Here is a 72089-nt window from a genome sequence, read left to right on the forward strand (position 1 = left end):
GTTTTACAGGGGTGCTGGTAGGTGTTTTGGGCATTTGTAGAACACTTATCCAGTTGCAAGTTCTCGTAAACGAGAATTGAATTGTTAAGACATAAAAACTCCTTGAGAAAACTACTTCATAAAGTGCATAGGAAAACGGGTGCCTTCTAAACCTGGCATTACTTCGGCAATATTATGTATGTAGTAAATCAGGAGCTGCTTTATTTTAGAGCATGCATAAAGTGAGTGGTATCACTCTACAGGAGCAGCTTGTGACTGGTGCTCAGCTATTGAGTGCAGCAGTTAGTGTAACTTAGTGCCACTCCAGGAGCCTTAAAGCTGCTCCAGGATCTCTGCATTTTAACCCCCCCCCCCATTTGTCTTACCAAATGATGTTTGACATTTTAATTGGTTATTCCTTAGTTAAGTGAAGAAGACAGCAGATTAAGCTGCATTTCAAAAAGCTGTTATTATCCTCGATGTAAAACCATTTCAGAACATTGTCATATTGAGAAGTAGGGTATTGCCCTATTTTAAAAAAATAGAGGGAGATTTCCATCTTGAAAGGAACGGTGGCTAGTGAAAGACCCCAATCTTAGCATGTGAAATTTTCACCTTCTTACAGTCAGTCAGAAATCAGTGCTGTGGGGTTAAGGTTTCACTCCAGGTGTCTAAGCCATCATAAATTATCTTGAAAAGTGCTGAACAGCAGTGGAGTGGTGTTTACGGTTATGGTTAGCTGTGACTGGAGAAGAACCTTGGAGGGTCTCAAAAAACTGGTGTGACATGGCAGCAGAATTAAAGGAAAGAAAGGGTCTTTTATTTTGAGTTCCATCCTCTCCTTTGTGACTAATTTCATTCCTCCATGTCTCATCCTCTTAGGGCTTCCAGTCATGTCTTTTAGCTCCCATCTCAAGAGCTAGCCTTGGTGGTTTGGGGCAGATCTCCAGAGAGTGGTTTAGCACTGTCTCAAGGTGTAGCTGGTCCCTTGTTAGCATTTTCATAGGAGGGTGAGCAGCTCCCTCCTAAAAAACACAGAAAGTAGGCAGGGGAGAGAATTCCTGGTCCATCTCATGAGTGGGCTTGGTTTAGCCTGGTGGGTATGCACATTCATGCTCAGAGGCATGTCTGAGTCCTCCCCCTTACTGCATGGATTGAAAACAGCTGTTTGTGCCTTTCAGCTTTGGCAGTCCTTTTTTATCCGTTTGTTTTCAAGTCTGCCTTTCCATGGAGAGCAACAAAAAAAGATGAGATTCTTCTAAAAATGAAATCTAAAATATTTGTGGATTTTTTTTTTGTTTCTTCCAAACAGACAATTGTTTTTGCAAGGTCTAAGAGCTGGATCTCTCTGCCCACTTTACTAGGGATGTAAAATGAGTTTTCATAACCCCACTGCTCTTCTGCTATCCCCTTTTGCTAGCATGTGTGTAATTTATGCTGAAGGATAGATCTGGTCACCTATTGCATCTACATGCTAGTCAGTGAAGATATCTCAAGAAAGAGTTTGATAACATGTGCCAAAGGATCCAGTAGAGGCAGTGTGCTTTACAGAAGGCAACTACCAAACCAATTTGAACATTCATTTAAATATTCAAATTTCAAAAAAATGTGTATTGAAGTAACATTAGACACACATTTGCCAGTATTTAGTCATTACTTCTATAGTATTTCTCCTACATTTTTGTTTAGCAGAGATTAATTATTCTCACAGGAACTGACATAAAATCAGCCAGTAGACCTAGAAGGACTAGACAAAACATTTATCTGTATTTCGTGCTGTCAGATACTTAAGTACTGTATTGCAGTGTTCCAGTTGAGAAGATGGACAGCTGTATTTTATGAATTATTACTACTTGCAAAATGCTGTTGTACAGAGCAGTGAGTTGCATTTCAGTCTCTTGCTTGGGCAATTGCTTTGCTCTCTGTGATACATGTGATGAAATACCTAGCGTTTTGCCTCTGCAATCTGTATCACTGAGTAGCTATCCTGGGATGCTGTAAATGTGAACTGAATGAAAGATAAATCACCAGATCCATCTCATCTATGTCTTTTTTAGTTGTTTGAAAACAGTGTTGTAAGTGCATGCAAATCAAGGGCCTGATTATTTTTCTAATGTATCCTGAAGACTCTCAGTAGAGTCATGGTATCCTTGGACCCAATACAAGTGTAGACATAGGCAATATTTCAGTGGTTTCATGAGATGAAGGGGAAAAAAACCTCTTTCTTTTTTGGAAATGGCATTTGTGTCTAGATGAATGGATGCTCCAGAATGAGCAACGGAAGCAGCACAAACCCAGGCTCTGATATAAGGGAACGCTGAGGAAAACCCCAGTTTGCTGTTTCAGTGCCATAAGGGGGGGTAGCTGACATATGTACAAGTACAGTGTTAGCCTCTTTGCTGATGCATTGTTCAAAAATTAAAAGAAAAACTTGAAACGGCTTTCACTATGCCTTCAGGGTTGGTTTTTTTTTGGTCAGGCCTGTCTTTCTTTATTATCTGCCAGAATGGAAAGATAAGATGAATATCTTCTGAGAAATCAGTGAAGTGAGTAGGAGGTTATGAACATTATATTGCTTACCTGGCATTTTAGCATTTTAATTGGTGTCTGTAAATACCATCAAAATGGTTCTTAGGGTAAGTACACTGGAAATCTGTCTGAAAATTCTGATGCTGGATCCTCGGTCTAATTGAAATATGAACACAACCATCTGAATTTATGAAAGCAGAAATAGGTCCAAAAGCTTTCAGCTTAGAGAAGAATTTTAGACGTCTACCCAAACATATTTGGGTACCTGAATTTGAAGACTAGATATTTCTCTGTTAGTTACTTATCAATAATTCCTTTTAAAAACTGCTAAAAGGTGATCAGTTGCAACAAAATATATATAGTACTTTGATAGAATCATAGAATAGTTCTGGTTGGAAGGGACCTTCGAAGATATCTAGTCTAACCCTCCTGACATGGACAGGGACATCTTTCAATAAATCAGGTTGCCTAAGATGCCCTGCCCATGCCAAAACATTGGACTAGATGGTCTTTAAAGATGATCTTCATATTGTTAATTTTTGTTTTCATATTGTTTATTTTAGGTAGAACAACTTGGGTTTGTTTTAAAGTATGTCTGGTGGGTGACTTCAGACTACATTCTTCTTTGGTCATTATTATATTTAAATTGCTGTTGAAACTCACTTGTTTTTCAGTTTTTGATCTTCTTCCATATTCCAACAAGGGAGTGGTATTGAACTTCTTGCAACAAGCACTTGGTGATCCTATGCTGAATGAAGTGTACTTGCTCTTGACATTTAAACTGCAGCCGAAGAGCACAGCCACCATATTTGGCCTGTATTCATCAGCTGACAGCAGCAAGTACTTTGAATTTACGGTAATGGGACGGATGAATAAAGGTGAGTTGCTGGGAGTATGTAGAGGAAAACCATTGGATCCATAGTTATTCATGTGTCACAGATGAATGTTGAAAACTGTGTGATTAACCTTTGTGCTTGAGTCATACCTGTTGCATGCTGTCACTACCTAGACCCCACCCTCACAAGGGGAAAGAGACGGTCTATCATCTCTCTCTCGCCTTCTCTCCTTCTCTGTGGATGCTGCTTACTCCTGGCCAGGGGAAGCTGACCTTACCATCAGCTGGTATGTTCACTCTGCCAGGGGCTTGCTCTGAGCAGTGTTGAGAAAGGAGGAAAAAAAAAGGAGTATGGAGAAAGGAGTAAATTTGGTTTTCTTTTTGTTTTTCTTTTTTCCTCTTTTTCTTTTTCCCCTAGGGACAATCACTGGTTCTTATTACTCAGGAATGTGAGGGACACACGCACATGCTGCCTCATGCATATGAAAGACAGGTTCTTGTTCTGCTGACCTTGAAGTTTAGATGTGACTATGCAAGACAAACATTCCTAGCACTTACAGGATCTTTTGGGTGAATTAAAGTGTCTGTTCTCTGTTTATTGGAATCAGTTAATCAGGATTCAGAGTAGGAACTTCAGCAGACTTACAAATGGAGAGCTTTCATAGACTAGATCTAGGATATATTGCAATTTTAAGGTTCAGTGAAAAATTGTCAAACAATGTAGATTATTTTTGCTCCACTGACTGCACCACTACTATGATAATTTGCTGCTGCAGATGTTATATTGGACTCAGCTGTCCAATTACATTGAGAAACTCTACTGAGATACATAGGAAGTATACACAGAAAAATTGTTCTATGTGCTGAAGAAAAGCACACCTTTTGCTTGGGAAGTTTAGGGGAATGAGTTCATTTCACCAGGTCTGCCAAAATCCTTCTGAGGTCAGGGAATAAGAACTTGTGTGCTATGTGTGTGTGGGTAAGACATGGTCACACAGCCTTATCAGTAACTGTTATACAATTCCTAACACCAGTTTACCTAATTGCCAAATAAATGATAGATCAAGCATACTCCCTCACACACACAAGTATGTGTGTAAATGTTATACATATATATAGGAATGCATATGTATACACAAAAACCAGTCTATATACATATAATTTTGAACCTACTGAACTCTTCTCTTGATTTTTCAAGCATACCTGTATGCGTGATGATGGTTACGGATACACTTTAACTACAGACTTAGGCTTTCTGGTGGAAGGTTATGTGGCTTCTTCTGGGTTTCTGCTCAGTATGTTAGTGTTGTATTTGAGAAGTGTCTGTGACAGGACAGTGGCATATAAATAGGCAGCTTGAAGAAATGTGTCCTGTCAGCGACCAGTGTTGAGTAGATTGGGACATCTGTAACCTACCTGTTGTAAAGGACTGATCAAACAGAGGGAAGCTTTTCGCTGCAAGGCTGTTTCACGAAGGTGTCTCTGCCTCTTTATTTAGTGCAGCTTGTTTAAGGCATAGGGCAGTGTGTGAGTAAGTAGGCAGTGTTTTCATATGTGATTTCTCTAGAAGTGTTGAGTGTCCTGTATGGCTACTTCATACCGTAAGTTAGACTTACAGGAGATCATCACATGAGCTGAAAGTATGGAGGGGGGGCTGTTTGTGATCTGCTCAAGACTGGAGATCATTGCCTAAGTGGTGAGCCAATGTTGGCATCTTAGCAAAATGCAGGGTCTAAATGTCTACAGTTTTGGAAGGTGCATAGTGCTTCATCAGCATGGTATTTCTGCTTACACACCTAAACTTGATCTAAGTAGCCCAAAAGTAGTCTTTAGTTGTCCTTTAAATGCCACATTTGAGAGTGTTCTGGTTTTGTTGTGGTATACTTGGTAGTAAAATGTTCATAACGCCTAAATATTTTTAAAGCACAGACCTGAATTACTGTGCAACTGGTCAGTTTATTTCGGTTAGACCAGTGTACTTTTGAGCCAAATAACATCTGTGGGTTTCTTGTCCTTTTTGAACAATTCCTTTATGAAATAAATCGCAGTAAATGCATGAAAGTGGTGTAAAAACTCTATGAAGCGGTTCCTATTTACTGCAGGATTAGTAGTTCATTGAAAATCATTTCTTAAACAGTACAGGTGAGGCAGTTACTCTCATGACTGACTGTGTAGAATATCCTGGCAGCAAACATGTAATGCAGGGGCTTGAATGAGTTAAATCTTATGGAGGCGGAGGCTATGGTCCAGCAAAATCTCCCTTCAAAAGCCTACTCTAGTTTACCAGATGGATATTTGACTTTGGCTGAGGAAGGAGTACTTGATCCTCCTTCCAAGCCAGACTGCTCCTTGTCCTGAAATTATTCTGGCAGGATCCATTCTGGGCCCTGCCACCATCTCATTTTTCTTTCCATAGCTCACCGCTGTGTTTGGTCACTCTGAATGCAGGGCCCAAACCTTACTTTCATATGACCAGGTGTGCATAATATTCACATAAGTAAAATGCCTGCAATGTACTCTGTCTTGCCAGATCTTTGAGTTTAACAAGAAATGCTACCTTTTAGCCAGTTACTGATGACCTCATGCACCTGTGCGGAAATCTCAGCTCTGGCAGTGTTCTCACATAGACAGCAGTGAAAACATTCCTGATATTGATCACAGCTGCTGAGACTTTAGTGCTAGTGTAGACTTTAAAGATGGAGACATACCCTGCCCTGTTCCCTGCTGGTATAAATCTGCATTCTTTTAGTCATTAGACTGAGTGATTAGAAGAATAGTTGGGAAGACATACTCAGCAACTGAGAAGGTCACCAAAAGACAGAGGCATCAGAGAGGATACATTAGTAGTGAAGTAGGAAGATAATTTGTTAAATGAATAGAAATGGGATGAGTTCAGTGATTAGCTCTGAAGCTAATAAGAGTTTTTCTGTCTACTATATCCAGAATTATTAGTTGACCTCATGCTAAGGTGTTTCTTGAAGGTCAGAGTATTTGTGAGCTCTCACTTGATGCAATAGTAGCATCTCTCTGTGAACTTCAAACAGATGTTCACAAGAGCCAGCACTTAACTGTTTAGGTGCCCCGTGTCTGTGCACCTTGGCTTCTCCATGCACATAACTTATCATGAGAAGATAAGGAACATGCAGGCTGGTGATCAGTGGGATCTTTGAAACAAAGTCTGTCTGATATTTTTGAGTAGTTATAGGCTGTCGGGATGCATTCAGATCATTGCTTCTGCAGATACGCATCCAGAGAGCCAGAGAGAGATTTTGTAGAGAGAACTAGCTAGCTGGTTTAAGAGATTTAGCTTGCAGATCCTAGTTTACCAATCCAATTTCCTTAGGAAAGAGACTTTTTTCTTTTTTTTTTTTTCAATATTGCACAGTGTATAAGAGGTTTTGTTCTGATGTTTTATTTTTTCGTGGTGTATTTTACTTCATAAAATGAGAATTTTTTGTGTGAATTATCAAGTAGGTCATTCACTCATGCCTTAAAAAGAGAGGGCTTAGTCATCTTTAAGGGTGGAGTATGTCTTTTCTGCATTATATTTTGATTTTGCTTACTATTTGTTACAGAGAAATGATTGGAATCATGCTTTCTTTGGTTTCTTTAATGATGCATTTGGATACACTGTCAGATGGCTTCACTGAATGCAATATGCATCACTGAAACTGTTTGTTTTTTTTTTTTTCTAGTGTACATTTTCACTACAGAGTATTTCTAGGTCTATCAGATATGTACTTGCCAGAGTACTGACTGCAGGCTGTCTGCTACACCTCTTATATTTGTCACTTGTATTTTAGCATGTTATGCCCTGTAAGGTGATCTTAACTGGTTAAGCCAGTTAGAGAGGCCTAGACAAAACAGTGGAAAACACTGTGCAGACAGCAATGATTTCCAAATGGGGAGTCGCACGAGTCCTGGTAATGCTGTTCTGAGAGTCAATGTCTTACTTATTATTAGCATTTCTATCTGCATATGAGATGCATTTACAAAAACTGACATGTGGAAAAATACCAGTGCTATTACAGGTTTCTACAGGATCTTCCTTGATCAGCCATGGGATATCTGCTAGCCTCTGATAGTCCTTCTGTATATTTTGTACTAGTGGTGCTGCGCTATCTGAAGAGCGATGGGAGGTTGAATTCGGTGGTCTTTAGCAACGTCCAGCTGGCTGATGGGAAACCCCATGCGGTCATCTTATGGCTGAGTGGCCTGCAGCAAGGTTCAAGCACAATAGAGCTGTATCTGGACTGCCTGCAAGTAGGTGCCATTCAGGACCTGCCAAAAGCATTTTCAGCACTGTCTCAGAGGTCGGCACCAGTAGAATTGCGCACTTTCCAGGAGAAGCCACAGGTGAGCAGGAAAACTGGGAACAGGCTGAGCATTTAGAGGGATCACCAGAGATCCCCTGGATCACTGAATCCAGACCTCAGTTCTCACAGCAGCCAAGCTCTGTACGGTGATGTGAAATAAATGTAAATGTATGTTTCCTATGGAACAGGTGAAATCTTATCTTTAGTGAACCCAGTAATAGTTACGCAATTTTTAGCTTATTAAAAAAAAACGCTGCCTCACTTCAGTTTAGGTGTTTCTTGGGCACTGGACTTTTTGCAAAGACTTAGCTGTTACGGTAAGGACAGCTCTTCATCAGCTTCTTACAGCTGCTCAGTATGAGCAACCCTTGGCTGTGTGTGTGGTTGTCCTCTTCATGATAAGCCACATGGACTAAAAAGATGAAAGAAGGGGGAGACGCACGTGGTGCAAGAGGCCAACCCCACGTGTTTGACTGCAGTAGCTTTTCTTCCTCTTGTCTGCCAGCCAGTGGTTGGCATAGCTTCCTGTCATCTCAGTATCAGCAGTCTGAGATACACAGTATCTTCCACAAGCATTTTCCATGATCATTAATCCAAAATATGCGTTAGAAGATGCAAAGAAATTCTGCCCCCAAGGTTGCCCTCTTGCTTTATTTCTTTACAGGCTTGAAAATGAGCCAGTTTATATGGAGAGACAGTAAGGTACCCATATTCCTGATGTGAATATAAACATCTTTGAGAGGTAGAGGGGAAGAAAGATTGCTTTGGATTCAGTTCAACAACAAAAAAAATTCTCATATGCCACAAATATAAAAATATGTGAACTTCCTGGTATGTGAGATTATATGAATTAGAATAGTAAAAAAAGTTCAAAATAAAACCACAGCTATGTGAAAATCTTCAAGGCAAAGATTAGGGGATTTTATTACAGTTCGGACGGTGATGGGTGGTCCTGAAGGGAATGGTGTAGGAACACTGCATGCTTGGGAAATGCACAACCACTCTAAGAAATTAATTTACTTTGTCTGATATTTGACATTTTTTCCATTGTTGTACCAGAATTGTAAGCTCTGTTTTTCTCGTGTGTCCAGGATATGCTAGATGAGCTGAAGCTCGTAACTGGAGGAACACTTGCGCAAGTGGGGAACCTGCAGGATTGTTTTCTTCAGCAAATTGAACCTGTTTCTCAGTACACTGGTAAGGCCTGCAACCAGGAGTTAAAATTGTTTCTTCAGATTCCAGTGTGACGAAGCTAATGTGATGAATATTAAAAATCTGGAGAAGTACTGTAGACAAGTTATAACAATTGTTTAACTGAATTACAGCCATGATAATTTCCTCCAGATGTTTTAGAAATAGTTCAGATTGGAGAAAAGAGTCACTGCTGCTGGTGATAAAGGAATAAGTTTTTCTAGTGAAAGAAACGTCTGTAATGATTAAAACAGGCTTTTTAGTCTAATTTTGGAGACAAACTTGTGTGATCATGATCTCTTTGTGTGAACTTAATATTTTAAGTATTCAAATTGGAGACAGGAAGTAGTCCTAAATGTGGTACACTGCTAGAGGCTTTGTGAAAATAGGCAGATGGATAGAGTAGCAAGACTCAACAGTGTACTGATCCACATGGCTAGTATTCATCTTTTGTTGATCACTGGAGTGTGCCAGAGAGGGAAGGAACAAGGCGTGAGGAAGGACACAGGAGACTGCAGAGAGTGTTGGTGCTATGGCCACAGAGCCTGTGGGTCTGTGTGACAAAAGCTATTGCAAGGCAGCCACTAGTCTGGCTGCAGGTTAGCTGAGGCTTTTGTCACTTGCTGGACTGGAAATCTGCTCCAAAAGCGATTCCTTTTCTGCTTTGCTGAGCATTGCAGAGACTGAGCTGCAAACAGGGAGGACAGGAAGGAGCTGAGGCTGCTGGGTTTCCTTGCAGGTCCCCAGGAGCTGGGTGAAATGCCCTGTGATGGGCAAGGGTGCTCTCTAACCTCTTGACACAGCAAACCTGGGCTAGACTGCCCCATCTGTACCCCTTCCAATCCATTCCCATCTGTACCCCTGTCAATCTGCCTTTCTGGTCTGGGTGTGAGGGAGAAGAGTGAGTTTGTACTGTTCATGTAATATGTTAATACATGACAACCATGGGGAAAAACAGTGGGTTCAAGGTTTGAAATAAGATCCATGAGAAGTTCTCTCACACCTTTTCCTGTCCTCCTGCTGAACCCAACCCTGTAACATTGCTACTTTTGATGAGAATAGAGATAAGATACTCAAATTTTATGTGAGAGCATCCTGGGTACATTACACGAATATAGGCATCAGTGGTGTGCAGTGATAACAGAATCTGGTTTGCCTTTCAGTTACACATATCTTCAGTTGCACGTGCTTCTGTTTTCTTCCTCATTAACATACATACACCTAGACAAAAAATACAGTTTTATCATCAAAGGTCTTTCTTTTTCCCTAAATCAATAGGCAGTCACACATAGAAGCCAAGGGCAATTCTCTGTATTCTCTTGAAAACTCACAGCTCAGAGAGGAAGGTTTCCAGATTGCAGACTTGGAGCTTTCTCATTTGTAACTTTTTGTTCATTAATCAATAATACAAATGGTAGTAATACAGAGAGATATTGTCTCTTCCTGGCTGCCTCTGCCTGACTGTCTCAAATTTAGTTACTTGTAACCTTCAAGTGAAATTGTTTCATTATTATTATTAATATGATACTAACTCCCATGAGCATATTCAAAGTCTACATAGTCAAATTCACCAAAGGGAAAGGTGCAGATGTTCCAACAGCAATATTAACTTGCACTTTGTATATGCTTCATGATGCTGTTTTACAGGAGCAGTATATCAGATAACCACAATTTTGCCTTCAGCCAGAAAAATCTGGAATGCAAATGCTTACCAGTATGTGAGACCTATATATTTTGGAAAAGCATGTGTTTTTATATTAATTGGAAAAGCCTTGAGAGGGCTTTGGACATGTACAGTTGTACATGGCTTTGACTGTGTGCCTGCTCACTGCTGTGGCAGCAGCATTCCATCCACGTTCAGTCTGTGAGGCTGAGACACCTAAGCAAGGTAGATGAGGATATGATGATCAGACAGAGGTTGAACATGTGTATATGGATCTTCCTGTGTTGGTAGGAATATACAGTGCAAGATGCACTGGGTTTGGTAGATGAGATTAGTAAATTGCATGTAATCATCATCACAAAATCATTGAGGTCAAAAGGGATCTTTAGAGGTCACCTAGTTCATGCAGAGTACCTGAACCTGACAGTGAAAAAAAACTAGCTATGTTGCACCAGACCAAAGGTTCTTTTAACTTAGCTACTGTTAGAGACAGTATGCCAATGTAGACCCAAGGGCAAGAGTATAAGAAAGTAGAGTTACATTGTGGCCTTCCCTGAATGCTTTCCTGTTCTCCAGCAGCTCATGGTGTACAGAGCTCTTGACTCAGAGGTGGAGTCTTAATGTTTTATGCTCAGTATGTGTTTCCTTCCATGAGTCCATCCAGTTGGTTTTGAATGCATGATCAAGAATGTCTCCTGGCAGATTCATCACATGCCTGAGGAGGTATCTCCTGTTTACTTTGAACGTGCCTCTTCATAATTCCGTATGCAACTTGTATATGTAGCTGCTTTGGTGGAGAATTATAGGCTGACAGGAAACTGTTCTCTTGTCAGCCATAATCCATACTTTAAGCATGGCTGGATATCTGGCCAAGTAACCACAACCTCTTTGAATGATACTTTAGGACTGATTGCTGGATGGGGACAAGTGGAATGCTTGAGGCAGTATTGCTCCCAAGAGAGCTGGAAGAAGTATCTATGAGGCATTCCGTGGTGGCCTGCAATTACACAAGCTACACAAATGTTTGTGCATTTGCTCTGCCTAAGCCAATTAGCTGTGCAATGGAGTAGGTCACCTGCTCAAAATGCTGTACTGTAATGTTCCCTGTACTGGAACATGTTGCCCAGAGAAACTGTGAATGCTGCATTGCTGAAAGTGTTCAAAGTCATGTTGGACAGGTCTTTGAGCAACCTGATCTAGTAAAACATGTCTCTGCCACGGCAAGGAGATTGGACTAGATGATCTTTAAAAGTCTCTTCCAACACAAACCATGCTATGATTCTATACTGCAAGGTCCTGAGGAGAGAAAGAATAGCTCCCTGACATGACCTCAGGCTAACAGAGAATAAGGATGACAAGGGACTTCAGTTCCCTGTTGGACAGTAGTTCTTCAGATCTCTTTTTTACTTTAATTATTGCTGTGAAAGCCATTCTGTTACTCAGATTGTTACTAGAATATACTGGAATATATAGCTAGGGACTACCTGAACTGGGGAGTTGTCTCAGTAGGTGAGGTATGGATGAAAGAGACTCCATGGTAGGACCAGATAAGTGTATAGCTTCAGGCTGTACCTTTTGCTTACCCTGCTCACTCCTAGAAAAACCCACCACACAATATACTGTGGACCAACAGCTCCCTGGAGGACCCCTCTGAGTTCTCAACACTGATCACTGGTCATTCTGCCGCAGTATATATAATGGCAGTATAACCTGTGTAGTCCACCGTGAAGTTTTAACAGTCTGCAAAACTTAACTATACAGAATAGATCTGGTTTTGATTTAGATGCTACTCAACAAACAGCATCTGAAATCTTGAGAATTTTCTGCAGATCTCTATCAGTAATGCCTAAACCATTCTTTGTTTTAAAAAAACAAGCAAAACAAGAACAGACCCCAGCATCTGTCCTGACAGCCTGCATGCCAAGTTCCACTATGGGATTTTGAAATACCCATGGTATTAGTCCTCCTGACTTCCTCCCAAATAAAATGAAGACAAGGTTGGGACTATAACAGAGGTGGGTTCTGGACAGGTCGTTCCCAAGTCTTTAAACCTATTCAGTGTTCTGGTGAGAAAATCTCAAATGAAGAAAACAAACTCAGTGAGGAGTTAGACAGTTCTCACTAGAATGTTTGGAAACAGTTAGACATGCTTTGAAGTACAAAACAATGAGGTAAGCATTAAGAAAAGCATTTTTCATATAAGCTTTTAATACTCACAAAAGTAACACATGAATAAACCTCCCTGAAGCTATTGGGCATAATATCAAAATATTGTGCCTGCTTAGAAAGTAAAAGAGCATATAGTTGTGAAATTTGTTTTGACATACTCTCTAAGTAGAGAAGTAAACAAATAGCTGCTTGAGAGAGCTACAAACTCAGAAGGGAGCTACAAACAGAAACTACTACAAGCTACTGTGCTAAACATGCTTTCTGCTTCTCTGTCACTGGGTCAAATCTAATGTTTCATTTAACAGTTAGGAGTGTCATGTGAAGATCTTGGGTTGATTCTGGTCCTTCTCTACAGCTCATAACAGATAAAACTTTCGGTCTTGTCTCAAGAGGTCTTTAATTTGTTACTTGGTATTGAGAACTGGCTTTGGTGTGAGTTTGTAGCATGTTGAGTAGATGTTTAATGAGTCCATACAAAGTCTGCACCCCCCAAAAACAAACATAGCCATGAAACTTGTGCGCAGTGAGATAAAATACCTTTTGGAAGAAAAGCCAAGTGTCTGTTACAGGTATTAAAACCACTATTTTCATCAGAGCAATTAGTCTTGATACATTGTTGGAGCTGCACAGTGAGCTTCCACAAAAAGCAGGGTAATGTCACTTTAAAAAGTATGTAGGAATCAGCTGTGGTGACATGGAATACACTTATGGAATGTGACTTCCCATTGCATACAGAGATACTTCATGCCCTTGCCTTGCCCTCTTGTCCTAAATGGGTTTTCACAAAAATCTAGTCTTGAAATCCCAAGGTTTCATTTATTGTTGCTGGTCTCAGGTCTGGGGGGAAACAGTAACACTGGTGGTATTAGTTGCCCGTGTTGTTAGGTCTTGCTACAGAACCTTGACACTGAAATAATGATAGAGAAATCACAGACTGCTTTTCTTTCTGTGGAGAGGTTTGTACTTTTGCCTATTTCTGTGGCATACAGTGGAGTTCAGTCCAGAAAAGCCTTGTTCATGCAAATCACTCTGCAAAAATTGGAGCTGGATACTGTGTTTGTTCTAAGGGTTCCTACAGTGCTTAAGTAACGGTTATGTCTACCCTACTTGGCTCTTCATGGTGTTTCCATCCTGTATCTCAGAAATTATCATGGGAGCATGAAGGGGAGTTTTGTGCATTTTGCACTCTTACTCACTGCTTGTTTCCCTGCAGGTGATTTTAATAGACAGCTGATGGGTCAGATGATGCAGATGAACCAAATACTGGGAGATGTGAAAGACCTGCTCAGACAACAGGTACTGTAATAAGGCTTCAGTGTGAAATATCCTAAACTTATTGCTTTTGATAGAGACAGGGCAGAATTCATGTAAGCAATCAACTCCTGAGTAGACTTCATTGTCTCAGAGGGACAACACAGTGGAGTAGAAATGACCACATTGGTCCTGGTACCCTGTGTTTGCTGTGAAGGATCAGTGAATGTGGGAGTGCAGGGGACTTGTTTGTTTAGATCCAGAAAATCTGGCATCTTTAATTGGAGAGAACTAGAGTAGCCATTATAGCCCACCGTTAGGTAGAGGTGGGTCTGTTAGAGAACTGAAATTGCACTTGCAGGTAGGTGTCAGAACTGGAATTGCTGGTGATGCATGCCTCTAGTTAAGCATGTCATTCTTGAAGATCCTGTTGATGAAGGCTGAACTAAAGTACACTTATTATCACTCTCCTTAATTTTACAGAGTATAAAGAACATCTCATTTAAAGATAGAGTACCTGTGTTGCATGGTTTGAGTGGCATCTTGGGGAAAAAGTTAATGGTTCTTCTGGCAGCCAGGTGCAAACTGGAGCTGCCTGTATACGAATAATGTTTATTTTCTATATTCTCAAGGTCAAAGAAACAACTTTTCTGAGAAATACCATAGCTGAGTGCCAAGCATGTGGTAAGTATTCCTGTTATTCCCTGTAAAAGGCAAGCAGATGAGATATACAGTTGTTTTAAAACTAGTATTAACTGCATCAGCTTTAGGTGGTTTCTAGGAAGTACTGTTTTAAAAACAGTATTTCCAAAGTTCTACATGTATTGGACACAAATTTAGAATAGATTTTCTTTAGAAAAAAAGCTTTGAGTTTCCATAGACCAGACAATACCTATTTGGGGATAAAACCCCATTAAATCAAGCAGTACCACTCACCCTGTACAGTCTGTTCTCACTGTGCCACAAAGCTGTGCTGTGTATCCAGGGGAGGGAGACATTACCCGCCAGATATCTCATGAACAGTCTTAGTAGAAGGACAAAGGAGAAATCATGTTCTGCTCTGGCTGATACTGTCAGTCTGAGGAAGATCCTATGCAGTCCACCTGATCTGATTCTGAGTAGGCAGTCTCTGATTAACAGCAGTAAGACCCAAAAGGTGGTCTAATCTTTTTGCTAAATGGGAGAAATAAATGCTTTCCCAAATTCTACTGCATGGCCATCCTAACACAGCTGACAGTGAGGACACACATGCAGTCAGTATAAAAACCAAAATATTTCCTTGATGGGTGAGGCAAAAGGCCTTAAACTCATCAGGCCTTTTAGCTGATTTCTTTTCCCAGTCTGTCAGCCACCTCAGAACTCAAGTTAAGCTCCAGCCAGGTTAACCTTTATGTGTAATTGTCAAAGAAAGTATTTAAATCCCACATGCATCACTACTAAGATTCAGCACTTGCCACAGTCTCAGAAAACCTTGCTTTTCCCCAGGGATGGTCTCTGTCTACCTTAAGCCAGTGTACTTGCATGTCCTGTTTGTTCATAGGCTGCCAACTGCTGTGTCTTTACTCCTCTTACATGTAGGCTGTCAGATAATGCTGCTGTGAAACCATGGCACTGTTTTCAACCATGAAGTGGTAGTGTTGCTGTTTTAGCCAGAGAAATGCCTTGTACCATCACACTTGAGTCCCTTGGGCCATCTTAGGTCACTAGCTTTTACACTGTCCTCTCCTGGCCAGCAGCAGATCTGTACTGGGTCTAACCTAGCAGGAGGGCTCTCATGTGTAGCCAGAAGCAGCACATGGACCTAACAAAATAGCCATAATTTCCCCTGTCTGGGGCACCACAAGCTGCTGGATCATTCCCAGCACGAAATCTCTTCAGCCACAGCACAGCTGGTACCAGTGCAGTGGAGAAACACTGCTGTGCAGATCTTGGGGATCTCTTCAGAGCACTTGCCAGATGAAAGCTATGATGGATGTTTCTTTCAATTGCTGAAACTGTTGTTCTTTCTGCATTAAAGGTTTGGGAACTGTGAATTTTCCAACTCAGCTTCCTAGGCGCAGTAAACCCAAATGCGAAGTTAATTCCTGCTTCAGGGGAGTCAGGTGTATGGAGACAGCAGAGGGATTTCAGTGTGGCCCCTGCCCTGAAGGGCTCACAGGAAATGGAGTTACCTGCTCAGATATTGATGAGGTAAAATAGTGACTTTCACTGAATTTTAAAAAAAAGGCAAAAAAAGGCACTAAAAAGCAACTGTTTCATACATATCAGTGGGTTGCTGATGCTTGCTGTCTTCAGCATTTGCTGATAGCTTGCACAGTGAATGTTATTTCATTCTGATTTGATTTTGACCTCCCTATTTTGCTGTTGCTGCAACTTTATGATTATATGTATGAAAACTTGAAATATGCTGGTGAGTTGAGAAGTCACTTAAAGGAGCTTAATGTTTTGGAAAAAAACCAACACTAAAACAGCCAAACTAAGGTTTTCACATAGTGTTTCTATTCCACAAGAAGATACAGTAACTTCAGTAACAAGGTTGCAGAAGCACTTCTTGTCAGTATCGGTTTTGTTTCTTTAAATTGTAGTGCTCCTGAACCAGCCTTGGAGACCAAAGTCTTCTCTTCAACCCAAACTGGAGCCATGTTTTCAGCCTTACCTTAGAAGTTTATGAAAGAAAATAAACATTTATTGTTCCTTTTGCTTTTTCATGGTTGCATTGAAAACTGATAATGTTGACTTAAATCTATTTTTTATCTTGTGTTATATGTTAGAAATTCAGAGCTTGCTTGTATTGAGGACTGAGTTAATAAATTTACAATATTTTAAATGTTTAAATAAAACCTGTGCTAACTGGAATGTGACCCTTACTCAGAACATAAACAACAAAACCACTTACAGCTTCACTACATTTTTTCTGTGTTACTCCAGTGATTTTTGTGGGGAAGCACCTGGGTGTAGTAGACCAGGATGATTAGGTCATTAACTGTGCCTGTAGAAAACACAGTGCTACCAATGTACCTGCCTAATTTTGTAAAACATCTCCTTCCTAGCCAACAGGAGATGTGCTTTTACTACTTTTCTGGTTTACTCCCTCCTGTAGGCCATCAGCAGAGAGAGATGGCCTTACATTTGTGAAAAACACTGGGGAGAGAATGTGGGTTGAGTGTGACAGTTTCCTGATGTATGAGTTGTAACTGATGTCTTTTGTTTTGCCTCACATGGCATGGGCTGTGTCTGCTCCAACAGAAGGTGTAGTAAGTGGAGGTGAAGTTCTGAAATGTGAATGCAAGAGGTGGAGTTGAGACTGCTGTGGTGTGAGTTTCATGCCACAGACAACTGTGGTGAGAGACTTAAAGGCAGCCTAGGTGGAGCCTACCAGTACAGATGGGTTCCACCCCCTGAGCTCCACCTAGATTGAGGCAGAGCTTGGCAATAATCTCCTCCCTGCCATTTTCACGGTTGGAGCAACTCTACTCATGACAGAAGTGGTTGGAAAAAAAATGAGGCTGATCTGTAATGACCTGATGTTAGCATGGTTTTCTGTGAGCAGTCAGGCTCTGCCACTGGAGACTGATGCACCTTCATGTAACTGCTACTATTCCACCATGGCAGACCTGATCTCACATTAGAAACAGCAAGGAAGTTTTGCCAAAGCAGGGTCATGGAGATACAGTCTTGCTTGTATGAGGTCTTTACATGGACACTGCTACTAAAATGCTACCTAGTCTGGTGCATTTTTTTCCCACCAGTAAATATGTCCTTTAACAGTTGGATTTTCACTTATGGTTGCACAGGAGGAACGTCCTGCTCTTGGCAAGGATAGAGCAAATTTTTTCATCTTAGTAGCTAGAATGGTGCTGCATTTTTGATTCTCTGTAGGATTTTGTGTGAGAAGAATGTTGATAATGCACTGATGGTTTTAGCCGTTGCTAAAAAATCAAGGACTTTTCAACTTCCCATGTGTTGCTAGTGTGCAGGTACACAGGAAGGTGGGAGGAAGCAGAGCCAGAGCAACAGACCTAAATTGGCCAGTGAAATATTCCATATCATATAACGTCATGCTCAGTAGATAGATAAGGGTTGATTGGGAAGCTGTCTTGCTTCCAGGATTGCAGTTTTGAGATTCTCACTTCTCTGGGATCACTAGCCGGGAACAAGCTGGGCAGGTAGGTCAGCGGGTGGTGAGCAACCACATTGTGCATTACTCATTTTTTATTACCACTATTTTAATTTTACTTTATTTCATATTTACTTTATTAAATTGTTTTTATCTCAACCTACAAGTCTCCTTACCTTTACCCTTCCATTTTGCTTCCCCATGCCCTGTGGTGTGGGAGGGTGAGTGAGCGGCTGTGTTGGTGTTTGGCTACTGTCTGGGTTTAAACCATGACAAGAAGAAAAAGATAGTAAGTAGCAATAGCTTTTCATTGTCTAATAAGAGAGGATGTGTCATATTTGTTTTCCTGAGTTAGCTGAGACTAAGAAGGAAAGTTGTGGGTTTGTTTGGGTTTTTTTAAAGCCCTTTAAGAATCTCTCCTAGGAGAGCACCTTTCTACTGTACAAATTCTGATAAAGACAGATCTAGAAGCTTTCTCACTAAGAGCTGCCATCATATTTTCTGAAGCTGTTAGCATCTCTGTAATACGCTCCCTTATTCATTACCAGTTTTAAGGCTACTTTCATCAGCAGATGCCCCGTGTCTTGGGAGTTGCAGCTCTGCTCTGTGTATGATGTCATTTGAGTGCCCTCTGCTGCCTACAATAAAAAATTCACAACAAGTAAGAGGCACAAAATGCCTGTACTAGGTTTTATATTTTCCTTATGCTAGTTGACCTACTTTTAACAAATCTTTCCATCAAACATCCTTTAATATTAAACAAGCTTTTTCTTGCTCCCTTGTGTGTCTGTTTGGTTACAAGTTGTATGTTTGCTGTAGGTGGGTATCTTCTGGCTCATTCTCCCTCCACCTTGGATGTTTTTCTGTTGGTGATGGAGGAGAAAAAAAAAAGACATATTTTAAAAACTCTTTTATGTTTCTTTCTCATGTTTCTTATTTATTGTTGTATTTGAGCCATGTGTGGCATGACGGAATGTTGATGTTTTCAGTACTCTTACAAATATTATCTAGCGGCTACTGTTGATGTTGGAGACGCAGCAATGCAGGATGTGGTTCACAAACTGGCACCCACAAGGCTGGTGAAATGGGCCACAGATGTTCTATAAAACCACATGAGGCAGTGAAGCGAATGGTACCTTCAGGCCAAGGGTGATAGTCTGGGCTTGTGGTATTGTGGGAGATGTGCCAAGTGTTGTCTGTGGGCCTCTGGTCTAGAAATGTATGGGTGCTACTTTCACATCCCTGCTCATCTGGCTCATTTTTGGGTTACTTCTGGCTATGGGATATAAAGGAGGGGAAATGCTGCTGCCACTTCTGTGCGTACAAAACACAACTGTAGGGCCCTTTGGTGGGTTGGGTGGCTTTCCTGATATTGTGATCTGGACCCTTTCAGGGGGCTCTCAGCCTCTGAGGGAGCTGAACCTGCCCAGCAAAAGGAAGGATTTGGGGCTCAGAGCTTAGGGCGTCAACCACAGACTGTATTAGAAAATGGCAAATTTTACTTAAATTACAGAGATAACTGAACATCTGCTGGAGTCAGAAATACCTGCAGAGACTGTTTACTCTAAGACAGCTCTGAACAGAAGACATACAGACATTGCATGTAGCATTACCTTTGACTGAGAGGTCTGTGCACATAGTCGAGAGTCTGGATGTTACTGAAGCAGGAACAAGTGCTTGGTTCGTTTTTTTCTTTGCAGTGTCGTTACAACCCTTGCTTTCCTGGAGTGCGATGTGTGAACACTGCTCCAGGTTTCCGATGTGAGACTTGTCCCCCAGGATATACAGGACAAACTGTGCAGGGGATAGGACTCAGCTATGCTAAGAGCAATAAGCAGGTGAGTAGCAGCATCCCTGCAGGAACAGCCATTGCAAGGTGCTGGTTTATATCAATGTATCTGCATCACATTTTTATTTATACTTAAGTTATTCCATAATTGCCTTGTGCAGTTAGGCAGAGCTCGGAGCGTCTCAGTTAGAAAATCTGAGTTGTGTTTGCTTAGCTTTAATGGGAGTACTAACAGGCTAATACTAAGGATGGGTACGGAGACAAGAAAATGTTATCTTCATAGTTTACTATGATAAATTCTAAAGGTGGCTCTTTTGTTTTCTGTAAACTGCCTTTGAACTAGGAAGAATGTGATAAAAAAGGCCTATTTTACTGTCATTTTTTGCATGTTCTGGTAGTGCCTTATAAGGGGAACATAGTTCTTGTCTGAACTTGTGGGCAAACCAGAAGCCCATCCCATGGTTGACATTTTCTGTATCGCAGTGTATCTTCAGGGTTTAAATAAGTCTGGAGATCCATTGGAATGTTAACCTATGGGTATGTCTGTGTTATTCTGAGAGCAGGTTCAGGAGGGGCTATGACTCTTTTCTAGACTTAAACTTTAGTTGCTTTTCTTCAGACTTGGATCTCAAATTGACATTGTTTTTATTACATGTTGATTTGTTTTATTGCTAGGTTTGCTTAGATATTGATGAATGTCAAAATGGTGGACTTGGACTCTGTGTTCCAAATTCCCATTGCATAAACACTTTGGTAAGCACCTTTTAGTTTTTGTGGCTTTAAAAAATTGTTTTGAAATTCCATGAGGCTAGGACTGGATTTATGGCTCTGACTGAAGGACTGAGTGATACAATTAGTGTGTTGACTTCATCTAAACCAGAGAATCCTTTCCTCTTTTCCTGACAAACATCAAAAAGAGCAATACTTGATTGACATTAATATGTCCATCTGAGCTGTATCCTTATCACTTTCTCTGAAGAACAGCAGGAACCCTTCTTTCCACATCTAGCTTTAGCAGCCAGATAGCATTGAGGCTACCGGTAGTGTTTGAAGTGGTGTGCTTTCCTTCTGAATAATCTTGTTTTTCTTTTTTTTTTTTTTTTTTTTTTTAATATCTAGAACATTTCTGTCATATGTTATATTTTATTGCATGACTAAACATGATTAGTCCTCTTCAGCAGCCCTTCAGGCCCTGTTTGCAGAGGGCAATAAGTGACCTGGCATCTGCCAAAACAGAACAGGAATCGTTTTTAACTCCTGTCTCCCTTTAGAGACAGTTTGGTGTTGAAGTGCTGCCTTAAAGACTATTTTAATGCATACCAGGGCTTGGTACAGCACAGAATATACTGAGCAAACTCAGCACACTCCAGAAGATACTACTCTGGTGTCCATTAGGACAAAGTGCTTGATCCAGTATGTTCTGTATAGGTCATACCATTTGCGTGGCCCAGTGATTATTTTACTCTTCAGTCATCCATGTATCATCATCTTCAGCCTGAAAGTATGCAGAAAACACAGAGTTACAATTTGGAACGAAGCTAGGGACAGAGGACAAGAATAATGTCCAGCTGGGTATTAAATATATCTCTATCATGATAGACTGGGACAATCTAGATTATTTTCAATTAACTTTTATGTCAGGTTACAAATCTACAAGTATGTGAGATGGAGACAAAAGCCACATTAGATGCCTAAAAAAGACCCCTTCTTATCAGGATTTATCTGTTTATATCTGATCTATTGATTGTACCAGCAAACACTGAGATTCCTTGGCTTAGTTCCTATGGGTTTCTTTACCTAAGAGAGTGGCACAAATATAAAATATATATGTATGCGTCTAGGTAAACCACTGCAGAAAGTTACATGATGTTCTTATTGCAGTGTAAATGAGGATGACTGCGTTTTCAATTCCTGAATTATTTTCTGAAGAGCAAGATTTAGCTGAAATTAGCTTAAAAACATTTCATTTTTTAAAAGATGAGGCAAAGACACGATGAACTTTCTTGCCTCTCTTTGATTAAAAGTTGTGCCTAGTTGAGTTTAGATAAACTGATGGGTCTGCTTTACACTGAAATAACATCCAATCTGATTAAACAGGTGCTGCTTAGAATTTTACACATAGTTTTGGTCACCTGGAAGCAGCTCGGGGTGATGCTGGCAGGTACAAGACATCAAGAAGGTTTTGCTGCTACATGACTTTTCTCTGGCTTAACAAAAGACTCGTCTAAACAAGCAAGAGTTGAGCATCTTTTCTAGCATGCCCTGTGGGAGCCAAATACAAATTTCAATTAGAAAATGAAGTTTGTTCACAGTGCAAGAGGTCTCAATGGTTAAAAAAACTACACTTGCAAAGTATTGTCAGTGTGACCTGAATCTCACTCACATGCTTGCTTTAAAAGAAAAAGAAGTGCTGTTAAAAGGCTGGCTAGTAACTTTTTTTTCTTACAGGGGTCTTACCACTGTGGCCGATGCAAATCAGGATATACAGGAGACCAAGCCAGGGGATGCCAGGCTGAGAAGACCTGCAGAAATCGAGCCCTCAATCCATGTAGTGTCCATGCCCGTTGTATTGAGGAGAGGAGAGGAGAGGTGACATGTATTGTGAGTTCATAAATTCATGTTTGTACAATGAAACATAGCCTTTTTTAGACTGGAACTGAGAAGGTCTTTGTGGTCATTTTATACAGTTGGGTGTTTTAAGCAGATTGTAGCACACTGGCCTAAACCAGCTACAAAAATACGTGGGCTGAATTTATCTTGCAGTTGTTTTCTTGCAACATGTCTATAAGGCACCCATACTCATGTACTATATTTACTGTGTCTGTGTAGTTAGATCTTTTGGGAATAGCTTTTACAGACTTTCTATAGTCTCCTCAAAGGACTTGTCAAGTGTACTCTACAGAAGACACCACAAGGACAAATTCCTCTCCTGGTGCTCAGCTGCGTAGCTGTGAGTAGGAATCCTCTGCATAACCAATGTGCCTGTATTTGCCTGCTGATAGAGATGGTGTTTTTCCAAGTGAGTTCACAGAGTCTAGGCACAGGTAGGCTGTACTGTGCTTTCCAGTCATAGGAGCAGAGGAGCACCAGGTGGCATATGAACTTTATTGTAAGACTCTAACTGAAGTATATTACTTAGCTTTTCCAGCTTGCAAGGGGAAGCAAGAGACTAATCCTGTGTCCTAAATTTGGATACAGTGTGTGCTTTTACTGGCATTGCTTTGCTCTCATTTTTAAGTACATCTATTTCAGAGTAGAAGAATCTAGGATATTTTAAGTCCATGCTGTAATGGGAAGATGCCTAGATACTTGTGTTAGGCGAGTCCTCGTTTTAAGTGGAGGCCAGAGTTTGACATGCAGTTCTATGAAGGTATCTTCAATTACAACACAAATTAGGCATTGCTTTGAAAGAGTACCAGTTTAGTTGTCTAGTAGAAACTTGTGTGCAGATGCACTTGCTTTGCTGATGCAAACTTAGTAACTGTCAGCCCAGTTTTCTCTTAAAACTTTCCTAGTTGAGATACTCTTGAGATACTGAACAAAACAGTCATCCCATCTAACCATGGGCCCCTTGTTGCTGTGCTAGGTGTATATTCTGCCTAGGTTCCCTCTTTTCTTGTTATCTACCTGTAGGTGAGGAACCATAATTGACTCCTGACCAGTGTATAAAAGAAATCTATAGCTCCCACTGAAATCAGTAGGTGTTACAGGTGCACTTACCACTTAACATCAAGTCTTAGCTTTTTCTAGCTGTGTCTAGATGTAGAGACCTTGAAACAGATTTTCTTTCCACACTGAGAGATGCTGAAGTGTACCTCATTGTACTTCAGTGTCTGTCCATGCCTTCTGTATGTTAGCATTTTAAAGATTAATGTGGGGTTTCCTGCTTGAATATTGCTACAGTGACTCATTAACCTTTTGGTAGTACTACCATGGTGTTTTATTAATAGTGTGGCATTGGCTGGGCTGGTGATGGGTATATTTGCGGAAAAGATGTTGATATTGATGGCTACCCTAATGAAGAACTCTCATGCACTGCTGAAAACTGCAGAAAGGTAAGAAATTCTTAGTCCTATAATAATTCAGAGCATGAAGAGGTGAAGAGAAAGAGTGGAAGGAACAGACTAAATGTATTCATCTTTTTTCAAGTTACTGAATTCCTCTGGATAAATTGTACTTAATTTGATTAATTGATTAATTAAAACAGTAAAAATAATTCAAATTATTAAGGAATCCAATTTACCCATAGAACACCAGGCATATCTTAATTTTTGTCTAGGACAATTGCAGATTTGTCCCAAACTCTGGACAAGAAGATGCTGATGGTGATGGGATTGGAGATGCCTGCGATGATGATGCAGATGGAGATGGCATTCCCAATGAGCAGGTGCTGTGGATAGATCAGTTGCAGGCAACTATGCAAATGAAAGGATTTCACGTTACTTCAGTAGGCAGTGATTTTGAAATCTTGTCTCACTGCTGTCCCATACCCATGACTGTTAGCAGGTCTCTAAATCCTGTCATTTTCTTTTATATAATGCTCACTATTATAAGACCTGAAAAACCAGACTGACTCACACAGCCTTAAATACCACCAGTGTATGCTCCATTATTATATTGTAGCATTGAATTCTAGAGATTTTGTATACAGAACTTGTGTCCTTCTGTCATGATGTCCCATAGCATGGCTTTCAGGAACATTACTTACCTTAATGTCTTTCTTTTTAAAGAGCAGGTTGACCTGACATTACATTCCATGAGGGATCCAAAGTCCAAATTAATTAATGGATGTCTTTCTAATAACTTGAAAAAGCTTTGATATATCAGAGAATAAATTCAGACTGTAAAAGCTCTTTTGTGTACACCCTGTATCCTCACATACCCACTGTTAATCTACATTAAGATCCTTCTGTGATATTGCTTAATGCACTTTCAAGGAAGACAACAAGAGCTCTCTATCCGGAGTACAAATGTCCATGTAGAGATAGGGCAGAGTCGCAATCACAGGAGATCTATCTCAGGCTGTTTTGCCACAGAGGTCAACTCTAAATTCTGAGCTTGAAGCAACTGGTTTTATTAATATTCTATAAGGAAAGATGTTAAATCCTCCTTCAACTGTAAATCTATATGAAAGTTCAGCAGTTTCACAGTCAAGTAACTTGCTGCTAAGCTGTTCTGCCTCTGAGTGTGCAGGAGGACAAGGTCATGGCTGTGCTAGATGGGAGGGCAACATTTATACCGCTTTGGAATAAAATTTTCCCCATATGACTCCTGATGGTCTTAGAGAGTCAATAGCAGCTTGGTTGACCCAAAAAAAAAAAAAAAAAGACCAAGCCAAAAACCAAGTGTTTCAGCTTTGGTTTGAGTCTCTGCAACAGCCGTTCGCTGAGAACATCTACAAACCCTCTCAGGATCTCTGAACTGCAGCTTTCGAGAAGGACCATGTAAGGAAGCCAGGGCACCAAAACAGGTTACTGACCATGGCTGCATCCAAAATGAGAATCAGAAGTAAAAATTATAAATAAAGCCTTATGATACTGGGTGTTTATGTTTAGGGTTCCCATGGTGTGGTTCAAAGAAGAGTTTTAAGGGAGCCAGTGAAATCTGATCCAGAGCTAATATTCATGTAAAATGTTGAACTATTCACAGTAATGTTTTTTTTGTGAGTTATATAAATCCACTGAAGTAGAAATTAAAGATTCTGGGCTCGGTTCATGTCTGATCTAAATCTGTGCCTCTTGCAGGATAACTGTGTCTTGGCTCCCAATGTTAACCAGAGAAATGGTGACCAAGATATCTTTGGAGATGCTTGTGACAACTGCCGCAATGTCCTGAATAATGATCAGAGGGACACAGATGGTGATGGGAAAGGAGACGCTTGTGATGATGACATGGATGGAGATGGTTGGTAATTCTTCACTTCCAGCTTCTCTGATGTTCTTGAAATTTGCCCAGAACATGTTGTGTGTTAGATTTTCTGTCACCAGCTGCTAAGTGTCATGTAACACATCATTGTCTTTCTTTGTGAAGCGTGTGTTTGGAATCCTTTTCATTTAGATTAATATATATCTTTTAGCCTCCACTGGAAGCACTGAACACTGTAACAGATAAACCAAGCCATGTTTCATGTATAAGTTAACATTATTAGTCACTGAGTAATTCCTTAAAGGTGCAAACATGTCCCAGAGTACCCAGCTGTTGCCTGTCCCAGGTGCCCAAGAGCTACATAATGTATTATTTTCAATACTGTAGGAGGCTTAAAAGAAGTGAAATAATCACAACCCTTTAAATGTAATAACAAAGATGAAACATCCCATCCTGTAAGATGGGATACAGGAAAAGGATAGAATGAATTGTGTAATTAATGAAGTGTGTGTGATTGGGTTGAAAGCTGTTCTTTAGCAAGCTGTTTCTAACTTCTATTAAGTGAAATGATGCACACATAAGAAAGACTTGCTGTGCAGGCTTATAATATTGCAAGATTAAGTAGTTACTAAAAACGAATAGTGTATTTACTGTACTTCATGTTTATGTTGTCCAATAACAAACACAGGAATTGTTTTTAAGTAAGATCCAATCCACTTTTCTGTAGGTATTAAGAATCTTTTGGATAATTGTCAGAGGATCCCCAACCAAGACCAGGAGGACAAGGATAATGATGGTGTTGGTGATGCCTGTGACAGCTGTCCAACAATCAGCAACCCAAACCAGGTTAGCAGGCAGAAGTAAAAAATATCGGTCATTTAGGGAGAGGGACTGCTGAGGTCCAAAAAGATGCAAGAGAATGAGGCAGTCCATGCAGCCACAGTGTTTTATCTTTTAACAGTCGGTATTCAGAAAAGTTTAATGGAGCTTCAGACTCCCCTGACATAGGACAGGGAAGCCACAAAGTGTATCCTCATAGCTTGAGACGTTGTTAGCACCTCTGCTCTGCCAGTATATTCTACTGTCATGTTCTGAAATGTGGACATGCTGAAGTCCCAGAGAGTCCAACGCCAGACTCCACACAGTGGTGTGATTTAGTTACTCTTGGTATTTCTTTAATTAAGATAAAATCCTGGTCTTACTTAGCAAAATTTTCACTGCTCCTAGGTGAGAAGTCAGTGAGACTTCCTATGTTTTGAACAGAAAATGCTGAAAACTTTAGAGAAACATGGTAGATTTTTGAAGTTGCTTAAGAAGTCAGCCTTGGTTAGAAATGAGGGATACTTATTTCCAGTAATAGAGGAATCTTGCTTGAACTACTCATCTTGTTTGAATTGCTCCAATCATGTTTAACCCTGTTTATACACTGTTTGTTTTTTTTCCCTTGAATAAAACTGGCTTTCTTGTTAGATGGATGATGCAAACAAGTAAGTATGTTTTGTAAAACAAATGTTTTTCCATGCTTTTGTTTCAATTGTATTTGATTTGGTTGTGTTTTGGTTTAATACTGCTATTTTAATAGATGCTCTCAGCAGCTGATACTGGAACTTTCTCTATTTCCTTTTGCAGTCAGATGTCGACAATGACCTGGTTGGAGATTCCTGTGATACCAATCAGGACAGGTATGCTGTGTTGTGGCTTGTAACAGCAGCAGGGAAGTGGAAGAGGCTGGTTTTGAACTGAAGCATGTTACTGATGCCCAGAGAGCTGTAATCCCTCAGATTAGTTTGGATTTAATTCCAGTAATTCCTTAAAGAGATGTTATTTCAAAAACAATGTTACAATTTATCAGCCTGGTTGGTTCACTTCCCTGTAGCTGTACAGTTATGGAGCCCTTCACCTTTAGCCCTGTGTTCACACAGGCTTCCTCTGAGATCCTGTGGAAGTGAGATTCAGAGTGGTTCTCGGGCTGTAAAACCTAGAGCACTGCTCAGAACTTCTTAGTGAGCTGACATCTTTTTTTCTTTCATTTTTCATTCCTCTTTTCTTTTTTTTTTCTTTAGCAGAAATTTCACAGTTAAGGGCTGTATGTTTTTCTGTAAGAACCCAGTGTTTCAGAAACACTTGCAGATCTTTGCTTTAGCACAGCAAGGGTGGCAAGGCTTCTCTATGGCTTTTATGTGCCCTCAGTATTCAAGGGAACATGTCCCATGACAAACTGCTAAGGCCTGGCTGGAAGCAGCTTTTGCATAACCAACCTTGGAGGTAGCAAGTTCTTCCCTGTGCTCCTCACTTAAAGCAAGAGGAAAGGGAAGTGATAAATCCTGTGCTGGCATAGCATTCTACCAGCTGAAGACAGCTGCAAGGTCTCACCTCAGGGTTGTCAGTGAGTCCTGCTGTCTGGGATAATAAACATGGGGACCCCACTTTTCTGCCTGATCGTTACCAGTCTTAGGCCAGTAGCTGTCAAGGCACTCAGCTGAGAGCCATTTTACTGTTAAGTAGGTACGGCCTTGTTTTTTTCCTATTTTAAAAAAGGACATTTTCTTCCTGGTAGAAATGCTGTAGCTCTGCCTGAGGTTAATGCTGCAGTAGAGATATGTGTGTGGTCCTTATTGCATTTTATCTCAAGAATGTGCAAAAAATTAAAGCACCTTTCTTAAGCAGGGAGAGATAGGTGGGAATATGCATAGCTATAAACTGCAGCACTGTCTTAGTTTGGCTGCATGCCACTTCTGCTCTGCCTGTGCTAGCCAAAAAGCTACTGAGGGGAAACATGTCTGCTTGTTGCTAGAAACCAGTTTGTTTATGTTCTGTGTACAGAAGACACCTGACTTCAGGCCGCTTCTTTGTACAGATGCACTGTTGCCATTGAGAAACAATGCAGCCACTTCATAATCTCCCAAACCCTTTTCTATAGTCTGTGTCCCTTGATCATGGTGACTCTTCACTATAACCAGCTGATGCAGCCATGGGCTGGAGAGATGCTTTGAAACTACAGACTTCTTCCTCTATTTCATATTACATGGCTCCCCTCTGGGCCCCTAATGTAAGAAAATCTGCTATGCAGGAGAGTGAAAGTGTGGCTTGTTTTTAAACAAGCCTGATTTCAGGTGTGCATGCAGAGTCTCCCACAGATTTTCTTTCACACTCACACCTGCATGTTCATGAATATCAAGACACTTATGGACAACACTTCTGACAAGGGGCACCAGCTGTTGAGCTCTTGCTGTCTCCTGGGTGCCTTCTGATTGGTCACACTGCACTTGCTGGATGTGCCTTACATGCCCTTTAGGAGTGGATATCATCTGGGATCTTGGGCTCTGATATCTTTTCCCCCTCCATGTATGACTTCTTTTTCTTTTCTGGGTCTGAGTGTTTTTATAGTTTAGTCTTCATCCTCTTGCCACCTTATTGTACAGTCTCTGTTCCTTGTCTCCTTGCTGTTCAGCCACCTGAGCAACACCATGTCATGGTGCTCTACTGGTCTGTTTCCAGCTCAGGGGGGGCCTTCAGTGCATTTCCTGCTCAGGTACCCATGCTGTCCCCCATGCAGGGGCGTGAGCTGATGCTGGCATGCCATTTCTTTTTGTCTCTGTGTTTGTAGCGACGGCGATGGGCACCAGGACAGCACAGACAATTGCCCCACCATCATTAACAGCTCCCAGCTGGACACAGATAAGGATGGGTTGGGTGATGAGTGTGACGAGGACGATGATAACGATGGCATTCCTGACCTCTTGCCCCCAGGCCCTGACAACTGCAGGCTGGTCCCCAACCCAGGGCAGGAAGATGATAATGGTAAGATGGGCCTTCAGGAGCCATTTTGGTGCTTAGGACTCTATTCTCCCCCAGGCCTTACACATAGGCACCACGATCTGACACAGTCACCATGTGTCCATACGCTCATCCCAGGAGGGACCCCAAAACCACAAGTGCCCTTTGGCCAAGGCTGAGGTCCTCAGGTACCCTCCCTGGGCACTGCAACTATCAGGGTTGAGACTTAATGTGCTTCTCAGACACCCCAATCCAGTGGCTTGGCCAGATATGGCTACTTGCCACACCATAAATCTGCTTTCGCTTCTCCAATGCAGGTGATGGAGTTGGTGATATCTGTGAGTCTGATTTCGACCAGGATACAGTGATTGATCGGATCGATGTGTGCCCTGAGAATGCAGAGATCACCTTGACAGACTTCAGAGCCTATCAGACAGTGGTGCTGGACCCAGAGGGGGATGCGCAGATTGATCCCAACTGGGTGGTTCTGAACCAGGTAAAAATACATTTGGTCTTACCTGTCTGAGAAAGGTCATTTGAAAGCCACAGTAAAACTGTCTGTAATTGCTGGACCTCTGGCAAACAAGTGAAAAGTGGAAGCTGTCACTTGGTTTGACTATTTTACAGGAGTTACAATGAAGGAACTTTCTTTCAGCATATGATAGCTTGAAGCTTGATGCTCCTAATAATCTAAAGTAACTACAGGCTGGTCAACTTGTTCTGGGTGGATTTCACTACTGCCAAGAAGTCACCCTATTTAAATACTTCTGTAGCAAACAGTTTCATGAGTCCTTTACAGAATTTGAAAGTCTGACCTACTGTATAGCAGAACATTTACTCCTAGATGGAGTCCAAGAGCTGTCACTAATAAATTTTAGCCTTCAGGAGGCTAATGTGTTTTGAGTCACAAGGAATGTGCAATTTATTCCCATTGCCAAAGTCTTTGCCAAGCTATCCGAGATGTGTACATCTTCCTTAACCCAGTCCTGGCAGTCAGTTTAATCCCAGATTCCATGATCCAAGCTGTATGAGCTAAACCTAAGAGAAGAGCCCCCATGCCCTGACACACACCCCCAGCCCCCCTGCCCTGGCCTTTTTCTGGCCAGGTTCAGTAATTTCCAGAAGACTGGCATGGGGAAAGAAAGTATCAGTATGGCAAACTCTGCAGTGGGAAAAGAAAAATCCTAACTGCCTCAGGACAGGCAAGCAGCTGAAACATTAGTATCTGATTACAATTCTAATTTTAATTCAGAGCTGCAAGCATTACAGACAGGTAGGCAGATGGAGGAGATGGATGGAGGGGGTGCTAGAGAGAGGCCAGAAGAGGCTGCCAGGCTTAGCCAACCCAGCTCCTCATGCATGCTAACCACTCTGAATTTACTCTTGCAGGGCATGGAAATTGTACAAACAATGAACAGCGATCCTGGCCTTGCTGTTGGTATGTACCCTTTTCTGAGATTCATTACAGCAGAAAGCTTACAGCATGTGAACACATTGTCTGCAGACTTGTTTTTAACCTGCATGTATCCTCAGGTTACACAGCTTTTAACGGCGTTGACTTTGAGGGCACTTTTCATGTGAACACTGTGACAGATGATGACTACGCTGGCTTTATTTTTGGTTATCAAGACAGCTCTAGCTTTTACGTGGTAATGTGGAAACAGACTGAACAGACATACTGGCAAGCGACTCCCTTCAGAGCTGTTGCAGAGCCTGGCATTCAGCTAAAGGTACTGGTCATGGCTCCTAGCTGGGGACACAGTGGTCACCACAGTCTGGCCATGCTACCCTGCCATCTGACTGCTATGAGCTAAGCCTTGATGCTGTGCATTGGCCAAGCCACTGCACTGTGTGTTGGCTGTGCAGCCTGACTGCTGGTCTCTCCTTGCAACAGGTGTCAAATCTGCTAAGTCAGCTGGGAGCCACACAGCGCTTTTAATAGCACCACTTTTTTATGGAACTTCATCTCCAGTCTTGATCCTGCTCATCAGCTGGAGCATTTAGTCTCTGCTCTCATTGTGCCCTGACTTTAATTGGTCAAATCACCTCCTTGGTTCAGGTTGCTTTTCCATGCAAGCAGTGGCTGCAGTTATGAGAGAAAAGTTAGGAGCTTGTGAGCAGGAGGGAAGGTGCTTATGCAGACCTGCTTCCCACAACATAAAGACTAGAGTTCCTGAAAGTGACATTTCTCTGTGGTCAGCATTGGAAAATTGTATTTCTGCAGGCTGTGAAATCCAAAACGGGCCCTGGCGAGCACCTCCGCAACTCCCTCTGGCATACAGGGGACACCAGTGATCAGGTCAGGCTGCTGTGGAAGGACCCTCGAAATGTAGGGTGGAAAGACAAAGTCTCCTACCGCTGGTTCTTGCAGCACAGACCCCAGATTGGTTATATCAGGTAAGAGAGAAAAGGATAGATAAGGTGAATACAGATACATGTCTGCCTAAAATGATGTTTCTTAACACTTAATTCAGATGATAATCTGAGAATTTGTAATGTGTCTGGTCTTTGCACTGATAAAGACTTGTAACAGGTTAGACTTTTGAAATTCAGCCTGCAATTCTTTTTGAGGAAAGTCAATTCTAAGCTAAGCCTGTTTGTAACTGAAGTCTTCTACCACCTGGCTGTTGTAACTGTGCCCTACTCTAATAAACCCTTCCTGGCTTTAATATCTTTTTTTCCAAGCTACTCCTGGGCACTGATCTGAAAAAATAATGCATTTCAAAATTTCTTACTTTTGATATTCTTGAATATTTTTGTTGGAATTGTGATAGTTCTTTTACATATTCTGGGATAACAGAATTAATAAAAGTTTCCCACTTGAAGGCTGTGATTCCAACTAAGATCGGTAATTACCCTGATGTGATAGATTTGAGATTACATACCATATATTCAGAAAGTTTGTCAAAGCTATGTAATGCATGTTTTCTATTCCTATTTTTGTTATTTGGAAAGAAATAATTATTTAAAATAATTCACCAATCAGGAGGAAACGTTTCACTCTGCAATATCCAGATTAGCAGGAATTACGCTTGTAGATCAAGATTGATGTTAAAATGCAAAACAAACTGCTCTGGCATCATCAGCTCAGGTTTTGCAACCTTATAATAGAACAGAAATACAGGTAAGTCAGTTGTTCTTCAAAAAATTACCAACCTGCACTAGAGATGCGGTAACTTGATGGTATAATTATTCCGCCTTTCTGCTGCAGAGCATCATTTTCAGTGATAATTGGAGTGAGCATGTTTGTATGCTAAAATGGATTAAGAACACTTATACTGTCAATTATTGTGTCCCAGACACAGGGCAATAGTGAACAGATCTTGGGTGGCAACTTTTGTTTAGACCAAGCTGTTCGTGAAGCTGCTTTACGAGCAAACATCTGCCCCGTGGTTGCAGTCTCTCTAGCCAGCTTACTTAATGCCCCCTGCAGCTGGGAAAGGTAGCAGGGTCAGTGTCACAAAATCCTTCAAAAACTAAAGTCCTAAAGTGAACCACTGCCAGTTCTCTGTCTGCATCTCACTGTGGTCTGTTTAGACAAGATGCCACAGACTATTATGTGTCTAGTGAAGGTGTTCTGAGCTTTCAAAGAAGCCTAGGCAAAAAGTCACTTGAGCCAGCCTTTCCCATGGAAATTTGAAGGACAAGAAGTTCTATTCATTGTATAGATACTTTTGAACTGCCTCAGCAAATCAAGAAATAAACTCGGGAACATAACAGGAATTGGGTTTTTTTTTTCTTATTTTATGAAAAAACACAGTAACTTTCTTTCCCTTCACCACTCACTGTTCTCTTGCATGTCAGATCAGCAGTGTCCTCATCCAAAACAGGGCCCTCCGGGCTCATCATCCTCTGAGTCGTTTACCCAGCACCCCAGAGGCTGAGGAGATGGTGTAGATAGTGCTGCAACAGCTCAGCTGGCTCCAGTGTGGTCCTGCTCAAGCCCTCAGTGCAGGGCATACGCTGGGGAGCTGGCAGGGTGCAGCTGTTCCCAGAGCTATTTGGGAATTTGCTGATGTGTTTTCTAACAAGAAGATGCCAGATCATCAAAACTGTTCCTGGAATTAATCATATTCACATTTTAAAAGAAATCTCACAGTCAAGTTTAAGATTCCAAACTGTTCCTTTGAAACTTTGCCTATTTAAAAAAAAAAGTTTAGTCTCAAACTGTGTGAGACAATATCCATCTGGCCTTCTTCAGCTGATCTAATATGGTTCTCCCTCTTGCCCATAACTATCAGCTATGGACATTTTCAGAAGTTAAAGCTCTCAACTTGACTGGAAAAAACATTCAATTTTTTTCTTTTGTAGGATGTGTAAAAAATGAACCACCAAAACAGTCTTGTTGCCCAGCCCTTGCCAGTGTGCAGCATTGCTCCCACTCCCAGGCTGCAGAGGAGCTCTCTTAACTGCTTCTTTTCCCCTGGACTGGATGGAGGATAGCATGTCCAAGGCTAGAGTCACCATGGGTACTGAAATTACTTTTATGAATGTTGCAGCTGTGGAAAAGACTTAACAGAGCTTCTGTTTGCTTTCATTAAGGGCAAGATTTTATGAAGGCTCTGAACTAGTGGCAGACTCTGGTGTAACTATAGACACCACGATGCGTGGAGGACGGCTTGGAGTTTTCTGCTTCTCTCAGGAAAACATTATTTGGTCCAACCTGAAATATCGCTGCAATGGTAAAGTTGCTCTTAGTCATTTTAGCTAACAACTTGCAAGTGACTGTAAAGACCTGATAGTGTGGCTGTTGGATTAATCCATTTTGTACCCTTTCCTTTGCTTTTCATTTACAAGTTATTCACAGCTGTGAAACACCTCCCCTGACACCAGCAGCACACTGCAGCTCAGCCAGACTGGAACTAACACCTCAGAACTGCTCCTCCCAGAGCAGGCACTCTGCTGCAGAGGTTGTGCCAACTAAGTAGTATAGCTGTCATCAGAAAATTAGAAATGTTATTTAAAACCAACCAACTGTGAGTTGTACATGCACAATATACTGAGGCCATCATGTATGTAGGATGCCTTGAGCTCTGAATACAAGGTGAAACAAATCTGGAGTGCCAGTGAGATCAGTCACCAGGCATCAGCGTCACTTGTATACCTGGTGGTTGCCCCTGTCCGTGGGAGGACAAGATCGTAAGATTCCATGGAGGAATCCTTCTCAGACTGGGCGTATGCTGGCTCACTTCTCTTGGGATAAGAGCCTCGCAGCCTAGCCCTGATTTCCCACTATATGGAATAAATCAAACCTTGGTCACTCACAGGGATCATGTCAGGGTATTTCTGACCTGGCAGCAGTTCAGCTAGCTTGAAGTGGGGTTGGTGGGGCTGCCCTCCTTCCTCTTAGCATCAACTCCTACCTGACCAAGACAGGAGGATAGGTTATCAGCCAAGTTGGAATGGTTTCCGTGTGTGATGCTTCTGTGGATCCAAGAAGCCCAGCCCAGGTCTGTAGTGGACACTGCCGCTGCACAGCCAGACCCTGACTGTGTGGCTTGTTTCGGTAATGAACTCTGCTGCTTGGGCACTCAGTATGCCTAGGCTGGTGCTTGGAGGTCATGGTTAAACAGGGCAACTTATAGACAGTGGTGGTTATGATTAAAAATTACTTGGTAAGAGTCTCAAACAGTATGTGGCTTCCCAGAAAGCATGTTTCAAAGCTGGCACTGAAGTCACAGATACTTTCTTGGCAGTGAGCAGGCAGTGGCTTTGCTGCAGGCGCTGAAGAAAGTCCATGAAACAGACTCAGAGAAGTCTCTGGAGTCCCCAGGTATCCCTGCTTTCATTTCAGACAAGTTCCTATATTTGTGGGGGAAGCTTAAAAAGAATTTTCAAGCCTCAGAAAAAGAAGTGGTCAACAAAAAGCAAAGGACTTAGCCTTTTTTTTTTTTTTTTTTTTCTCTCTATACTGTATTTATATAGTTACTTCCTTTTTTGACTTTAGACTTACCTGTCCTGCATTAGGGTTGAAATAATCAAAGCTGAGGTCATGCAGTTGAGCTTCATTGCTATGGCTTCATCTTTGGCTGCAGCTTTAGTTCTATGGTTAGTACTCTGGCTCTCCAGATAAAATGTTCTGTGATCTGGCAAAGGCACACTGCAAGCTCAACGCTTCAAACAGAAATGTAGTTACTATTATGACACTGACCCATCTCCACCCCCCCTTTCCCAATTCTGAAGTTTTTCTATCAGTTGCTATTAGTCTGTGGGTTAATGTTTCTGTCCCTTCTTGTGGTGTGGGAAGCAGTCACAGAGAGGTTGAATTAGGATACATGAGAAATAGAGATGCTGATGCTACAGCCATGTTTGGGGTACACAGCAAGACAACCACTTTTTCTGCCTTTCTGGTCAGCATTTACTATTAAAAATGTAAGACTGGAAGCCACAAAATTTTTGGGTGGAAATGTAATTTGATGATTGATAATACTCCATTATGGGCTGGCACTGTAGCACTGTCTTTTTAGCTTCTCTGTGGTGTACAGCTAAAACTGAAAACATTCCCTGTTCATTCCTAATGTGTAAACAAAAGAGAACACATGTTACCTAAAAAAAAAGTGGGTGGGTAATTAATTAAGTGCTCCTTGATTTTTGTCATATGAGACTAAACTTTTGCGTATTTTCCTGTTTTCAGATACCATCCCAGAGGACTTTCAAGAATTTCAAGCTCAGCAATTTGGCGTTGGTGATATTTAAGAAGGAAAGGCAAACTACCCTTGCTATTGCAAACAATAAAATATATTTTAAATCCTTATATGGTTGTTGTTGTAAGAGTGCACACCGCAGCTTGTTCTTGTTGATGTGACTATGTCAGACTTCTTTTTGTATAAAAGTGAAAATAAAAGGGAGACAAAATAGACTGTGGCTTCACTTGTTTTCAAATCTGCCCTAAATCTGAGGAGCAGCATGTAATGGAGTGAAACTTTCTTAAAACATTCTCAGGAAAAGTTTGAATCTGTTGCCATTTTGGATTCAGTATTAAACAGAGTGGGGGGAAGAAAGCAACTTGTATATCTGGAATGTCAAAAACAAGAGGTTGCATCTGGGCATGAAGTTGTTGGAAGCTGTCTAGCCAAGCCAAGGGCTGCTTAGTACTTTTCCAGTCGTGTTAGGAAAAATTTTTATCTTCTTTAGAGCAGTTTAACTCCTCTGGAGACTTAAGTTACCTTTGGTAGACCTCCTCTGTGAACTCTTAGCACTCTGCTCTCCCACTCCCAGAAAACTATGAGTAACACTATCACATCTTCTAAAAGTGTTGTAGTCACATCTTAAGACTTACATGTGACTAAAAGTGAAAATGACATATGGAGATAAAGGCAGAAACACCTATAGAGAGAAAATAATCCTAACTTCCACATAAACAAAGCCAGGCTTTGACCTGCTGCCCCACTCAGAGATGAGCTTTCTCAGCAGCTACTGCAATCTTATAAATCACCAGGTTAAAAACCTGAAACACTGCATTAAGCATTTGTAGCCATTAGGAAAAAACTGGAAAACAAAAAGCAAAAGAAAATTGTATTACAATGCACTCTGTAATTGGAAACATAGAAAGGTGTGGGATACTCTGTGTGTGTCTGCTACCTTCTTTTTCAAAAGGGAGCCAGGAAAGGAAGGGAGGACAAGCTCCAAACACAGCTGAAGAGAAGGATATTGCAGGCATTACTTTAAAAAGGAGACTGGGAAACAGTACTTCAGCTTGGGGGGGAGGGAGAAAACACACAGAGGGGGAATACACTGAGGCCTTTAACAGTCAGAAGTTGCCACAAGAAAATGGAACAGTCATGGCTCTTTCCCAGCACAAGAATACAAGGGAAATGTGGGCATTAAATTATCAGGTGAGAATATCAAAACAAAACAAAAGTCTCCTGATCTCAGTACAATAAAAATACCTGTAAGGTTTATGGTGCTATCAATCAAAGGCTTGGGCTCCAGGAAGAGTTTTCACTGTGGGCTTGTCCTCAATTGACTAGGCTTCTGGGAGCAGCATGGCCCTAGGACCTGTCCCATGAGGGATCCCTGAGCCCCACAGCAAAGAGCACGATGCAGGAGCATTCCTCTGCCACAGCCCTTCAACATCAAAGTTTTGCCAGTTTCAATCCTCCTTACCCATGACATCATCAAACCCAACTTCACTCACCAGGTTTTCAACAGAGGATTGACAAACTAATTAATTTGGAGCAACAGAGAGTATAGTCAAATTATACTTAAAAGATGAAGAAAAAAGCCCCATCTTTTTCCAGCTGAACATGGGCTGTACTGCAGTGTTCTTCATTTATGAACAAGAACATAGACCAGATGATAAATGTAAAGCAAATTTATGTCTTCCTTATTGTGCATTTGCATTTCACTGGATGGAGCCCCTTCGCCAGGCAGAGATCCTCTCTGAATGGTTTGGGCACAATCCAGGCAGGAGGCTGTTACTGGTACTACAGGCATGGGTACACCCCAGCTGGGGCCTGCAGAGCATACATTTTGCACAAGTTGTCTCCTCACAGTGGCTGTAACAGGCCAGGCCCACTGTAACCTGCCTGCAGCGTGTACTGGTCAGAGCATGACAGCACCTATCAGCTCCATCAGAAAACACATACACAGCCTCTGAACCCCTGCCAGCCTTCAAACCTCCACCCAGCTCTCCTGCCTCCAGCTGGAGGTTCTTCTCCTGCTACAGTGTGTGGGAGGGAGCACCCTGGCTGTTTGCCACACCAGTTTGCCACCTTTGAGCTTGCCCATTTCCAGGCTCTCTTCCAGTTGCCACCATGGCCACTGGCCCCTGGAGGCTGGAAAATAAAACATAAGCTCTGGCTCTTGTGCTATCAAAGGTAGTTTCATGATGCTGTGAGCTTCTAACCTCTCCTGGCAGAAAACATACTGGCTTACTCAACTGACAGCCACAGAAAACAGGCACAGCTCAGACAGAAGTTTTCTTTTGTTTCAGAAGGTGCTGCAGGGACCTTACAATGGAATGCCAGAGCTCACTATGTCCATGTGTTGACACACCAACTGCTGGGTAGCCTGCAAGTTCAGGAACAGCAAAGTCCAGCTGTTGCAGGCAAAGATTTGCCCCAAGGTCATAGTCCAGGCTTGGGAAACCTCCTGCCCCTCACATTCCCATCAGTCTGTGCAGTCCCTGTGTGCAAGTGTTTAAACGAGCTCCTCTTGCACCACCACCTCTTTCTGGAGTATTGTGCAATGCAGACATAAACTCCATGTGTGGCCTCTGGCAAGTAAAGACCCTGCAATCCCACATCTTCAAACTGAAATGTGTAGTTCTGTCTCACCCTCACTGCCTGCACAGCTGGGCTGCACTCAGCTGGATCAGCAGCTGCAACTACTTTGGAGTTCAGAGGTCTGGGGCTCCTGCACCAGGGTCTAATGTCTCACCAAAGGTTGAGGCGCTTTCCTGTGTGCTACAAACACCAGGACACACTTCAAATACTTCTGTTCCCTGAAGACCATCCTCTGGTTTGCAGCATCATAAGAGAACATCCTGCCAGGATGCTGCAGGGTGGGCAGACAGCTGGGAGGCTGCTGAGCAAGGGTCACTGGCTCTCACAGACCCTTAGCACCACTCAGGAACTGCTCTCTTCCTTGCACCTTAAGTCAAAACACACAGCCTCCCAGCTACATGCAGAGAACTCTTGAGCACCAGAGCTGCATGTATGCCATTTGACCCTTTGAAACCTTGTCAGTAGTTTCTCATCACCACAAGGAATCAGTGTCCTGGTGTGCATCTGGTCAGCTCTTCAGCATGGGTGCAACCAGTACCAGCAGGCAGGCCACAGATGGCAGATGCTGAAACAGAACTCCACAACAGCCCGAACATGGATGTTGAGAAGCAAGGGAGCAAGACACATGGATATGAAGCACTTTCCTTGGTGAGGATCTAGGTGTCAAATTCAGCAGCTGCCTACCCCACCATCTGTGCAACTGCGAAAAAAAGAATGAGATATCCTTGTTTCAAACAACTTCTCAGGCTTCAGTGCTATACTTGGCCTGGAAAATATTTTCTTTGCACTATCAGAGGTATCTGACACATCTCAGAGAGCTGGATTGTACAGAGCAGATGCCATGGACAAATCTATGCAACCTGCCATCTTCCAAGATCACACTCTGGAGGAATAAAAAAATAACATGGACTGAAAAGCCATGTAATATTCCATAGGCCAACTTTTTTTTGTTAAACAACATTCAAATGAAAAAAAAAAAAAAAAAAAAAAATCAACAAATTTACTGGCTCTGTAACTGCTTAGCTCATATATTTATATATTTTAAAAGTTTATCCTAAAATTAGTTGTCTTTTCAACTTCTATATATCATAAGATTCATTTCAAATGTAAGAAAAACTTTATTGGTCCATTAAACATTAAATCTATAATGATACATTCAGTCAGTATACAAAAGGAAGTGTCCATATAAACCATTAACATGCTCTGAAAAGGCAAATCTGTTGACTCCTTTACAATTGAGATCTTACAATTCTGAAATCTTTACCAATCCTTAAAAGTGTTACAGTTACTACAGATCACAACACTTGCAAAATATGTTAAACTAGCAAATCTCCACTGGGCTACAATTTAGTAAAATAAAACCACACATACACCCAAAAAGTTCCCTTAGATATTAAGAACCTTGAAAAAGACTAATTAAAAACCCCTCACCATTAAGAAAAAGTTTTACATTTTTACTACTTTGCATCCAGTTTTCCAACATGGTGTACAGGAGACTGAACACCATTCATCAGTCGTAAACAAAAAGCAGACAGTGAGCCATAAGTTCCTAGTCAGTATTTTCTCATCTTGTATATTACAAGTTGAACCATTTTCTCTTAAAGTTAATTCTCCTTGCTTTAAGTTTGCATGGATGTTCAATGACACCTAAGCACCTGGACATGTACTGGTAATAGGAAAAACAAAGCTATGGTACGAGTAACGAGACATTATTTCCCCATTGTCTTCCAAAATTATTCTTGGCTTCACACTGAGGCTTCTTTGGCAAAAGCACAGCTGCAGTGCTGCACCCCACAGCTCTGGTGAAAAAAAGCCCTGGAAGCTTTAAGCTGATGTGGAGTGGTTTCAAAGCTGACAACTGTGGCTCTGAAGAAGTTTGCAAATGGCTGTATGCTACGCACTTGGAACTATCAGAGACTGGCAAAGGGGGGGAAACCCACATGGCTTATATCTGAAATAAATTCCAACTTTTAAAAAATAACATTATTGAACGGGTGCGGAATGAGTTGAAACCAGGTTTGAGAAAAAAACAAAGCAAAACAGGATTTAAGGTCTACTTGAAACCCACAGTTTCTTCATGCATTAGAAAGCAGACATCATGTCAGTCTTCCAAAGTTTTTACTTCAAACCCTGCACAGTGTGTCTGCATTCCCATCCTGGGGCACATGGGCATTCTGCCATCAGGATGTTGGAAATGTAGAGACATACATTCCCAAGCTGCGTATCCTGTTACAAGTCCAAAACCCCAAAGCTTTCTAAGCACTTGACCCCTGGCATTCCCTTGTACAGTCATGTGAAACACTCAGTTCAAACTACTGTTTACAAAATTGAAAACACAAAGTAAAATGTCATGGTGCTGATTATGTTTTCCTCCCACAAAAACTTGCAGGCCACTTCAGAAAACAAAGCAGCAGTTTCCACAGAGGAAAACCAATCCATATAATAACTATGATCCTTGACTTCGCTTCAACACTGCAGGTTGTCCTGCTATAAAAAGGAAAGGATCAGTGAGACCTGGCAAAGAAGTCTTCGCTAGTTTCTAGCACCAAAGACATCCTGCTTGACAGGAAGCAGAATGGGAGTGAAGCAGGTTTACAACATCTTTAAAAAACAAATGCAAGGAGAAAAAGGCAAATAAAATGAGGAGATACAGCCTGCAAGCAAAAGACCTTGCATCTAAAGCCCAGAAGGAAAGATGAGGCAAAACTTTAGCTGCAAATTATCTCGCTCATCTAGCCACACAGCTACAATCTCACGGTATTTTGCTTCATCAATTTACTTAGGACAAAAGCCTAACAGTTTACAGCATAAAATCGTTAGAGCATGTTTTAAAAGCAGTCAGTGGGTTATTTTGTTACCAACCTGTTCAGAGGTGCCCATGATACTGTGAGCTACTAGCCAAAGTTGGAGCAGCACTACTTTGAGTTCCCAAATTTTCCTGATTCATTGGTCAAAATCAGAGAGCTGTTAAAAACCAGCTTTTTTCACAAGTGCAATGGTTGCTTCACTAATAGCAATGTTCTAGCCCAGAAATGGCTGATGAAGCAATTATACGTGCATAGTTCATAATTTCAAAGCGCTTCTAGATTTGTAAAAAGGTGCTCAAACACAAAATAAATAAATAAATAGACATGCAGTGTTTATGATTACTGTGAGGGGATAAACCCTCTCTCTGGACTACGCATACATTAGCAACACTGAATTACCCGTTTCAGACAAAAGTGACCCAATCCAGCCAGGATTTACTGAATTAGCTGGGCAAGTACAAGCTTTTTCAACCTCATGGAAATGCTTGAAGTACAAAGCAGAGAGTATCACAAACACGTAATAACAGTAAGAGTGACCACAGTGGAGTTCCTTACTTGGCACACAGCTGCAAGGGCTGCCTGCATGCTTTGAGGAACTAGATGGTAAACAGCAAACAAGCATATCCATCTGCTTTCCACAGATTCTTAATAAGGTTTTATGGTCTCATTTGTTAGGCCAGGTATTGGATTCAAAGACTTGCTCTCTGAGTCCATCCCACTGATTTTACCCCAAACAAAAACCAGTCAAGATTGTAGCTCAGTTGCCTTCATGAGAAAATAGGGAATTGTTCTAGTCTCAGATGGCAATGCAGCAGTGAGGTTCTAAATAACCTTTCTTCTGACAGCAAATTTGAAAAAGTAGGAAACCGCTAATAAAAGCATTTCACCTTCCCAGCAGAACTAACTTCTGCCAACATGGTCTATTCCTCCAAGAGTCCATTAAACGATAGCATTAGGTCAAATTCAAGTTTAGCTAGAGGAAACCTGGTACAGGACATGTAACAACAGCTTCCTCACTCCACACAGACCAAAAATACTAGGAAACAGAAATGATGCATGCTCACTTACGTCCAGGAGCAAATTCAGTTACGACTTGTGGCACAAGGCAGGACAGACATCCACAGAGAACTGCCTCAAGCAGAACAGTTATCTGCACTTTCAGGTATGGGGAAAGTTAACTGTTTACAGTTTACATGCAAATGTAAGCGACATTTACTCACTTATTCACAAAAGCATCAGGCTATTTGTGAGTTTTCCCAGTTCATCTTCCACTGCACAGTAATATCCGAATCAGTTGCATCCTCCACAGGTTTGTCAAGCACAGATTATTTGGTCTTCCACATGCACCATGGGTGTGACTGTCTTGTGCAAACTGGTGTAACGTACAAGGCAGCAGCACTCAGTCACAGGCTCAGTTCAGGTTTTTCAGCTCCAGTGCTACCTGAATTAGCTATCACAGCAATAGGTATGAAGGCACTTCTTAAAAAGGTTTTAAAAGCCCATTTGCATGAACTGTTCAGAATCTATGAACTGGGCATTTGAAACATTGACCCTAGCTGGGGGTTTTGTTAAGTAGTTGCACATGGAAGTTCACAGTACAGATTTTACACTGAACACTAAAGCTGTTACATTTGCCTGGCCAGCAGGACTCCGTGCCTCATTGAGGAACTAGAGGCTTTGCACACCCAGGTGCCACCAGTTACTGATTCCTTAGAGAGGCCTGAGAGCCATAGCTGGATCTGGGACCACAGCATGGACACATAGATTCTCAAAATTATTTTCAGGCCCTTTCCCACAGTGTTTCTCCTATGCTTTAGGGAACATCATTCACCAAGGAAGGAGCAAGAACCTGGACTATCTCAGCTGCAGTTCACAGCTCTATCACTGGATCAAGATTATCAGAATAGCTTCTATGAGTTAGGTGGGACAAGTTATCACTGCACACCCCATAAGCTCTCATCTTAGACATGGGACTGATAAAGGCTTTGAGATTTTGAATGCATTAACAAAGGCCTTTTCCTGCTGCAGAAGGATCTGCATGGCTGGATGCCAAACGCAGGCAGAGACACATGGACGGGTTCCCACACTAGCAGAGCTCTTGGTGAGATCAGAACATCCCTGCAGAAGCAAAGGGAAAGAAAAAACCCTGTCTCCCTCTCCAGAGCTGTTTGTTGCTTTTCTAACTCAATGTCAAAGCTAAGCTTCAACTGCTTTTTTTTCACCTAGGCACAAACAAGGAGAAGATCTGCAAAGAGAGTCACCTGTGGACAGACTCCACCTTCCCTCAGATCTCATGACAGATGTACTTTGAGGCTCCTAATCACTGCGGTAGGTGGTATAAGTATACAGGACTGGAGATTTGTAGATTTCATTTGAGGTAAGAGTGCACAGGGTTGTGAAGATCACATCCCTAGCAAGAGCCAGGCAGAACAGAAGCCCTAGGATACCCTAGTAACAAGGCAGCTAAAATTGGTAATGAAAATAAGAAAACTGAGATCTGTTATATTAGGATTACTCACCAGGTGTGCATTAGCCATCAATTGCTGCAACAGAACAAATAAGGCATGCAAATATTTTGTCCATCTTATTGGCCTCTATGTCACGCTTTTATATGTTCTGCAAAAAGCACTGGGTTTAAGGCTCAATCATCTTTTGTAAAACAACTGCTAAATCGGTTTTGTTTATATCCTGCATATTTCACATTGTATGGAGAGAGAGAGAGGGAGAGAGAGAGGAAACAAAACCTCCAGGACTAGTTTAAGTCCTAAATTCATCCCACCAGAACATAGAAAACTAATAGTAGGTTTAATCTCATTCAGCATTTAGGACATCTGAGCTGTTACTCTGCCACCAAATCATCTGCTTAAAGCAAACAGAAGTGATATGGTAAGGTTAAATATTGTCAAGTCAGTTCATTTGTACTACAGCAGCTGCTGCTACATTTCTGTCTTCTGGTTTTGTTTTTCTGACTGCTTACCTCACTGCTTGGAATAGAAGTTCTCCAAAAGAAGTTTACTCTCCATTAACAAATGGGTTGGCTAAGTCCCATCACAACAGCAAAACTAACATCAACAGAGGAGTGTTAAAATATAGCAGTTAGAACAAATACTTCCCAACCAACACACCGGCAGAAAAGGAAGATGATGCACCATAGTCCTTCTATGCATTTAAAATATTATAAAATTACAAATGGAAACAGAACTGAAGATCCTGGGAGATCTTTAGAATCAAATTGAAAGAGCAGGATAGAAAAGTAAATGAGTACTCCACTTTTAATTTTAACAGCAACTGGCAGCACTCCTGTAATCAGCATTTTCTCAACAGCAAACATTTTGAATAAAGAATGTACCGTATCTTAAATCCCCATGTAGTACACACAACTTGCTGTTTAAGTGACCTGGCAAAGCCAAGTTGGACAAAATTCAGAGTTTAAGTATTTGTGTGTAGAAATCCCCTTCTGTTAATAACTGGACCAGATCTGAATTGCATAAAATATTCAGATGCTTTTTAAAGTTATAATAGAATAAATACTCTATTATCATTGGTACATTCCTTTCTCAATCTAGGTATACAATAACTTAATATATTCAATATTTAGATAAACAATTTTTAGTAGATGCTTTGGCAATCAAATTCTTACATATTCTCTATTTCTAAAGAAGTATTTAGCTATGTTTTCGGAAAAAATTATCTGGATACTACTTGCAAGAATTATATGCTGTACAAAACAGCAGTCCAGATCATCACTGCAAACTGTAAAAGACACAGTTAATAAAAGAGTATAAAAAGGAATGCATATTTGCTAGAAGATATACAACATTCACAGGAAGGAAGATTTATCTGCACCATTATTTTTTCTTTTCTTGCCAATGAAGCCAGAGAAAGACTGTCACTTATCTGAAAAGCATCTCACTTATTCCAGTTTATGCAACGACTGTTCTTCCTACACTCCACACATCAGCATTACAAAGTTTTGGAAGAGATTTATTCATGGGTAATGATTGTTCATGATAATTGAAATAGGTAAAAAAGTCTTCAATCATTTATTTAGTCCGACTCAAAAGTTACTAATTGGTACGTTATTGTAAATGGGCTGTTTCCTCATCACAAAATGACTGTTGTATTTTATTTGTAACAAGGAGAAAAAAAAAAAAAAGAAAAACACAGAAGGACCTTCTGAGTGTTCACACTGAGAACTCTCTTGTTGGGCAACAGAGTGGAGCAATAAGAGTCCATAAGTACAGACAGACACAAACCCAACAAGAGACCATCTTAACCCAGAAGATGGACCAGGTTCCGGTGAAGAATTTTTCAATCTGAGCACTTTCATAACTGTTAAGAAAAAAAAAAAAAAAGCAGCAATAAACTCACTATTCATATCTCAGACTGCAGCATCCTCTGTTTTACCAAGTGGGTCACAGACCCCAACTAAGTTAACCCAGTCATGAAGAAGGGGAGAATAGCCCTTTACAGAGCAAGATCTTCCTCAAGAATCACCCGTGAAAGACTTTAAATGTCTCTTCCAGCTTATTACTTAAGGAGAGGAGATGCACTAATGGCATTAGTTCCCATTCCCATCTCCCCTTTCAACACTGAGACACATAAGTTTCTCAGCTTTAAAGAAATTCACTTACTGGAACCAATGAGTTACTGTCATCATCACATAGAGTGAAGCCAAGAAGAAAACAAAGTGGAAGTAGGCATAACTGTACACTGTGCCTTTCTTCTCATCATAAATCACAGTCTGGCCTCCCCTTTTTTCAATGTGCTCTTCAGCGTCAGCTGTAAGTGAAAGGAAACAAGAAAGCTTTTGCAAATTTAATGAGAACAGAAAATAGCAGCTGGCTTCACGAAGAACATAGCAAAACATCTATGGTGTTATTGACCAAGGTGTGATATGGAGCAACACTTGAGCATTTCTTTGCCCTCAGGGCATGGGTCTAAGCCTTTATTAAAAGAAACTGAACTGTCACCTAAAGCCTGCCTTGTATCAGCTTCCTGGCCTACTGGCTAGTTTTTGAGAATTTGGGCATTTAAATTGCTCTACCTGTACCTTACTCTTCCAGCAAGTCCAAGCTGAAACCCCTGATTGTAGCAGGTCTGTAGACAGGATGCTCCCTTCCCAACTCACTGCTCAACTGTGCTGAGCCAAAAATCCAGCAGTCAGGCACACCCACAAGCATGCAAAGAGCAGAGATTACTCTTTGTATGTTTCAGCAATGAATGTCCTTTAAGGAATTATTAACTAGCCTGTTGTTTTAAAACAGTATTGTTACATCTTTTGCTTCCTGCAAAAGGAAAAAAGCCTGTTCGTGCACCTGAGTTACTTGAGTTTGATAATGCTACAGAATGAGGATACAAGCAGCTCTGCATCTACAGCTGTGTCCTTACTCTCTTGTCTTTGGTCTGAAAGCCACAAGTGAGGTAAATTGTGAAGTGAAAATGTAATTACCATCTCCATCAGGCACACAGCAAAAGCAGCAACGAGCTACCTGTGGAACAGACAACAAACAGGAAGGGTAAGAGTCTGTGTTTATAGCAAAGAAACTAACAGTTGGTGAAGAAAGATCTGTTATGTCTGCGTTACAGACACTAATTTAGAAAAGTCTGGTTTGTATTTCCAACCAGCACAAAACTCAAATTACAATTTGCCAAGTAGTTCATAACAGCAGTTTCTAAGCTTTGGAAAAACCTACTCAGTAGGATTTGAAGCAAATGAACCATTCTTTAAGAATTACTCTACCCATTTTACATAACTCAAGGTCAAACACTGGTGCAAATAATTATGACAAAATGGTGGAAAAGCCACAGTAAAGTAGTTACACATTGGTAGTTCAGAGGGGACTTACCTGTTCAGACGTATATCTAAGTGCTTTTTAAATTAAAAATTTCTCTACTAAAAGGAAAGTATAAGGAACTTTTAGAACCCTGCTGCACAGGTTGGAAATCACAACTGCCCAAGTGTTAAGTCAGAAATGTACTTATCTTTGCAAGATTTTGCTGAAATGGAGCAACAAGAATGAGTAAAACTAGAAAGCTGGTTTTACTGCTTTATTTAAATGAATAATCTTTTTTAACTGATGGAAAAAGGAAAGCTGAAATTGACACTTCATATGTCGAATAGTAATGTAAATGGGAAAAGGGTGCTGACTATCCAATAAGTGCATTTTCTGCAGCAGACCACAGTAAAAGCCAGCACTTTCTGTGGTGCATCACCAACATTTATTTGTTCTGATAAAATTCTACTCTGGGATTTATTTTGGTTGTGGTCTGATGAAGGAAATGAAACCTGTTAGGAAAATTCCCTTCCCTAACTATTGTATAAATCAGTCTTTATAGTATTAAAGTGTATAAACTTTCTTAACATATATTAATTTCACAGTATATACTGCAATGTAATGAGGTTAGTGGAGTCTTAGTGGAGAGCCTGGCCGTGGAAATAAAGGCTTTGCTTCTTGGAAATTTAGAGCTGTCCGTGATGGATAAAAGATACCTCTGGATAACCAAGATAATGCCATCCCTCCCAGCATCAGAGTTAAGTAACTATCACAAGACTGACTCCAGGGACGTCTGGATCAACAGACAAGCAACAAGAATGCTGCAGAAATACAGTTGCTTTGCAAAGCTTTACTATGACTAGTAATTGGTGGTGTGGGTGTTAGTGATTAGTCAAGTCATGCTATACCTGAATGCTTGAAGGGTATAAGGACCCTGTGCAAAACCACATTCAGAGTGCCCAAATTTGGCTGTGACACCTCATGCACATGCATAAATACTTACCCTTGTAATTCTATACTTTGCATTCTAGCCTCTCTCCTTCCTTGGCACAGGACAGCTGCAAGTTTTCCTAATGTTCCCAAAAATCAGATACTAAGGTATCTGATTTACCTCTAAGGTAAAGTGCCCAACAGAAACATCAAATGGCAGTTTTAACCCTGCATGTCCACCATGATTACATGTACTCACTGGGTTCAAAAACTCCTCAAAAGCCAAAAAGATCATTCTTTTTTAAGAGACTAGCTGAGAGTTTAAATCAAATCCTTATTCCATATCTCTTTCTGCCGCTGTGCTAAGCCTCACCTACAGGGCAACCTGAGGTCCTCTTGGGCCACACACTCACATTCTGTGGCCAGTGCTGGGTTGCCTCAAACTTTTTAATCAGTTGCAATTAAGGCCTTGCACACACAGAGCAATGAAATTAGCAATGCTGGCACACACACTGCTAGGGCCTCATAATGGTCAGCTGTCGTCAGCACAGACATTGACAGACCCTCTGTACAACCCAACCAACTGTGGAGCTACATTCACACTCCTGGACAGGAGACAAAGGCCCTTTGCCACATGGAAGGCAATCAAGAGTGCAATTAGTTGCTCTTCACCATTCATTTCTTTATATTTATTTTCAGTGGTTCTTGTACCACTCTTTAAAGCACAACAGTCCAGAAGTAATCCTACTGGTGAGAGGAGTGTGGCAGAGGAGTCAGACCTTCCTGGTGAGGGGACGACAACCAGCATCCATGCTGTGCCAGCTGCCTCCAACCTGCCCACTACTCCTGACACAGGGCACACCGCAGTCCCCAGCCCTTGGATAAGAGCTCCGATGGCATAATGCTGGCAGAGGAAGGTGGGTGAGCGCGCAGGGTGGCTTGTTTACCTCCAGTCCCCACACCTCAGCACAGGGCAGGAAGGCACTAGATGCTTAATGTTGAGCCTGCTCGCAGGCTGCCCACCTGCAGGGGCTGGGGCCAGTACGAGGAGCCACCGGGTGCTTAGCTCCTTAGTGCTGGACCCAGTGCCCTGTCCAGTCACGCTGTCCTGCCAGAGGGAAGCTCCTCCAGCACTGACAGACTCCCACAGTGAAACAAGTTTTGCTTACCCACACCCAGCTATTGCAACCATCAAGTGCCTCAGCCAGTACTTCTGCATTTTTGTATTCTCACAAACACTCCAATTAAAGACTTTTTAAAGACAACAGAAATTAAAACTGCAGATGCAAGTAACACCAAGACAGAGCGAGCTAGGGATGGAGGTTCATCCTCCAAACACATACATACATTTGAAAAGTGACACTAGCAAGCCTAAGTAAGGGGTAGCTGTTACTTAGTGTGAGATATGTTTGTCTGATTTGTGCCCACATGAGTGATAAAATGCAACTCTCTTAAGTATGGAACCCTTAAATGCTTTTGTACTTTTTTATGTAGCCACAGGTTTAAGGGAAATAAGGTGTCATGTACATAATTCTTGTTGTTTAGACCAGTTGCTCCTGTTAAAGAAAGGAGCAAAGATGGCCTCCGTCACCAAACCAGACAGCAGTATGTTTGGACTATGTTGTGATCAGCCTGTGTTATGACTGCGAAAACACCTGTGCTGAGTCATTCTCTCCTCCATGACGGAAACCTCAGGAAAGCCCGGGAAACTTTACTAAAAGCCCAGGAAACTTTACTTATGACCATCCTCATGAATATGTAAAAGGACTACGCTATAAAAAAACTCGGTTGTGTTATGTGTGTGTTTGTCTTGGTGGAGCAGAGACTCCTGGCACACCCAGGAGAGACATAGCACTGTTTGCTTGTCTCTATTCAAAAATAAATTTGGAATTCGGTTTGAAATCTTGGTGAGTCTAAATTTATTTATAACATTTAGCAAAAACCCACTAATTTCCCAGTGTTTCTGGCTGCTCCCAAAATAAGAAGGCCAAAAAAATAGGCAGGTGGAATGAAGAAACCCATACTGTTATCTGAAAAGCTGATTCCTGCCTGACATGCAATAAACCAATCTTAACACACTCAGAAGAGAGCCTGTATTTACTCAGGCCTGGGTGCTTCATGGACTTTTCCCATATCAAGCATATCAACAGCAGATTTTCATGCTTCTTTGTAAACAAAAATCAGAGGGCAGTACTTTTCCAAATGTGCCTATTAGATTCTGATTGGTTAGTGATTAACCTACAATTATAATATGGCTTACATAATGCTTCTACTATTATGCACACTCAGGGGAAGGGTCTTAACCCGGGCAGGGGTCTTTTTAACCTGTGGGGGTGTTTTTTAGTATTATAATGAAGGTAGTTCACTTTCAGGACACTCAAAAGTTAGTTTCATTGCCAAGTTAATTGATGGAATAGTCACTTTGCCAGGTTGTCAAATAATGCATCCTCAAGACAATCCCAGACATTCTCTTTATGGTCCAGGGTGTTCTACTTATTTTTTAGGGTTTGGAGATCAAAGTCTATCCTTTATAAATTTATTGCTAATCAAGGTCATCTTGACCACACTTCAAAGTCTCAGATGACCAAGCTTCAGAACCTTGTAATTGTTGCCATATGTGCAGTAACTATAGCTACTACCACAATTATTAACCATGGCTACTAGCAAATGTGAAGTATACTGTATCAGTACTGCTGAAACTGGGACAAGAAATATAATCCAAGATTAAATTATAGGCAAAAAGAAAGGAAGTACTTATGTGTGGAAATAAGAGATAGGAACTTGGGATTGTAGTCAGTTGCTATGAGAACAAAGGCAACCAGGACTGAACACCTCCACGTTTTCTGATAGCTTCCCAGCAGACTTTAAACGAAAAGGACACGAGCTGCTGCGGAGCACAAGATTTATAGGGAGTCTGCAGGGTGTTAACTGCAAGAGCAGCAAACTTTCAGTACATAAAGGCACCTCCACCAGAGCAGCAAGAGCTGCAGAAGGGCCAATGTGAACAAGTCTTCTAACGAGTCCATACCCAGAGGCACATAGTGCTACAATCAAGCTTTTGTTTTCACCTAATTACAGATTACTTAGCCATGAAAACAACTGCAAGAGAAGCACAAGAGGAAGTCTGCACAGAAATCCTGTGGGAGGAAGCAAGAACTCACTTCAGTTTCGGGTGTTGCATATATTCCCCTCAATGCCTCTGAACTTGCACGTGTTGTTGAGGTCAAACTAGGAGCAAAAGAAAATAGTGTCAGAACCCTCAGGCCTATGTATAAACACAATAGGGTAATTTTCCAACACTGCAGCAAACATAAATTGTCTACTCCCACATCTAAGCTAAGCATTTGCCTGGATATAGCATCAAGCACTAAGCATGTGAAAAGTTTGTTCTGCACAAGTATAAACCAGCCTGACAGCCACTGGCCAACTCAGTCTGAATCATGCGTTTAAAAGTAGGTCACTCCTGAAAGGTGGTGAATTCATCACCATCAGACAGCAGCAAACAGCTAAACCCTCCAATTTGCAATTCAGAAGAGATCTCCCCCGCCCTGCAGAACAAATACTGCTATATTAACTTCACAGCCATCACTTTGGCTCAGTATTTCTGTGAAGGCTTTGCCAGTGAAGTAACAGGCCACTGGCAGCAGTTAGTTTTCAAAAGTAAACTACCAACTACTATCATCAGTGTAGCAGTTGTTGGAAATCACTTTCTTGCATGACTCTAGTCATCTAGGGGGCATCATTTCTAGTTTCTTCTGATTAGAAACATTTCTTGTCCAGTCTTTCCCTTTCAAGATGTGTAATGCAAACTTCCTGTTATCCAAATGGAGACACGTTAATGCTTTGCTGTACACACCGAGCCTTCAGTAAGCAGTACTTCAAAACATGCCTCTTAAAGGCCGCCTTATCCACAGCTACATGGCGCACTTCCCCCGCAGGCTACATGAACATTGCCTGCATTCCTGAAACACCTTCCCGAGGCACTGGAAATACTGTTCTAATGGGAACTAGATATAAGATATCCATATATTTTGTATAAGAATTGAATGGAAAACATCTGCATATTTGATAGAAAAAGAGTAGCTGTGCTACCTCTTGAGAAAATCTCTTGTTTTCACTTCAGAACTATGAAGTTTGAGAATGTGAATTTTAAAGTGGACTGATTCAGAAGCACAACCTGCCCAAAAACCTGCAGCAGACAGGCAGAGCTGTCTCCTGGCAACCTGCATAGCAAAAATAAATGACACATCACCTTTCACTCATCAGCAGCTCCCTCCTATCCCCATAAATTAAGCATGACTTAATTTATTGATGTGAACTGCAATAATACAAGGTGAGAATCACAACTATATGGGCATAAACAGATTCTTTTTAAAGCAGGAGACTGCTGACAATTGCTGATGGCATTACTGTGCTCATCTCTTGTTCAAAGGAAGCCCTAAACCCTCACAGTTTTATTTGTTTTAAAGACACTCAAGGAACAGTCATAGCCTCTGCCAGGAAACTACAGAAATTTCAGATAGCTTTTTTACAAGGACATAACTGCACAGACTTTTTCTTACAGAAAGAGTAAACACAGAATCAAAGCACCCTGAGACTTTTTGGGATCATGGACAGCTCGGAATTTTTTCCCTCCGTCTCTAGATGTAAATTGCTCTATTTGGTTTTAATGAAATATATTTCCTTCAGATATTACTTGTTGAACATTTTTGGCTAAAACATCTACCCATTCTCAAACTGTTGAGAATGTGAACCTTCCAGCTCAGTTCTGTTCTACTCCTTCCTTTGTCTGCATGAGGCCTGCTATAAGCCTTTACTAGTTGGACCACAACATTGTATTTACAGTGAGGTAACTGCAAACTCCCAGACTTACCAAGAATATAAAATGCAGCCAAACAAAATGGTGGTACCCAGGCCAGTAACCAAGTTTTCATCTCTGTGCAGGCCTTGACTAAATTCAGGTACACAGATTGTGATGTTCTGATTGCTTTCATCCAGGACTTCAAAAAACAGAGCAAACAAAAAGAACAGTTAGCAAAGCTCATTTCACTGCATTTCAAAGTAGTCTTCAGACTGAAGGTTTTCAGTGAAGTATTTTTATTACTTCAGACACAGGGTAGGTACGTTTCAGTTGTTTCTATCTATCTTTTAAAAATTCTGTAAATCTTACCTGGCAGATTCTGTGTTTTGGGCAAAACAAAAATGTAACTCAGTGAAGTACTAAAATTTCTCGTTTGACCAGAGCAGACAGACAAGGAAAAAAGACTGCTTGGTGAACTAAGAAATAAGTTGGAAGTTTATCAACACTTCACCCAACTCTACAAAGCCATGTAAGAACAAGATAGTACAGACACGAGGCCATAAATTTCTTTGACAGTAGCGGTGCCTTGAGGATAACTATGAAATTCATACTCAGTGAAAAAGGTGGTGTGTAGTTGCCCTGTGCTCAGACTGATATATAGAAGGCCAAAGAAAAGGAGATGCACCAGTTATAGGCAAGATTTTATCTTAACATCTAAGCAAATACTACTTCCAGGTCCCTGAAATGAAACCAGTTCAGTCCTTGATGTTCCAAAATGCATCTAGGTTTTTGGTGTCTGCTTGGAGGCAAGGCAAGGCAAGGCAAGGTAGACTAGTAGCCTACAGCATCACTCCAAAGCAAGAGATTACAGCTGCACTTTATCTCAAACCAAGAGTTTTTTGAGCCAATGTTGTTTAAGGCAAAGTGTGTTCCCATCTCTTTCCTTCCAGCAGCCACACTGCATCCCCACTGGGACAGCACAACTGTTTATAGGGGCAGAGGGGAAAATACAGCAAAGGCTACATCCAGGTTAAAAATAAACTCAAAGCCTGATCTGGTGGAAGAAGACTGCATTGCCCTGCAGGGCTGAACAAACAGCTCTATCAGCACACAGCAAGGACAGAGCTGAGGCAGGGGCAAAAGAAGGGATGACAAGCCTTTATGGAACACCTTGGCCAGAGATGTGCAGAATGCCCCACCTGCATCTGTCAGGGATGCCTCTGCTGCAAGGTAGGTGCACTGTTTGGCAAGCCTTTTAGCTAGTTCTGGCACTAAAAAGCTAAAAAGCTAATGCACACTGTGATAAGCACAGGTTCAGCAGACATTACATTTTGTTTGCCCATTCCTTTAAAGGACATTGGCAACTCCTATTTTTGGGTGTTGCAAATAAATACTTATAGCTTGCATTTTCTTCAGGCCTCGTTTGTCTATTTGCAAGATGACCAATTTGGAAGTCTCTCCTTGAGGAATGAGTCAACATTAGGTAAGTTAATGGCAAATCTGAGTGATAGGGCATGGGACACCTTAATAAGTGCCAGCACCCCATACATTCTCCAGCATATGCCACTGTAAAAGCTGCACAGCCAGTATGAGAGTTCTTGTCACACAGATGGGAGAAAGGAGCATCTATCAGAGCAGATGACAACCATGAGGGTTCTCTGGCCTGGGAAGACAATGAGGAACATCTGAATCAGGAAGTCTGAGAGAGCATGCTTGAAGCATACTCTGACAAATGCAATAACCACACTTGCAATACATACAAGAAGCATCAGAGCATTCACTTAACTGCTGAAGGCTTTGACTGTCACAAGCATGAAATAACATGAGGCTACACTGTGTCAATTCTTAGGAGTAATTCAGATGCTTTTGGAATTAACTTCTACATTCCTTCAAAAACACTGCTTAAACTCCATAAGTAAATCTTCCACCTAAATACTGTCTCCCTTTCCTTCTTAGCTCTAGAACACATTTGTATGTGTGCCTGTGCCTACACAAGTGTGACAGAAATAGATTCTTTCCCCCATCTCTCCCTCTTCTTCTTGGGAGGTCTCTGTAAAAACTTCTTCCTGCCAACAGACTTCTTTTCCTCTAGTTATTGTTGTTTCAACTATTCAACAATAGAAGTTGAGCAATAATAAAAGAAGGGGGTTTTAGCCTTACTAATCTGAACTAAAAAAGTCTTTAAGCAAAAATAACGCTCCCTGTCCAAAAAGGTGAATCTGATGGTTCCCTGGGTAAAGAAAACAGTGACTTATGCTTGTAAAGTCTCGATGCGTTTTTGTAGCATTGAGAACTTAAAACTCTAGGGAGTTCCCTACTCCTGGCTTGCTAGGCGAGTGATTAGAAGGCAAGTGGAGTACAGGAACTCTGCTGAAGAACAGCATCATCTCAAACAACTGCAACATAACTCCAAGTCTCTTCTCAGAATGTTTCCTCTCAAAACAAAAACCAAGTTCTACTCAAGTTTTTGCGCTGTTAGGAGTCCAGAGCTAAGGCTATCTAGCATTAGATAGAACCAATTCTAGGAGAAAATAAGTGATTTTAGTATCTGGTCTGATGGCCAGCACCTAACTGCTGGTGGACCCAGTAAACGTTTGGATGGAGCTGATCACTCAGCATCTTCCAGAGGCAGCCAAGAGCCATTTGTTTCAACTCCTTTCCCATCATGCGACCAAACACATTATGTATTTAGTCATGCCCTATCGTACAAGAACATGCACTGCCCACATGAGGAATAGGCTACAAGACTCTGGGAGATCTGCCCATAGGAAACAGGCTGGAATTGCTCTGGTGCAACAGATACAACTCACCCAAGGTAAGTTAAGATCCCCTAGACCAAAGTATTTAAGGTACATGGAGAGTGCCAACTGCACAGTATCTGTGCTGTACAGAGTTATTCTTAGTATTTGTGATTTCTTCTGCATAGGCCAGAACAGACCAAACCTATATCCCTGAACTTAATTCAGGTTTACTAAACACTTGCTTCTAATACATGATGTATCTAAAAGAATTTATATAAAGCATTAGATAACTTACTGGTTTCTGGTGGCTTGCTGGATAGTGCTGAGAAAGTGAGGTACATGACATAGCAGCTGATAACTCCTGACTGCAGCAAACCAGAATGGGGCTGGCCTTTACAAGAAAGAGGAAAATAAGTGATTTTTGTGACATTTTAACAAACTGAAAAAGAAATTCATTTAAAGAAGAGCACACTACTGTACTTCCGAAGAGTATCTTTTATGTTTTACTTAAAGTAGTTCATAAGTCTTTCAGGCAGTTTAGATACATTTCCACTGGCACGTAAAGAGAAAAGAGTCTGCCCTTTAGTTCTGCTGGCTGTTTTAGAAAGGCATTAAAGATTCCCACGTAAGTAAACAATCACCCCCTTTGCTCTCGTCAAAAGCACCAGCTTTTCAAAAGTTATTTTCAAGCTGCCATAATAGTTTTATTTGTCTGTAAAATTTGTGGAGTCACTCAAAATACTATTTCCAGGTATAATGTATGCAAGATACTAACAGCACACATAAAATATACTGAAGCATGAAATAGTGCTGTCAACTCCTTCAGGCCCAAACTTTACAGATGCTAAATCACAAGAAGTCAAAAGTAAATGGTAAATCAGTGGTGAATGAGTTTGACAGCTATTACCTCAACTGCTACCACTGCAAGAGTTGTGTAAGGTCCACAACACATTACCAGCCATCAGTACATGGTTGTTCTTTACAGTACTACTGCCTGATGGCACACACAAAATGTCTAGTTTCAGAAGCTGAGCTGATGACCAGCAACAGCACTTTACAGTGTAGATAAAGGGGCAGGGGCAAGAGCAGTACCAGCTCTGACTACGATGAGACTTTCTGCCCAGAACACGGCTCATGTCTCCAGGCACACAACTGTGGAAGCACTAGAAACCCAGGAGAAGAGAGGTCAGCAGACTCACGATTCTGGACACAAGGTGATATGGCCACCAGTGAGACAAAGAGGCACAGACCACCGTTAACACCAATCAGGACCTTGTTGTACACGCAGCCCTCAGAGCGCGTGTAGAAAAGAGCCATGAGGACCAGGGCTGCCACCGCAACGGAGTACAAGATGAGAGTGACCAGGGCAAGCAAACCATTCCACATCTGCTTGTGGTTTGCACTCGCAGTCCTGGGGAGAAGAGACAAGCACCTTATCTTTGTCTTCCCTTCCCCAAAAAATAATATTCTAATACCTGAATAGTTCATATCCTCAAAAACAAAACGCAGTGCTTACTTTTCTTGAAATGTATGTCACTACACCAACATAGGCCCTTGCAAGGTTCCTCCCACAAAACAGAAGAAGACATTCCTTAGCATTAGTATTTATCTTCTGTATTATCATGCCCAGCTGTTTCTGTAATTACAGCCTAGCATGACTCCTAGAACTTACAATCTCAAGGATCTGCCTGTCAGCGCATCTCAGCTCAATACTTCAGGGATTTCCTCAGCGGGACCTCGGAATGCCCCAGGTTCAGCTAGCAAGCCATGCTCTTCACACAAGTACAGCAAAGGCATATTGCTTGACATGGCCTCTCTTCTGACCTTTGCACTAACTTTACAGTTTTACTACCCTTTTGCTCAAAAAGCCGCCTCTCCATTTGGGTCTATACCACCAGTCTCCCCCAGCTAAAGCATGGTTCATCTTGTTTTCCTCTCTTCACCTTCCAAACTGTTTTAGGAGGAGCAACTAAAAATGTTGTTTTGGCACAAAGGGCTTTTTGGTGCATGGAAGGGTTTTTTTGGGTGTGGCAGTTTTTTTGTTGTTTTCTGGAAACATGACTTATTTTAAAAGAATATCTAACGTAGAGAGTGCTAAAGTTAAATGCTGCTGCTAGAAATCTTTAATCCTCAGAAAAGCAGCTACAGTAATCAGTAGTAAAAATATCTGTGGTGTAAGGAGATCTCACCTCTTCCTCCTTGAAAACAGGTATGTAACAAAGCCCAAAGGTTTCCTAAAACTGTTTCTTAGCAGTCAGTATGCTAACAAGACCAAGAGAGGACTGCAAAGGTTTGTAGAGGAAGAAATGAGACAGAAAGGGTGGAGGTAGGAGTTCCTGTGTATATGTGGGAGGACAACTTAAATATCTTAAATTATTTAACAAGAGGCTAAGGGCTATGAAGGTAATAGCAAATATGCTTAAACCAGAAATTTAAGTCAATGCCAGAATGGTGCATATGTGGGTTGATAATGGAATCATGCATATTTAGATGAAAGCAGAGAAGTTGAAGAAAAAGTAGCAGTTCTCATGTCAAGAAAAAAAAAAAAGTGTGTTAAGCTGACACATAAAAGCAGGATTTATCAGTTTACATCACCGCACACAGTTTAACTGTTACATTTTGCAAATCCAGTCTTATTCTCTTGCACCATCCTTGTTTCTTAGCAGGTATATTTTCATATAAAATATAAACCAACTTAATGTAAAAGGTTTTTGCATCCCATTTTGCTTATTGAAAGCCAATTAATTCAGGTTAAGAATAAATCAGCAGAGTATACGTGAATAAGGAGGAAACACCTCTGCTGAGGAAGGAGAAAATGAATGACGCAAAGATAAAACAGCTCTAAATACTGTCATTAAAGTGTCTTCTTTAGAAATTACATCCATGCTACTCTTAAATTCTTTGTCAGGAGAACTCTATTGTTTGGCAGTCCACCAGAATTTTATGCAAATAGCTAGTTGCCCAACACATACCAATTTTTATTCCACTTGTGTGTGAACTCAATAAGCAGGATGAGCTGAATGGCAATGAAAAGGAAACCTCCTGTTGCTCCCACATAGCGCCAGGCTGCAAGGCAGAGAGGCAGAAAATAGGTCAAACTGAAGTCATCTTTCCCTTGAGATAAAATGGAATTATTGTCTATGCAGTGAAGCTGTTACATGGTTTGAATATCTCAAAGTCCACAGATGTAGCAGGAGATGAGAGATTTCAGCTGAAAGGACAACTCACCTAACTTAAAATTAGCTCCCTGGTGAATTCAGCTTGCAACCTGTACACTTTAAAAATAAGACTGTTAGGACATCTACTGAGTTTCCCTAACCTAGAGAATTTTTGTGGACATGGTAAGTTACTATATTCGGACAGAAAATACTGAAACCTTTATTTGTGGCTGGTGGGAGGGAGGTGGTGTGAAGGCATTTTACAGGAATCTAAACCCTGAAATTGCAAGGTACTGGAGCCCAGTACTAAAAAGGGAAATTTCTTCACTTCAAGATTCCTGTACCACATAAAAACAAAGGTGGAGCTTATCTATTTACAAATGCTGTCCTGAGCCACTCCCAAAGAGAGAGGAATACTTGGTATTCACTGACTAGTTCTAAGACAGGCCATTTGACTACTTAACCATTGACCTACATATACTGTAACTGGGTAGCTGTTTGGATACTTCAGACAACAGATCTTTTATGTGCAACATCAGAAGTCTGTAAGGAAATACAGATACCTATTTAAAAGTTTAGTTGCATATAAAGCAGGTGCTGCTGTGCAATGCATAGCCTATAAATGACTACAGGTGTGCAGAGGATTTCAGTAAAGGCGACCAAGGAAGTGCATTAGCAAATTTCAGCCATATCCTACCATTGTATTTTTGTTTTGAAAAAAACTTGTATAAGCAAAGTGGAAGAACAGATCAGTGTATGTTACCCTTAGCAAATGATGTAGAGATTAATTTTTTTTTTTTTTAATACTGTACCATAAGCTCCTTTTTTGGAAGCATGAAAAAATGCCTTTTGTCTGGTTTGGCTAAATGTATTGTATGTACTTGATAAGCATGCTGTTCTTCAAAAAAAGAAATCAAAAACTGGAAGAAGCTAGAATGTAAAAAAAAATAGGCAAGGAACAAGGTGTACATATATGTTTGGGAGAGGTAGAACAGGAAAAAGCAGACCACGAATGGAGTGAGTAATTAAACAGCCAGATTCTCAGGATCTCCCACAGCCACAGGCAGGACACTGCTGGATGTTTTATGGATCCATCACAGATAAGGTTAGCACGGCCAATGTGGATTTACCACTATAGCCCACACAAACCTAGTGCTTGCATGTAGTACTCCTCCTCCATGATTAAGAAACTGCTAAGTATGGGAAGCTTGACAAGACCTTTTTTTTTTTTTTTTTTAAAAGAAAAAATAAGCAAACAGAGATTGCTCAAAAAAAACCCCCAAACCACCAAACCCAAACACCCTTCTTGATGGGAGGGGAAAAAAAAGGAAAATAAAACCACACGATACCCAAATTATCTGTATATCTCAAATTCAGGGGATGACTGGAGGACAGTTTAGCAAGATATGCAGAATACTGCTTTATAGAGAAAAGTCAAGGCCTAATTTGGGGAAGAAAGCTTCTTACACTGTATCTCCACACTAGGTTAGAGTGCTGTTGGCAGACAGCACTCTCATCAGCACAAAAAGTTCTGTTTTCCCTTTTCCCCAGACATCTCAATTCTTAATTATTTTTCACCATGAAAAGGGTCACTTGCAAAGATGACAGTCTGAATATGAATACAATGGATTGCACTGCTACACCTTTCTAATCCAAACAGTGATTAGATACTAAGGACAAGAACATAGACATTCTATGACTTCACAGAGAGGAGGAATAGGGATAAGGAGCCCTTCACTTCTGGGGCATCAAACTGACCCAGGATCAAACAGCTAGCAAGAGCATGAAGCCGAATTACACCTGTCAGTGTTGGGTTTTTTTTTACACCTGAAGTGGTTTTAATTTAGTTTCCCAGAGCACTGTGTTCACAGTATGTCTGCCCACTCTATTCTCTTCCTCCATGTTACTCCTTCCACTTCCCTTTTTAAACATCTAGCTAGAGGAGATTGGTGTTTAAAACACAGGTAACCAAGCAAGTCTTAGTGGAAGCAGGCAGCACACACAACCTCTCCTTTGCATTACTGATGCCACCCCTTTCTACCTGCCCAGACTCAACAGCTTAAGGGCCTACAAGTACCTGGCAAACTGAAGAGCATGAACTCATCTCAGTATCACTGGGATTTTTGCTCCTAGCCCACAAAAGGCTGGAGAGAAGCCTCCTCCCAGAGCTAGCATTTAAGTACTGGGCCAGTACCAGTGTGCCTGTGTGGTGCTAGGGCATCTTTTAAAACTGGAAATGCTTCAGGCATGGCATCCTCAGCAGAGCACTTGTAACACACACCAAGAGGTCTAATTTTACCTTACTGTATTTATGCCACCAACCTGAAAGCTAACAGCATCCCAAATTCTTTTGTGGCATTGCAGGTTTCCAGGCAGCAAACACCTGGCAGGTCACTGTGACCCCCTGAGCACTGGCACCTCTCCACCGTGCAGCACTGACCCTGACTGCTGCACTGCAGCACAGCTACCTGCACAAGCCAAACTAGCATGTGGCGCTGCATTCTTGAGTGAGCAAGTTCTTGTGCACCATTACAGCTCCCTACTTCTTAAAGAATTTGCAAGACAGCACCACAGTGGCATTTTTACCCACCATTTGGCCTGTTCTTGGTCAGAAAACCCACACTCTTTACTGCTCATTCATATGAAGACCAAATACTCTGTGCACACAGAGTTCCCTCCAGACAGTTCCAAATACTCCTTTTGCACCTGGACCATATCAGCTTTACTTGAGGAAATAAGGCAATATTCATGTTGATTGGACCTTTTAGGATTTATAACCATGCACGAGGTAGTACAGAACAAAGCAGCGTAACAAAACAAGGACATACCATTGAGGAAAGTGTCCTGATCGGGAATGAAGAAGGCTCCTGAGCACATTGCTGCCAGAAGTATAAGTTTAACCAGCCAGAATCTGCATGAGAGGGAGGGAAAAAAAAATCTGGTTGTAATAGGAATTAGAGGTCTTCAACTCAAGTACCATGAGAAATCTATTTAAAGCCCAACAAGAGAAAAAACCCAGCTCTTGATAACTGATTGATGCGTTAGTTTTCACTTGACTGCATTATTTCTGACAAAAGCAGTAAAATCAACTTTTGTTTTGTTTTTTTTTTTCCCTAGTACTACACCCAACTGGAAAGTAGGCAGCACAAACCTGTAAAAAGAAGTGGAAATTAAGCAGTCAAATACTTACCCATTATGAATGTATGCTCGGCAGCTTTTGCTGCTGTTAATTTTGATGGTGAACAAGAAGAACAAAAAGAAGAAACAGGACATTCCAAAACAGACTTTGTACACTGCAGAGTATCCCACCAACTTCTCGCACATCTCACCCGCCTGAATACCCTTGCACATCTGCTCATAGAAGGGAATCTGAAAAGCACAACACAAGATGTTAGATAGGACACAGGGTTCCTCGTAACCAAGCATGTCTATGATATACAACACTGAATTTTCACCAGCTTCATTTAACACCTTTCACTCTTGATACACTTCAGCCTGGATTTAAGGGTTCAAGAGATATAAAGAAATGTAAAACACATGGGACCAGAGTTTTCCAGAGCCTCCATTCTCAACTCCTTCCAGACACTTTGGGGCATAAGTTCACCTGACTTTACTTCAACTCTGTTGGCTTAAGCCAATCTACCTGCTGTGGTTTGTGCCCAGAGGGCAACCAAACACCACACAGCCATTCAATCACCCCTTTTCCCCCCCAGTACTGGGAAGAAGAAAAAAATGAATCAAAAGGCTTAGGAATTGAGATATGGACAGGGAAGGGTCAGAGGCAAAAGACAGGTGTCTTAGAGGAAGAAAAAGAACATCACACTATTTCAAAACACTAACAACGACGCTTAACAAAGAGAATGGGATGGTGATAAGTGTTACCATATCTTAAAAACACCTCCCCTCACCACTCCTTCCTTCCTGGGCTCAATTTTCTTCCCCGATATCTCTACCCCCTTCCTCAGCAATGCAAGGGCAGGGGATGGGAGATGGAGTCAGTCCATCACTTCTTCCTCCAAGCCAGGGGAAGCACTCTTCTGAATTCCTCCCCCTGATCTCCGTGTCCCTCTCACAGGAGACAATCCTCCACAAACTCTCTCCACTGTGAGCCCTCCCCAAGGGATGCATTCTTCTTGATATGCTCCAGCATGGGTCACCTCCACATGTTGCAACCCCTCAGCGCTGAACTGCAACAATGGGGGCTGCTTCTTCCCACAGAGTCCCGGGGTCCTCCACAGGCCACAGGTGAATCTCTGCTCCTCCAGTGACCTCCATGGGTGGCAGGAAGCATGGCCCTGCCCTCTCACCATGGGATACAGGGTGGGTTTTTGCCCTGGCACACACCCCCACACCCCCCCCATCCTTCCTTCCACTGACCTCAGTGTTCACACTGGTGTCCTCCTTGTAACTTGTCCTCAAAGTCCCCCAACCCCATCACAGTTTCCCTTCTTAAATACGTTATCACAGAGGCACAACCACCATCGCTAATTGGCCAGAGATGGGTATGACTTGGAGCTGGGGGAGGCTTTTGAGAAACTTCTCACAGGGGGCCACCGCTGTAGCCCCCTCCCTGCTACCACAGACCCTGTCACACAAACCAAGCACACTGTCCCTTACTGCTTATCCCTTCATCCTGGGGACCCTGTTCCTTCTTCCCATGCTTTACAGCAAAAGACTTGGGTTGCTTCAGTAATCCAGCTTGCATAAACCATACTGGGCAGTTTTACCAGTCGAAGGGTCACGAATGGGGCTGCAGGGCAGCAAGCTCTGGTGCCTTCTGCCCTCAGTGGAAAAAGACCAAAGCACAACCAGGTGGCACAGAGGCAGCAATCCCCATCCTCTCTATCACAACTTCTGAAACAGAGTCATGCCAGTTGCCCTGATCTTGTTTTAAATTAACAGAGAGGCAGGAAAATTCCACTTTTCCCTTGATACATTAAATATTTGCCTTTGAGGCCTTGCTCTCACCATGAGGGGAAAGCAAACAGCTGCATATTTTGGCTTCAGTTTCACCAGGCAGACGTGATACTGGGTGCTCAAAAAAAAGCTGGTCTGTGTGGCCAGTACCCACTCCTGTGGGGCACAGATATCCCCTCCTGCAGCCAGGGAGCCATTCAGCTGTGCAGAAATATAGGCATTTAATTAGAAAACCGCGGTTCATTTCAAAGAAAGAAGGGCCTCTCTGTATGCTCACAGCCCTCAGCTGAGTCTGGTAAGACCAGTCGAGCAACACATCACACCCTGTGGAGCTGATCACTGCTACCTGCACAGGTTAACTGGAGGAGAGAGGAGACAAATGTGTGCCAGAACACAACATGCACAAATAACTACCTTGAATCAAACTTCAGAAAGCATTCAGCCAGGACAGATTTTGCTTCGAAAAAACATGCAAAGATTGTAGGCAACATCATCCTTGAATATTTCCAAGAAATTAGCAGAGACAAGAGTGTCTCCTTCCTTCAGCAGGCAGGTCAGTACACAAAACCAGGCCAGGGAAAGAACAAACAGAGTACAAGAGCAAGGAATCAGGGAGTGTTCCCAGCTGGCTAGAAAGCCATCAGAGATATAGGAAACAAGAGATAAACTCATGAACTGGCAGCTTCCAGTCACCAGGCTGTGAAAGCCGGCTTCCCTCAGCAGGTTATGCAACTTCCTATCCCGTGCCAGCAATTCAAGTCAGGAGCTCAACAACCCCCCTAGCAGTTTGCCAGAAAGAGGAAATATTTTAGCAGCTCACAGCAACACTGAATTGCTGTGCTGCAGGTAGCAAACCTAACTACAGTACTGGGTTGATCCCAGATAGGCTAGAACTAGCAGAGAAGATGAAAACCAGGTCTCAGTGCAGATGTGTGGTGTTCCAAGAATGGATGCAAGCTCAGCCACTATGAGGTGCTCTTTCAGAGGTAACTCACAGATGAGTAGCCACTGCATAAGAAGCTGGACAGTAAACAAGTAGCTGTAGCTAACTCACATTTAGGAGGTTTTAGAGAGCTCATCAGAAATTGTCTGGAGCATCAGTGATGTCCTTCCTACATCTTGGAAGGCAACAAAATGTCAGACTGAGCATGAGTGCCAGCATTCAAAATAATCAAACAGATTAACTGGAATAGTTAAGAGACCTATCAACACCACAGTGATGCCACTGCAAGTCAAGGGGCCACAGCAGTGTCAGGGAAAGCAACTGGGATATCAATTAATACTTCCCAATTCTTTGCTTATAATAATCATCAGCTAGCAGAGGTTAAAAAGATGGATAATACTGAACTAACAATATCTCTGAGAAAATTAGATATTTGTTTGATATAGATGATAGTACTGACCAATGAGACAGATTTCTGTAGATCTGTACTCGTACTAAGCAGCATTTTGCTTATGAGACTCATAGAACAGAAGAAATCATGTAACTTGATTAATCAACTAGCTAATTAAAAATCAATCTCTGGGTAACTGTAAATGGACATCTTTAATTGCACAGGTTTCGACAGAGATCTTGATGGTATTTTTGACTCTGTATGTTCTTTTCTCCACTTGGTAGTAATTTCCTTACAGATCTGGCTGAGAGAAAATGGATGGGTTCACAGGAACAATAGCTCAGTTTGTGCCTACATAAGCAACAAAGAGCTCAGCCATCAAACAGTATGCACAACACTGCAGAAATAAGTGGTTGCCACAGGAATAGTCCCGTGGAATTGAACACCATTTGTGGAGACCTGTGATCCTGAAGGAACAAAACAAGTACAAAGCAAAGTCTTGAGGACCCTGGCAGACAATAAACATGAGCACAATACTGGGGACAAAAGAGCTGATGTCATGAAAAGGACATGTTTTCATGAAAGGGTGGTCTGCTGCTGCACTTATGTGACTTCACTGATTTTTTATCTTTTTAAAAAAAAATTCTGTATCTCTGAAACACGTTCAGCTGCTAAGCAGCCTGCCCAGCCTATGTAATTACCAGGCTTTCTACTTGCTGGGTAGTTTTGCCAGCTGTTAAAGTCACAAATTAGTTATTTGCCAAGTTTGATACAGTGAAATATCTACTTTTATAATCTTAAAAGCAACATAAGCTAATTTTTTTGGCCTCTGAGTATGGAACAAAGCATTCTTGCTGCAGAAACTCAGTATCCGCTCAGATAATGTAAATGCCTCAGCTGCTGTGCAAGCAATGATGTTATCACAACAAAGTTGGCAATTTTCCGGAGTGCAGTGACACCCTTTGAGACAACAGCAACATCTACAGAAACAGGGACAGACTCTGGTTTTCCCCTCACTGCGAGCTGTCTGAAATAAATGCAGTGCAAGAAGCAAGCCAGCACAGCCACAACTGCTTTCGTCTGGTTGTCCTCATCCAACAGAGGGAGAGTGTGGCAAATGAACTTGGTTATGGAAATGGAAGAAGCCTGAAAGAAAATCTGTGTAGGTGGGGAGACAAGGGCAAAATATCAGGTAAAAGCACCTGTCTTGAGCAGCTGAGAAATGAAATAGAAAACCAAAAAAATGATCAGACCAACACACATGCCATCTTGCATGAATGGCTAAATTCTTACCAGAAAGAGGCAATGGGCATCTGCACTTAAAAACCTAATTTGTGATAACAAATTTGGGGTTTAATATACTGTAATGTAGAGTTAAGGGCCAAGATATAAACTTGGCTGGGGAAACAAGCCTGAAAGCATGCTCCACCAGAACATGTAACCATCTAAAACTGAAATGCTTTGACACAACTGAACTGGTTTTCAGCAGTGTTTGCTCTCTTGAAAACATCTTTCTTACTGTTCCTTAAATTATTTAAGTAGGACACAGATATTTTCAGGGTGAAACCACTAGTTTTGAAACAGCTTTAACATTAAAAATCTAAGTACAAAAAAATAAAACACTATTTCAACAGACCAAAACAATTCTTTCCCTCCTCCTCTCTCAATTAGCCTTTCAAAAACTGTGTAATGCAAGGTTTTGCTTCAACAGAATATTTGTGAGTACAGCTGTAACTATTTTTCAAAAAAACAGAATAAATGGAAAAAAAATGGATCAAAGCACAGAAGCACTTCTTCAAGTTGGGTCCTGCTTTGCTTCATCTTGAAACAGAGTGAAGTCTCTAAACCATTTTGTGTAACTCCATATTGGTCTTGTCCGTCTTTCAGTTCCCATCATTGAGTCTCTCATGTCTTGATTGATGTTCTACTCCATGTTTTGCGTTGATACATCTCCCTTGCTCCTCTGAAATCTATTCTGCATGATACTATTAAAAATATTTTCCTGGTCAAAACTATCCACTTCTTCGCTACCCCTCCACTGCTTTTTGGTTCTTCCCCAGAGATCAAACACAAATGCCTTGGTTTCTTTGCACATTTTTCAGAATTTAACACTTAAGGCCTCTCTCCCCTTGATGTCCTCTGGGTGCAGGAACAGCTCAGGAGATGGAGAAAAAGAGTGGAAACAACAGAGAAAAAAACTACCCCCCAAAAGACACTGTTCAGTTCTTAAGGCTCACCACAAAATATGATTTCCTCAAAATGCTGTTGGTTAGACTAGTAACCAAGCTTTTGAAACCATAACCAAACACTCCACGTTTTTTTTTCTAACTGACAACTTTGGTGACACATGTAGAAGTTGGGCTCCCTGGGACAGTGCCTCATTTTTCCAAACGTTGCAGGGCACAGAGAAGGTCCCCAGCTCTGGGCAGGCACCTGCAGAGTCTGACACCTCAGAGACAGAAAAAATGTCCTAAACATGTTTTAATAGAATGCATGACCACAGGGCAGATAAATACAGCAAAACAATTTTTAAAAGTCTCTGCTTAAGGTGTCCATAAGAGATGTACATTTGCCGTTGCTTCCTTTTAAAATAATGCCAAAGGACCAAGTGCTACAATAAATACTTTTAGAACCAATTTGGAATTTTTAGCAAATCAACCAAAAAACCCTCTCATTGACAAGAGAGAGATTCCTTTCATGTAACATCAGCATGAATAGTTGAACTCTAAACTGGTAAAGCAGACACATGGTTCCCGTGAAGATTATGGCTCCATAAAGGACTGCACTGTTTAAAACAAAAAATTTTGATACAAAAATAAAAAATTCTAAAGAAAATTAATTAAAATTATGTTTCTTCTCAAGAAAGAGAAGGCAAGGTCCTAGAAGCATCATGCAAAGGTTTGCTTACAGTCTGGCTTCAGGAGCTATGAGTGCTCCATGATCCAGCCAGAAGCAACGGAATCAGTAAGTGTCCAGCACTTTCAAAACACAATTCATCATTAGGAAGCTGAGACTGGTTAGTCTGAATAAATATTTTCTCAAGGTGTACTCTATTACAAATGGGCTAAATTAGCTTCAGGAGTTTGAACTTTTAACAGCCCCAAACAGAATTACTAAATTAGAGAGCAGATAAAGCCTACTTTCAGATGGTCCATTTCCCATTCAAAGACATCAAATGCTCTAAATGAAGAGAGTGATTATCTTTCCACTTGATACTAACAGCTTTTCTTTGTGCCATTTCTTCCCACACTGAGCTTTCAAGACTGCGAACTGGAAAAGAAATTTGGCAATACTGAAAAGTATGTTGTTGAAAGCTTCTTGAATCAGTTTTCTGTTGGACAAAAAGTGACTATTTCTTGTTAGGGATACAAACTGCATTAAAACCACACTGATGGAAAATGACTTTAAATTTGGATATGAGCATATAATTTGTCTCCCACACACTTGAGTTCCTTGGGTTATTCACTTTATTGCCAAGCTAAGCATTTAGTAAGTCAAAGTAATTCCTGGCAAGCAATTTCAGCACACACATATTGAACAGTTTTTAAGTTGCAGCTCACAGGCAAGCATCACATCTGTACTGCGTGCTCTTACATGGCTGTCAGCAACTTCTGGTGGCAAGTAGCAACACCAGGATAACACAAGCAAAGCAATATTAAATGAAAGAAAATTAGGACAAAACATACAAAAAGGGTACAATGGGAAAAAATGAAAGGTCTCTGGCAGCAGAGCACAGAAACCCTCAAACAAGCCCTGTCATAAGCCTGCTGGTTCATCTATGTTGCCGGCATCAACTGGATCTAGGCTGCTGCGGCAGAAACTGTTTCACAAACAACTGGAAGCCAAGTGCAGAAGGTAAGCAGGGCATCAACTTGACCAGCAACTGGTTAAAAGAGTCTTAACAGTCTTAATTGTGCACCCATGGGTTTGAGACAATACCACAAAACAACCAGATGCCCACAGGGAGGGAAGCCTTCTGAACCTCCATGGCAAACACATTCACAAACCCAAGCAGGCCTGATGGAGTTTGGTGCATGAACTTAATTTTCAAGACTTCTGCAATGCAGCCATTGTTCCCTCAACTTAAAAACGGGCTTATCTTCTTGTAGTTTGTAAATGGTGAGAGAGGATCTGTGCTACTGAGAGCAATTTGGGTGGTTTAAGAAACCAAACCAAAGATGTGGTACAACAGCTCTGTGTGTGACCGCAAGCAGGTTGGTGAGCATTTAGCTTAAGAAAGTTATATTATGCCTCTGAAAGAACCTTGGGTTTTAAAATCTAGCTTGAACCACAGCTTCTTTTCGTGTTTTTGAAGCTTTTAATTACAGAGATGAACAATATCTGCTGTGGTTAGAGGCTGAAAACTCCTTGTAAAGGATCTGCAGCATTACACATTGCAGTAGGTTGTCACACAGCACCAACACAGTATTACAATTATAAATGCAACACTTGAAAAGTTATTTTCTAATTTGCTGCTTCTGCTACTAAACAAGTTGCCAGAGACAGACTCAATGTTACACTGAATGAATTTGTTCTACTATAGCAAACCTGAAACAGGTTCACTGCAGCCAGTTTCCGCACAGTGAAAGAGAAGGAAGGCTGCTAGTCCTGTGATCCTTGACTCTTCCTGTTGTGAAACACAATGGGTGAGCAATTGACAGGAAGAGGCTGGGCAGAGAAAATAATCCTGTCTGGGTCTGAAAGTGGATGGGTGGAGGGAATCAAATGCCTCCTCTGAGAGAGCGCCTTTATACATGAAGAGCTGTGGAGAGAGCCCCATTTCCTTCCAGGGACAGGAGGAAGTTCATATCTCTTACTTACGTGTGTTTTCATTTCATTAGCTACTGTTGTTGACATCATGACACAACAGATGATAGTCACCAGGATGAAGTAAAGTGCATACATGAAACGGGTGCTGGTTGACTGTTTTATCTTGGGGCAGCATTTGCAGCACAAGGAACAAGCCGCAGTACCACAGCAGCAGGCCAACTGGAAAATTAGACAAAAGACACAAGTCATTCCATCACTGCCTTTAGGTTTCTATTGCAAAAGTCAGACAGGGAAGCTGGGAGACTTCCTGTAAAGCTCCAGAATTTCTTAAGTCCTCTCCTCCCAGTTGAGCACTATTTAAGTGGAAGCAGCCTGTCTTGTTTTATACTAAAAGTCAGTAGGTTTAAGCACATCTGTTCCTAGCTTTCCCACATGCTAAGGATGAGAGCAAAGAGGATGAGGAAGAACCTCTCCCTATTTCTTAATCCTGCTTTTTGCTATCCCTGTGCGGCTTGTGATCCTGACATGTTTTACTCAGCAGAACAGACACTGCAATGGTATGGCTCTATTTCCTGCAATACATTCTCCTCCCTCTATCGTGAAGCAACAAATCTGTACAAGAAGGGCACAGTTGCCCAAACTGTTTGCTTTTAACATACAGACAAAACTATTTTGTTTCTAAGACAAGCTGGATGTTTTGTTTCAAAACAAATGTACAGATCCATTTCAATTCACCAGAACAATACCATCCTTTTTAAGGTGCCCCTTCTGGTACAGACACAGAGGAAAAAAAAAAAATTTTTTTTTTTCCCTACAGAACTTTTTATGCTACTAAAAACTGAGCAAATTAAAGGGGGGAGGGATAACTGTTTAAGCCACACTTTGGGATAGTTGTGCTGAAGGCTTTGTAAACAGACATCACCTACACAAAACCCAAACAAACTTAAACCAACAAACAGAAAACGAGATTACATTAACAGTTCTAAATATTTTGGGTGGTAGAGAAGGAATCTGCAAATATGGCCTACTGCAAACAAAGCAAAAGATAGCTGAGCTTGAAGGACCCCCAATATAATGGCATCATCTTGTACTGATAAAGCCACAGAAGAAATGCAACTTCACAGTTATTTAAACACACTTTGCAATAATGGAAGACGTGATTCCATGCGGAAGACAGCAAGGAAAAGAATCCACAGGTGCAAGGAAATGAATACTAAGTCACACTTTACCTGACACTGTGTCCAGTGTTGAAACATTATTAGAGACAGAAAGTCTTGTGTATTTTACATCTTTTCAAAACCAAGAAGCACAGAAAAATCATGTAATTGTCTTATTCAAGAGAGAAGAAGGTACGGAATAAATCCTGAAAGGGATCTAGCTTGTTGCTCATTATTTCCTTGCTGTCAGCAGTATCATTAACTTTCAAAGAAGCTGGATTCACCTTCTCTGCTTTTTTTTTTTTTTAGAAAAGTCATATATAAAAATGTAAATATAAACCTTATTTTTATACATAAGACAGCACTGTGCTTGTCCAGGCCCTTCCTTGCAATAGGCAGCAGCTTCATTGGCTCCCATGATTAACCCAGCAGCCACAACCACAGGAGGGATTTTTGGACATCAGGAGACATCCAGGAGCAGCGAACCTCTCTTCCAGGTCTCACTGCTGCCAACCCACAGCAACATTGCCCCTCAGCACGCAGGCTCCCTGCGGCTAGTACAGGGCTGCTGTGTTGCCAGTGCCAGGGACTCAAGCACACCAAAGCCACTTTTTCCCAGTGTTTCTTCAGCCCTCAGAGGGGCCATAGAGATGTTCAGAGGACTCCCCTGCTTTCCAGCAAGCAGTTGTACAAGATGGATGGCTTTTCTTAGTCTTTGACAAGAGATTCAAAATGCAGAAGTGCTACATTTGAGTTGCCCAGACAAACTTGACTGGCTTGTATGTGCCTTCAGGTGCCAAACCACGATGCACTATTTTCCTCCCAGGACATTTCCAGCACCAAGGACTGTCCAACACAGAGAAGGGGATTTCACATGTGTGTTTGCAGATATGCATATCTGATAAAACTACCCAGAGTCTCACAACCAGACAGGCTGATCGAAGAGCCCTAAATAATTTTGAAGGAGTATCTTGAAAAGACTCCTAGCC

The 72089-nt window shown here is 41.5% G+C and overlaps 2 protein-coding genes and 1 long non-coding RNA gene across 8 annotated transcripts in view; 2 read left to right on the plus strand and 1 right to left on the minus strand.

The window, feature by feature from the left end:
• The first annotated feature begins 3186 nt into the window (after positions 1-3186).
• THBS4 (thrombospondin 4) lies at positions 3187-36336 on the plus strand. The gene is made up of 21 exons (XM_026865559.1): positions 3187-3386; positions 7452-7699; positions 8751-8856; positions 13896-13978; positions 14566-14617; positions 15951-16123; positions 19751-19888; positions 20515-20592; positions 22288-22440; positions 23790-23894; positions 24119-24226; positions 25584-25743; positions 26432-26550; positions 27334-27386; positions 29312-29505; positions 29799-29977; positions 30871-30919; positions 31015-31211; positions 31706-31878; positions 34024-34163; positions 36116-36336. The coding sequence occupies exons 1-21, from the start codon at positions 3254-3256 to the stop codon at positions 36175-36177; spliced, it is 2703 nt and encodes a 900-aa protein (XP_026721360.1). The 5' UTR covers positions 3187-3253; the 3' UTR covers positions 36178-36336.
• Positions 36337-39713: 3377 nt separating this feature from the next.
• LOC113489727 lies at positions 39714-68309 on the plus strand. Its single transcript, XR_003400091.1, has 3 exons — positions 39714-43314; positions 68072-68082; positions 68298-68309. It is a non-coding gene; the product is annotated as an uncharacterized LOC113489727 (long non-coding RNA).
• Positions 43325-72089, minus strand: part of LOC113489726 (cyclin-dependent kinase 7) — a 74255-nt gene continuing 45490 nt past the window's right edge. For 4 of the 6 annotated variants that reach the window (XR_003400087.1, XR_003400089.1, XR_003400088.1 and 1 more), the window contains 3 exons: positions 69995-70162; positions 62113-62291; positions 61799-61833 (listed from right to left, as the gene is read on the minus strand). Coding sequence is in view for 2 of the 6 variants with exons in the window: in XM_026865732.1 (XP_026721533.1) it covers positions 45700-45847; positions 46150-46297; positions 46968-47007; positions 51384-51450; positions 53096-53222; positions 56060-56155; positions 56964-57175; positions 58737-58830; positions 61751-61833; positions 62113-62291; positions 69995-70078 (1278 nt within the window). In the remaining 4 variants the exon portion in view is untranslated. Of the gene's footprint in view, positions 45848-46149; positions 46298-46967; positions 47008-51383; positions 51451-53095; positions 53223-56059; positions 56156-56963; positions 57176-58736; positions 58831-61750; positions 61834-62112; positions 62292-69994; positions 70163-72089 lie in introns of those variants that run through there. The other 2 variants (XM_026865732.1, XM_026865731.1) reach the window with 1 other exon arrangement.

This window comes from Athene cunicularia (assembly GCF_003259725.1).
Source record: "Athene cunicularia isolate RWA chromosome Z unlocalized genomic scaffold, athCun1 chrZ_part1, whole genome shotgun sequence".
Classification (NCBI taxonomy): Eukaryota; Metazoa; Chordata; class Aves; order Strigiformes; family Strigidae; genus Athene; species Athene cunicularia.

Bases quoted from the DNA above. Each gene is read 5' to 3' on its own strand.
- THBS4 (XM_026865559.1), top strand. From the start codon at position 3,254: ATGCTGAATGAAGTGTACTTGCTCTTGACATTTAAACTGCAGCCGAAG. The intron at 16,124-19,750 runs GTAAAATAGTGA...TTTTCTTTGCAG, and splicing joins CCTGCTCAGATATTGATGAG to TGTCGTTACAACCCTTGCTT. The intron at 34,164-36,115 runs GTAAAGTTGCTC...TCCTGTTTTCAG, and splicing joins CCTGAAATATCGCTGCAATG to ATACCATCCCAGAGGACTTT.